The sequence below is a fragment of the Silene latifolia genome, chromosome Y (assembly GCF_048544455.1).
Source record: "Silene latifolia isolate original U9 population chromosome Y, ASM4854445v1, whole genome shotgun sequence".
NCBI classification, from domain to species: domain Eukaryota; kingdom Viridiplantae; phylum Streptophyta; class Magnoliopsida; order Caryophyllales; family Caryophyllaceae; genus Silene; species Silene latifolia.
This window is the reverse complement of record NC_133538.1, coordinates 115424843-115496931: the sequence shown is the minus strand read 5'-3', so window position 1 is coordinate 115496931 and position 72089 is coordinate 115424843. Positions and strand designations below refer to the sequence as shown.

The 72089-nt window shown below is 39.0% G+C and overlaps 3 protein-coding genes and 1 non-coding gene across 5 annotated transcripts; 1 reads left to right on the top strand and 3 right to left on the bottom strand.

Annotated features, from left to right (window-relative positions):
- Positions 1-30184: 30184 nt before the first annotated feature.
- LOC141634097 (uncharacterized) lies at positions 30185-34954 on the top strand. 2 transcript variants are annotated; one of them, XM_074446396.1, is made up of 2 exons: positions 30185-30361; positions 33322-34954. In XM_074446396.1, the coding sequence occupies exon 2, from the start codon at positions 33896-33898 to the stop codon at positions 34661-34663; it is 768 nt and encodes a 255-aa protein (XP_074302497.1). In that variant the 5' UTR covers positions 30185-30361; positions 33322-33895; the 3' UTR covers positions 34664-34954. The 2 variants fall into 2 exon arrangements, with proteins under 2 accessions (XP_074302497.1, XP_074302498.1); XM_074446397.1 differs by lacking the exon at positions 30185-30361 and adding an exon at positions 31125-31428.
- An 8929-nt stretch (positions 34955-43883) lies between these two features.
- On the bottom strand, positions 43884-45119 carry LOC141628772 (protein FAR1-RELATED SEQUENCE 5-like). Its single transcript, XM_074441864.1, has one exon. The coding sequence runs from the start codon at positions 45117-45119 to the stop codon at positions 43884-43886; it is 1236 nt and encodes a 411-aa protein (XP_074297965.1).
- Positions 45120-54131: 9012 nt separating this feature from the next.
- Positions 54132-56020, bottom strand: LOC141628771 (uncharacterized). The gene is made up of 3 exons (XM_074441863.1): positions 55777-56020; positions 55455-55681; positions 54132-54947 (listed from the first exon to the last, which is right to left on the bottom strand). The coding sequence occupies exons 1-3, from the start codon at positions 56018-56020 to the stop codon at positions 54132-54134; spliced, it is 1287 nt and encodes a 428-aa protein (XP_074297964.1).
- Positions 56021-66452: 10432 nt separating this feature from the next.
- LOC141634675 (small nucleolar RNA R71) lies at positions 66453-66559 on the bottom strand. The gene has a single exon (XR_012539400.1). It is a non-coding gene; the product is annotated as a small nucleolar RNA R71 (small nucleolar RNA).
- Between the last annotated feature and the right edge of the window lie 5530 nt (positions 66560-72089).

Sequence of the window (72089 nt, the reverse complement as noted above, 5' to 3'; positions counted from 1 at the left end):
ATACTGCCTCTGTCATTATATGAACGGAGAAAACAGCAAAAGAAGCTTCCATCTTCATCAGAGAGTACAATTACTAAGTTATTTTGATTAATAATTTAATTAAGTTGGAGGACATGCATATTATGAGAACCTATCTAATATCTCTTTCTTATGTGTTGTTGTTAATTTGTTTTGCAGATTTTCTGGGTTGATGTAGAAGTCCCTTATCTCGAAGCAATATGATGGTTTTATTGTCTTCTTTTGTATTTGAAAATCATTATGTATTGTTGACATTATCGTTTATGCAATTTCAAATATCGTTTTAATTTGTGTTCCATTATCGTTTCGATGTTTGAATTTCAATTCATGATGTATTGTTCACATTATCGTTTATGCAATATGAATATCGTTCTATTTTCTGTTCCATTATCGAATTATATAAATTTGACTTAAGTTCAGAAGTACAATTTTTTAATTTTTTTAAAAATTGAAGAAATAATCAAAACAAGTCATCAAGCTTCAAATATTTCAATATCGTTTCGATGATAATTTTAAAATTTCATGATATTTTTTTTAATCAAAAAAATAAATAACTAAAAAAATATCAATTGACCAATTGAAAAAGACACTGAGTAATGAACAGACATCTTCATATAAACTTTATTTTTTATTTGCAGAAAGGTTTCTCTATTAACAGGTTGTAATTAATTATAATTAAAAAACTTTTTGAGTAATCAACAGACATCTTCATAAATACTCTGTCTTGCACAATTATCCATATCAAATGTGATATTTTAGTCCCAAAACGTCTTTTCTTATAACAGTATTCATTTATTATAATTAAAAATTATAAAGTATTTACTTTTAAACGGTTCATATTAATCCCACTTCCCCGTACACGTCAACCGTCATTGGTCAATAAAAAGATAATTTCTGAAAAGTTCTTACACGCGCCGTCCCTATTAATAGGCTCATTGGTTTACAATTTCCACCAATGGTCCACATTTCCCATTTTACTCATTAATCATATTAAATTGATTTTTAATTTTAAAAAAAAAAATCCCACAAGTTAACTTAAAACATGGTGGATAAACGATGCCTCCATGAGAAGTTTGAAGAAGATAAAAGGAGAGAAAAGGTCATAAGACAAGAACCATGGTATTTAGAAGTGAAAAAGAGAAAAGTGGAACAACGTCAACGGCTTGAGAAAGATTATTTGGATTTCATTAGAAATCCCCCACAACAAATTAGTCTCGACCAGTGTACGGATAAGAGGTCATCCGCTTACCAAGTTGGTTCTTCTGAGGATTTGATGGTGGGGTATATATTACCCCGGTGCGGATGGAATGCAATTGTCGTGAGCAAAACAACCAGAGCATGGCATCAATGGTGGTTTCGGTCCGCGTGGCCAATGGAGGAGATGGAGGAAAAGACTAGAGAAGAATTGGACTTCTACGGCGTATATGATGGAAAATTATATTGTCCATAAAGTTATCTATTAAGTCTGTAATATTTTGGGATTTCATAATTTAGTTATTATAAGTCTTCAATTTAGTTATTATAAGTCTTCTACGGCGTATATGATGGAAAATTATATTGTCCATGAAGTAATCTATTAAGTCCGTAATAATGTTGTTTATGTAATATTGAGTTTCTAACGTTGTTAATATTTGATGGAATTGAATCATATGTTTAATGCAAAATAGTAGGAACTAGTGAATTCTAATATCTAATGGTTTTTAAATGTAGATACATGTAAAACGTAAACTTCTACAATAAAAATATATTTGAAATGAATTTATAATAAACCCTACCGATGCTTAAATTTTGTTGATTATACCTCTAAGACGTAAACTTCTACAAATATATTGGTTTGTGAAATTAACTTAATTTAAAACGTAAATATAACGATTTAGACAATTAATCCACTTGATATGAAAATAAACTCCATTAATGAAAGTTATGCATGCAAAATAGAAGTACAGCAATTGCGAAAGATACTGCTAACCCCTCTCCCCCCCTCTCCCCCTCATAACTAAATTAATATTAATCCTTAGATTAAAGCTTGTTAGAAGTGTAGTCTTCTAACAATTATATTTTCAGATCCATATTTCCTTTTCATTCCTCTCGTAAGAACATTTGGCCTTGGTGACGGCGTGTTAACTGTTGGGGTTGCTAACCTTACACGGTTGCTCCTTCTAGCAGTTGGTGTCTCAACAATATCATTCTTGACCGGGTAGAGAATGACATCTTCATCACTTGGCCTTGCAACATCAACGACCCCGTTTATTTCCCTCGTGTACAGCTGATCTCTTCTCAGCTTTGACTCGAACATTAGGTTAAACTCCTCCTCGTACATGTTATCTAGTAAGCGATTTGGAGTTCTAGGGATTCTAGAAATTGCGTTGGATACTGCAATTTTTCCAGATTCCTTGAGCATTTCCCTCATGAACATCCTTAAAGAAAGAAGATCGGCCATGTGGGCCTTTCTTTCCATCGACATTGTTTTGTATAGAGTAATAAAAGGATTTTTCTTTTACTTGAGTGTTAAGTTGTGTGTATAAAAAATGGAGGGAGGTGATTATTTTATAGTGTAAGCTTTCCCTCCATAATTACCCTAATGTAGTGTGGACAGCGGGCCGCCCACGGGGGCGCTTGGGAGTGAAGGGGCTCGAAAACAAGCGTTTGCATTTTGTATGGAGTCGCCACCAATTTTTATGGGAAATTGGAACCGTGCGAATACCTCGTGTCATGTCAAGACACAAAGTAGTGACATGAACACTAAGCAATCGTTACCCTTAGCATTCTATGTCTAGAATGACTCTCGTGGATGCCAATGAACACGGGTGCTCACGGAGATCTGGAGTAAGGGGTGAGGGTACGTATTAGGAAGCTCTTTTGATCGAACACCTAATCCCGCCCGCCTCGATAGCGGCCTCTACTAATGATTAGGGAAGTTATTCGTACTTGATATATCGTCGGCTATATGCATGCAATGCAACATCCATTGATTAATCCTAGCATGTGAAAATTAGACTAAGTCGGTGAACAATTAATTAGGCAAACAATTGGGTCGAAGTAGGATTTAATGTTCAATTACATGTGAGAACATACAAATGATACCAAATACAACGATAAAATTACAATAATGAAAATTACATTGATTACATTGGAATAGGCGATTTATGTCGAAAATACCTTTAAAACGGATGATTTGATAAAAAAGAAATAAAAGAATAAAACAACGAATTAACGAACAGGAATTAGCGATATTACGAATATTAGTTAATTGATACATAAACTAATTAATCTAGGTCAAGACAGAAAAGGAGTTCAGGGACAGAAGTCGTCCTGGAACAGGCGCAGCAGACACTGCGCCCTTTGGAAGAGGCGCAGCAGTTGCTGCGTCTGTTCCAAGGACGAACTCTGGCTGTGAAGCCAAAACTGCAATTGTTAACGTTAATTGGTGAATTTTAATGGACTGATTTAGATTATGTACTCGGATGAAAGTGATTTGCAGATTATTTAACATATGATTAAGGTCATAAAACAATAAACATGGATGACGGAAACAAAGACAGATTAAACATGTGAAGGGTCGATGTTAATGAACGAACCAAACAAGCGAATAATTAACTAATCATGATGAATTGACGGCGGATTAACAATGAACATGATGAAAAACATATCAACAATGAATCCCAGAAACTCAACATGAACGAATTGAATCCCTAGAACTCGAATTGAATATTAGTGACGAAAACCCGCAAATATGAATTACTTGGAATTTAAGTCGGATTAGATGAATTAAACATGTGAATGAATGATGAAATATATGATACAATATACATGCTAATTATTATGATTTTATGACGGAGAATTAACAGACGAACAAACAAAACAAATAAATTTGATACGAATTGCAGAGGACGGAGGAAGAAGAAAAGAAGAGGAAGCTCGGCGGCCCTCACAAAGAGGCGCAGCAGGTGCTGCGCTCCTTTAAAGAGGCGCAGCAGTTGCTGCGTCTTTTCTCGACTGTCTGTCTACTGGAAATCCGCAAAACAGGTTTTAAAGATGGTTTTAGAAATCGGTTTTAATGAGATGCTTTCGACATAAACCTTACAATTGTTATACAATAATTAAATGCAATAAATAAAAGGAATTATACACCCTCAGACTTACATGTTGACGGAACGAGAAGAACTAAGAAGATCGATTAGTGATGCTCGACGCGAATGCAAGGAAAGAGTGCCCTCGAAAGAGGAAAACGATTGATTAATTAAATTGATTGAGTGTAGTGGTCAAATTGGTCGGTCATGCAACGGAGAGGCTGGTACCCGGAAAGATCCGAGCTTACGTGGTCGGAAGTCCAAGCACGTAGGCGCCAATTAGTAAGAACGAAGTCTAGAATGCAAAGGGAGAAGAGAAGGGCGGACACTCGCGTGAGAAATATGAGGAACGAAGGCTCCTATTTATACTAATCACGTGAAGGAATAGGGTTTCGGAGACTCTTTGGAAGTGAATCTCGGAAAGATATAAAAAAGATACGTAAATCATGCAAAGAAGGGCCGGGAAGAGGCGCGCGCAGCCACTGCGTCTCTTGGAAGAGGCGCAAAGACTCTTGCGTCCTGTTCCCGGAGGTTTCCTCCGCTTAAGAAAGATTCTCCGCGTTTAAGTTATGGTAGGACGGATTTATTCGATTATCTTTTAAATATTACGGGATATTATTTGCCAAAAGATAAAATTTGAGAAATATGGAATAGAAATATCCGGAACATTCCGGAACATTCCGACTCGGGATTTAAACTATCGGAAAATGGAGACGGTTTTTGACCCGGACTCCGAATGTACTCTAATTACTGCCAAAACGACCGTATCGGCACGTAGATGGCAACTAAGAGGTTGACATTTATATTTGAGCAATCACTTGACGATAATCTTACAAACTGTCACTAATCGTTCCGCGAATCAAACATGCGGCCCAATCATCACCGGGTGGTTTGCGAGGGGTGCGGAAACGAGGTGTCTCTGAGCCCCACTTTGACCGAGGCTTGGACAAGGCGAAAGTCAAAGTATAGCCATCAGGTCAATCAAGATTACAACCTGACGACTATGGCGACGCGAGGCGGTTCAAGGGGTCCGAACCAAGGACCTGTCGTCGGGAACATTTTAGAGTCCGTCGACTATCGGGAGGGTCGTTTAAAGTCCATTAGACTACGTAAGGAGGCTCGCTTGCCATAAGAAGAGACCATACCCGAGACTTAATCGAACTTCGCGGGGAATAAGAGATATTGAAAACAGCAGGACGTCGGTAGAAACTGCTGGGGATCCGCTGCGTCGTCTCGAGCGATTCGCGAAATTTGGAAGTTGAATCGCTTGCGTCGGTCTCAAGCGAACTCTTGTTGGGGACATATCGACGACGAGGAACATCTTGATCGTCGTAGGGGAAACTTCGAATGAGCAGTACTGCAAAATACTACCGCGCCGGATAAAATGATTTGACGACTAGGAACATCTGAATCGTCATGAAAGAAAGTCTCGAGTGAGCGATCGCAAAATACTCTGCGCGGACAAAATGGTTGAGCAATACTGCAAATATCTGCTGCGGGATAAAATGAACTCGGACAATCTGCGAAATATTGTCGACTTTGGATAAAATGCGGGCGGAACGAAAGGAAATCGTCGAAACGGACCAAAGTGATAAAATGTCATCGAGGAAGAGGCGCACCAAAGATGGGCCCACGAGTAACGAACTCACAACGGATTTTTGAAAATCCATCAGGAGGGAAACAAAGGAAGAGGCGCAGCAAGAGCTGCGTCGTCTCTTGGAAAGAGCGCGCAGCGCCGCCGCGCCTCTTTCCCAATTCAAGAATTTCGCGTAAAAAACGCGAAATCGAAAGGTTTTATTTCATTATTTCAAACACAAATCCTTCAATTTCTCTCTCAAATCTTCACCATTTCTATCAAGGTTGGATTCAAAAGCTTGCTTAAAATATGACTAATCGAGGTATGTGCTTTAATCTTGCATTAATCTTCCATATTTGTCGAATTTTGAGCCGCGAACATTAGGGTTTTCGACCCAATTGATCGAAAATTTGGGGCTTTTCCCCCAAATGGATTTTTCATGCCAAATTGATACTAGAAACGAGTAGTAGGCAATGTTAGGAACATAACCATGTATTTACTTCGAATTTTCATCAAGTTTTGAGCCTTTGAGCGAATTTTGAGACGGTTTCATGACTAGATCGAAAATTGCTTGAAAATGGCCTTAGGATTGCCCATTTGTGATGAAATTTGATAGTAGGGACCCTTGGATGATGGGTAAACTTCCTGTCATCTCGGAAGTTTGGTTTGTGACAACTTTTGCAGGACACTTTTTAGGGCATAATCGCCATTATAGCGAAATGCTGCCGAATTTTCGACTCGAACTCGGAACTAGGTTTTGACTTTGACTTGACTTGACCCTATTCATCACATGAGTGATTGGGTTGGCGGGAACGTGGCCAAGGATGGCCGGAAAGGGGCGATTTCTGGGCCTTGAAGGCTCGAAAACTACTTAACAAGGGCTTGTCGTCATGTGACGCGGCCTGGATTTGCTTTAATCGTTGCAGGTGACGACGCTTCTACTTCTGGGAGAGATCTTATGGACGTAGACGCCGCTGTTGTTGAGGAGGCTTTAGAGCGTGCCTCACCACCGCGGTGATGATGGCCGCGCAGAGGAGGTTCCCGAGGAGGAGGTCGCCGACGAGGAGGAGATTCCGAGACGGGCCCACCTCGGACGAGGGGTCGCCACCGAGAGGCGCTCTGCGTGGCCGAGACCGGGAGAGTAGGCACCTTGTGTGGGCTGCAGAGGGTCACTTGTCCTACAGGACGGTGAAGAGCTTGGTAAATGGGAATTCCCTAACTCATTACCTATCCTTTTCCATTTTTGTTCAAATCTCTTCTAAATTTATTCCAAAACTAAAGATAGCTTTGTTTCAAATCATGATAGGAGGCCGGGAACATCCGGTCGTTCTCGGGGTATACGACGGCGATGGAGCACTACGAGCGGTACATTTCGGAGGAGGAGAGGGCCATGATCGAGCGCGGAGCGTTTGGTCCTCTGGTTCAGGTTTGGAGGGATATCGTGAAGAGGAAGTTGCGGGCCAACCTTAGCCTGGTTCGCGCTTTCTTGGATCGATTCTGGGATACGACTTCCACATTTCACCTGCCTTTTGGTGAGGTGGGAGTCACCTTGGAGGACTACGGCATGATTTCTGGTCTGCCGTGCGGGACTGAGGAGATGGTGTGGCCGGAGGCTGGCATGAGGGCGGACTCGGCCGAGGCGAGGAGGTTGATCGGCTGGAACTTGTCGCCGAAGGCTGTTGCGGTGCCGGGTTTGGTACCCCAGTACCTATGTTCGAGATTACTTTGCGGGGAAGACCCAAGATCGGTGGTGATCGATGGGAGGGAGATGTCTCCTCCTCCTTGCAATGGCCGAGCAGAGGGCTCGTCTGTGGCTTTGGTGGTTCTTGTCTTCGATTTACCTCGGAGACAAGGGTGAGAGGCTGTCGACGAAGCTTCTCCCCTTTCTTTCTGACCTGAGTTCCTTAGGGCGTTGGGACTGGGTCACTGCTGGTTTTGCGGTCCTCATCCGCTTTATGAGGGCCATGGTTCGCCCAGAGCTGATGGAGAAGGGGACTTCTCCTGGCGCTGTCGGACCTGGACTACTGTTGGAGGTATGAACCTTCCTTTAGATCAACGTAAATTCCTTTCTTTTATCAAAGATCGAAAGATCGTCATTGACTATTCTGTTTCACAGGCGTGGGTGTACTCTTACTTTCCGGACCTCGCGCCCAAGAGGACGGAGCCGTTGGAGAGGGTCTACCCCGTGGTGAGGGATTGGGTCATGTGTCGGACGAAGAGCAAGCGTTCTTCTCACAACGTCTACCGGCGGGATGTGAACGCCCTTCAGCTGAGCAGCGTGAGTATCCCATTTGTATTCATTCACATCTTCTCATATTTTGTTTTCAATTGATCATAGGAATGACCTTTGCCTTCATATTGTGACAGTGGGTGCCCAGACCTTGGGCGGAGTACGCTGGAGCGCCTCCTTTGTTCTTTGAGACCCTTCGTCCTAGGAGTTCGAGTCGGCTCTTTGTTGTGGACGTCGATGGGTCCTGTATGGTATCTGGGCGAGCGGTTAGCTCGTCAGTGCTTTCGGGGTGCGTTGACGGTTCCCGTCGATCCTCCTAGGACGATGTTTAGGGAGCCTTCTGAGGCTGAGAGGGAGGCGGACTTGGCCGGCGTCGGTGGCGACGACCTTCTTCTCCCTGACGAGGATTACTCGGCGTTCCTTTACGGGAGGTTGGCGTATTGGCCGGTAGTGGTGAGTATCCTTTGTTTTCTTGTTGATTTGATTTTGAAAATTACAACGAAGGATCATCGATTAACGAGAGTTGTTTTGTCCTTGTAGGAGGTTGAGGCGGCGGGCATCGAGCCCCCAGAGTACCCCGAGACTCTCGAGTACACTGACGCTACTGGGAGGACGACGATCTCTGAGTTACGTGACTTTGACGTAGCTGTGACGGATGCTGGCCTAGATGACTGGCAGCATCTGATTCGGAGGGTGAGCTCCCATTTTGCATGGTTTTCGTGTAAGAACACGTTTGACTGAATTTGTTTAATTTGCTGAGAATTTCCTTTTGAAATGCAGGTCGCGCCATCTCGGTTCGTGGCACTATGGAGGGTGGCCAACCGGCTACGAGCTACGGCCATTGAGGCACTCGTCGGCGGTCGAGGTCGTCAGGTATGAACCTTTATACCCATTTTTCGATCTTCTTTTTTTGATTTTTTTGGTTTTCCAATTGAGTTGATTGACATGAGCCAATTCGTTGCTGTTTGCAGGATGACCGCGAGTCAGGACGAGAGTTGGCCCAGGCTCGGGAGGAGATGGCTCGCTTGTCGAGGGAGCTCGAGTTTCGGGATGCCGAGATCGCCGCTCTGATGGCGAGAGTTGCTGAGTTGGAGGGTGCCCAGCAGTAGCTTGTGTAGTTTTGTAGATTTGTACATTTTGTTTTTGAAACATTTTTGGACTTGGTTCGGGGCGCGAGCCCCCAGCTTTCTTGGATTTGATTTGGTCGGGGCGCAAGCCCCCAGTTTGCTTGTGCATCTGGACTTGTTCGGGGCGCGAGCCCCCAGTTTGCTCGTACATTTGCTTTTTGTTGTATATATTATGGCCTGAGTGCCTTTGCTGCTGGGTTGTTTGTTTGTACCTGCAGGTTAGTTCTTGAACAGGTTTGGTAGATAACGGTTTATGCCGTTATGCTGCCGAAATTTTACATGGAAAATCACGCGATTCATACATCTTATATACACATAAGGCCTTTAATTAGCGCACAATGAGACTCAAAAGAAATGCAAAAATGCAAAAATTTTGCCGGAAATGACCGGAAAATGACCGGACGGTAGGGAGGGTTACCCCCGAAAAAAAAAGAAAAATAGAAATTCATAAGTTAGAAAATGTAGAAAAAGAAATTAAGAAAATGAAATAAATATATAAAAGTTTGAATAATAAAAAGAATTAAATGGACAATTAAATACACAAATGTGATAAAATGGCGAAAATGTCAATGTCGCCTCGAAATGCGTGCCCGCGAAATTAGGAAATCCCAAAACATGGTAAACTTCCGTAGTTTACCAAAATAAAATCCCATAGGAATAGGAAATCACGCGTGTTATAGAATTAGGAAAGATCCAAACGCGGAAATTACAGGAGTGAGCATGGGGAAGAGGCGCAGCATGAGCTGCGTCCCTTTGAAGAGGCGCAGCAGGTGCCGCGCCTGTTCCCAGAGGGGTTTGTTCTGACGGATTTTTGGAAACAGCAAATTAGTATAAATAGAAGCGCTGCCGAAGCTTTGAATCGTATAATTCTTCCGTCTTTTCTCGTCGCTTCTCCTAAAACTCCTAAAATAAATTTTCAAGAGAAAATTATCATCATGAATACTTTGGAGGTTCGCTTGAAGGAATGGACTAATGAGTTTTCGAACACGGAAAAGCACGACATGGGTGCTTATAATCTTGGGTCTTTATTGAGTTTGAAACTCATCAAGGTAGTGAAACCGTTCTTAGATGCTTGCCTTGATTATTGGGATCCAAATTATCATGTATTCGCCTTTCCAGGAGGTGATATTTGTCCTTTTCCGGAGGAAATTGCTGCTATTGGCGGGTGGGACCCCGAACACTTACCTGCCCTCCCTTCTACTGCTCAAGGGTATAAGAGCAAGTTTAGAGATTTGCTTGGACTTACCAGACTCGAGGTGGATCGTCTTGTTACTGCGAAAGGCGTGCGGATGTTGGATTTTATAGATCGATTCATCAACAGGGCCGACCCTACTATCTCTTATGTTGCTAGAAGGAGAGCATTTGGCTTCTGTTTGCTGCATGTATATGTCTTTCAGGGACATGTTGATGAGGACTTGAGAGGTGATCCTCGCCTTTTGAGCCTTATTGAGCAAATGGAGTTGCGCAGGAGCCCAGCTTGTCTGTGCTTAGGGGAGATCATTTTGGGTTTGGATAATAGGAAATCCAACCGCGATCTGCCGTTCTTGGGAAGCCCCGTTATCCTACAGGTAAAGACACCTTCTTTTTCTCTTTTTTTCGTTTTTTTTTTTTTTTTTTTTTTTTTTTTTGTTTTTTTTTTTTTTTTTTTTTTTTTTTTTTTTTTTTTTTTTTTTTTTTTTTGTGTGTCTAATACCTGTCTTGGTAGGTTTGGCTCATGGAACGGCTCCGATTGCTTGAGCCCCCAGTTCATGCACTTTCCTATCATGCCCGTATGATTTCGATGAGGACACGGCTATACATGGTGGACTTCACCCGGGTCTGCGACTATTGGAAGAACAAGCTAAAGACTGATGACGGCCCTTTGATCAGGTGGGTTGTACCGTGGTGGCACCTCAAGTCTGTCACTGGGGTGTCTTCTTTAGATCCCACTAGGTCCGTGCGCATCCCCGGATTGGAGTTTATGGTGTGCATCTTCCCGAGAGATTGATGAGGCAAGTTGGGTTGAAGCGAGATGATCCCTAGGCTTGACACCGTCCCTTGACTGCTATGGCGTTGACTACCGAGAGCCGAAGAGAGTGGGCTATGAAATGGGCCGAGCAGAAACATGTGGTTTCGAGCTTCACCTCCAATGCCTTGTGGGTGTCGGACTCTTATCTGAGGTGGAGGAAGGCCGCAACTTCGGAAGAGCGAAAAGATCGAGGAAGCGCGAGCCGTTGATTACAAGGTGCGCGAGGGAGAGAAAGAGAAAGAGAAGCATCTGACCGAAGGAGAAGAAGAAGCCGGCTTTCAAGTCATTCATCCTTCGAAGAAATCAAAGACTACTCCTGCCGCAGAGATGGTGGTTGACAAGAACGGGAGAGTCAGGCCTCGAGAAAGACCTTTGGTGATTAGGTCTGAAGTGGTGCAAGAGCGCCCGGCTCGAGGTCGTGACAAGAAATATGACAAGAACGACAAGGGCAAGGGAAAGATGGAGGAATAGCCCAAGTCTTAGTTATTTTTATTTGATTATTATTATTATTGTTGTAATAAAAAGGAGGGATTTTTAGAATCCTAGCCTATCTATTTTTATTATTTGTCGTACTATTATTATTAGAAATTGAATGAAATAAAAGAGGTTACGTGGTTATGAAACCGTTGGCCTTTTCTTTAATTATTCTTGTCGAATTTCAGATGCGATGCAAATGTCCTTCTATTTACATTTATTTTATATATAATGGCGGGTTGAATCTCGTGAAGGATTGCCTACGTATTCACTTAAAGAAAGCGAAATCAAACCCTTGCGCGTAGTTCGAGTAAATGTAAAAGAATAATTGTTCGAAGCAAGAGCTTGTAATGAACATAGAAAATAAGCATGAGCTTTTGCTTACTCGGGAGGTGCGAATTTTAGTTTGTTTGATGATATGAGGATGACAAGTTTGTCAAGATGCAAGAGCATAGTGACATTCAAATGGGCCAGGGGCCGCTTATTTAGTGCCACAAGAGCGACACTTAGGTTTACGCGAGGCGCGTTTCTGTTCTATCCTAGGCATAGTACCGTTTCAGTTGGTCGAGATTTGTGGGGTTTGAAAACTCATTTCCATCCAGGTCTGTGATTCTAACCGCACCCCCTGGGAGTATGGATTTGACTAGATATGGTCCGGCCCAATTAGGTTTGAATTTCCCTCTCGGGTTGACAGGTAAAAGAGCTCTAACCGATTTGAGAACTAAATCTCCTTCTTTGATGTTTCTTGGCCTAACTCTTTTGTTGAAAGCTCGTTTGATACGTGCTTGATATGTTTGGACATTATGTAAGGCACGTAGCCTACGTTCATCCAAGAGGATGAGTTCTTCGTATCTATCCCTTTTCCAATCGGCTTCCGGGATTTGACTTTCTAGTAGAATACGCAAGGATGGTATCTCTAGCTCGACTGGTTGTACGGCTTCCATGCCGTAGGTCAAATAGAAAGGAGTAGCCCGGTGGGCGTCCGATCGATGTACGATACCCCCACAAAGCGAAGGGTATTTTGCTTGGCCAATCTCTATAATTGTCAGTCATTTTCTTGAGGATCGTGACGACATTTTTGTTAGCCGCCTCTACCGCGCCGTTAGTCTGTGGTCGATAGGGCGAGGAGTGATGATGCTTGATCTTGTACTTGGCTAGCAATTGTTCGGTTTCGGCTTGGAAGTGGGACCCATTATCGCTAATGATCTCATGCGGGCAACCATATCGACAGATGATGTTGTTTTGTATGAACTTTGCCACATTTTTAGCCGTAAGAGCGGTGTAGGAAGCCGCTTCTACCCACTTGGTGAAATAGTCAATCGCTACTAGGATGAAACAGTGACCTCCTGTTCCGGCTGGGGTTATTTTCCCAATTATATCAATTCCCCATGCGGAGAATGGCCAAGGAGATGTCATTGTATAGAGCAACGAAGGAGGGACGTGTTGTACATTCCCGAAGATTTGTGATTGTGGCGAGTGCCTCACATATTTGATGCAATCGGATTCCATTGTGGTCCAATAGTACCCTAGACGTGTGATTTTCTTTGCCATCATAGGCCCGCTCATGTGAGGACCGCATTCTCCGTCGTGGACTTCTTCCATTACTTTCCGTGCCTGTGAATGATCAAGGCAACGTAGGACTACACCAAGAGGTGTTCTTTTGTACAATTCTCCTTGCATCAGGATGTATTGGGAAGCTAGTAGGCGTATAGCTCGTTGTCCCCTTTTGTCCATTTCTGGTGGATAGGTACCGTTAAGCTTGAAGTTTAGGATTGCTTGGAACCAGGGTTCTTGTGCGATTTCTTCTTCATCGGTAATTTGATGGACATACGCCGGCTCCGACCGTCGTTCGATACACAAAGGCATTTCCATCATGTAATCTGGCATGTTTATCAAAGATGCAAGTTTCGCAAGAGCGTCCGCAAATTGATTTTCTTCTCGAGGCAGGTGTAAGTAGGTTACATGATCAAAGAATTGAGCCACTTGGTCTATCCTGGCCTGATAGGGTGCAAGGCTTTCACTTCGGATTTTCCAGGATCCCGTGATTTGGTTGATGATCAGTGACGAATCCCCATGCACTCGTAGGTTTTTGATACCTAAGCTAAGCGCCGCTTGTAGTCCAATGAGACAAGCTTCATACTCGCAGCGTTGTTTGTCACCTCGAAGTCGAGTTTGACAAAGATTGGTGTATGCTCACCTTCAGGAGAAATGAGCAACACTCCTATCCCAAATCCTCTTAGGTTTGATGCTCCATCAAAGTATAGATCCCAAGACTCTACATCAGTTTGAAGTATATCCTCGTCGGGAAATGACCAAGTATCTATGGTTTGTGCGTCGTTGATGGGATTTTCTGCGAAGAATTCGGCGACGGCGCGACCCTTTATTACTTTCAGTGGCACATATTTGAGGTCAAATTCGGAGAGCATCATGGTCCATCTTGCCAGACGTCCGTTGAGAACGGGTTTCTCGAAGAGGTATTTGATTGGATCCATTTTGGAGAATATCTTCTTGTGAGTAGCTAAGCATGTAATGACGTAGCTTCTTTGTTGCCCACACAAGAGCGAGGCATGTTTTTTCGAGTTGTGAATATTTGCACTCGTATTCCAAGAACTTCTTACTTAGATAGTAAATAGCTCTTTCTTCACTTCCTACAGTTTGAGCTAGCATAGCACCCATGGCAGTTTCAGTTACTGTGAGATATAAACCAAGAGGTTGATCTCGTTGTGGTGGCATGAGCACCGGTGGTTTAGCCAATATCTCCTTGATTCGATCGAATGCCTTTTTGATCGTCGTCCCACATGGTGTGGTCCGTTTTCTTGAGCTTCTTGAAGATAGGCTCGCAAATCATCGTAAGTTTCTATATGAATCGACTTATGTATTGCACTTTTCCCGGGAATCCTCGACTTCTTTTTTGTTTGAGGTTGTGGCATTTCGATCGAGCTTTGATTTTGGAAGGATCTATTTCTATGCCTCGTTGGCTAACGACGTACCCCAGGAGTTTGCGGATGTCACCCCGAATGTGCATTTTTGAGGTTAAGTCTCATATTGTACTTCCGTAGCCTTGCGAAGAACTTGCGAAGGTTCGCAATATGTCCCTCTCTTTCCTTGGATTTGACAATCATGTCGTCTACGTATACCTCGACTTCTTTATGCATCATGTCATGTAGGAGTGTAGTTGCGGTGCGTTGGTATGTAGCTCCGGCGTTGATCAATCCGAACGGCATTACTGTATAGCAATAGGTTCCCCATTGGGTGACGAACGCGGTCTTATGCATGTCTTCCATGGCCATTTTGATTTGGTTGTAACCCGCATATCCATCCATGAAGGATAATAATGCATGGTCTGCGATTGTCTACCAATATGTCGATGTGAGGTAGAGGGAAGTCGTCTTTTGGGCTTGCTTTGTTCAAATCCCTAAAGTCAACACAAACTCGGATTCTCCCATCCTTTTTGGGCACGGGTACTATGTTAGCTACCCAGTCAGAATACTCGGAAACTTTGATGAACCCGGCTTTGAATTGTTTGTCAACTTCTTCCTTAATCTTCAGAGCCCACTCTGTTCTCATCCGTCAAGCTTCATTTCACGGGTTTGAAACCTGGTTTAATCGGAATCCTATGTTCGGCGATATCCCTGTCGATCCTGGCATGTCTTTGTAGGACCAAGCGAAAACGTCTTTGAATTCATTTAGGAGGTCTATGAAATCGGTTCTTTCGGTTGAGCTCAAGGTAGTCCCTATCCTAAGTTCTTTGGGTTCTAGTTCGGTTCCAACATTGATGGGTTCGGTGTCCTCAATTACAGGTCCCCCTTCCCCTTCCTGTAGTATTTCTTTGGCTACGTAGGGAGGTATTTCGGTCAAGTCTGGGTTTTGGTCATCCTCAGTATCATCATAAACAGAATTGCACTCAAGATAACGCAAAGAGTAAGCGTTAACCCGATTTATTCATATTAAGATTTGAGTAAAGTTGAAACAAAGAAGCCAACTGATCCAAGGATAGTGGCGGCAAAGGGACGATGGTGGGGCATTTCCCGAACTACGTGACTACTCGAAAATAAGCTAGGAGAGACGAGGGGAGTGGGGATGACGACAGGAGTAGACTCTCTAATGACTCCTCTAGACTCTGACTCTGACTCCGACTCCGACTCTGATTCGAATTCGTCGTCTTCTGGTTCTTCTTTGAACATCTCTCCTTCTCCAGTGGTGAGCTTGAAGAGTCTTCCTTGACTGTTGGTCCATTTGATTGATTTTCTCCACCCTTTCTGCTGCTTGGTGTCGATTTCTGTGATCAAAGCGGTGGGGTTGAAGCGATCGTCTTGAAGTATCGTAGTAATGATCTCATCCTGCGCGGCCCTAACAAATCGGTCCTCTCCAAACAGGAGGCTAACAGCTTGTTCGTCTAAGCAAGGTGCTTGACGGGTTTTGACGGTAGGAATCGTTTCTGGAGGGATGAAGTAGCAATCGTGAAAGATCTCGATTCCGGCTAACTTCTTCTCGAGGTAATGCCAAGGTTCGGGAAATCCATGAAAGAGTTCCGAACTTCCTTCTTGAACGAAGTATCCATTGAGGGTAGGAAGATATGGCCTCATTTGGACTCCTACATACTTGCGGTTTTGGACTTGGGCGAGCATTTCGAGAACTTCTTCTGTTGTGGGTTTGTACCCTAGTCCAAGTGGTATTCTCGATGAGTTGCCTTTCTTGTATGGCGCGAAGGTGTTTTTCCGAACTGGGTTCAAAGGCATTCCAGGGAAGTATCCTTGGTTTTTGAGAATGTGGTTGACCACCAAGTTGGAGTAGGGATTATAGTATAAGGGTGCCAACTCACTTTCTATGACATTTACACTTTGGAAGCCCCCAAGTTCGTATATGGGATCCATGAGGACTTGATTGTTTGATTGTTTCTCGATTATTGCCTTGATAGGCGGACGAAGTGATTGTCACAACTTTGCCATTTAGTGGGATCTTGATCTTTTGATGAAGGGTGGATGTTCTTTGCTTTAGAAGCATGAATCCAAGGCCTTCCCGAAGTATGTTGAATGAAGCTTCGATGTCCACTATTTGGAAGTTAACCTTTCGTTCGATTGGTCCCGTTGCTATGGTTAGGTTAGCAAGTCCTACCACTTTTCGTCGTGTACCGTCATATGCACGTACACCTTGATTTGTAGGAGTCCAGTCCGACTCTCTCATGCCTAGTTTGTGTGCCGTTTTGAGGGGTATGACGTTGACCGCGGAGCCATCATCTACCAAGGTCATTGGCACATTCTTCTTTAGGACACGGATGACGGTGATGTATAGAGCAAGGTTGTGACTGGCGCCAAAAGGTGGCAAGTCTTCATCCGAGAAAGTAACAGGGTTACTTAGTTTCGGGGATTCTTGGAAGACCAAGTTGACTACATCTTCGGGAGTAGAGTTATGTGCCACATTCAATTTGGCCAAAGCTTGCAGTAAAGCTTGGCGGTGTGGAAATGAGCTTGCCACTAGTTGCCAGACTGAAAGATCAGCCTTGGTTTTTTGTAATTGCTTGAGCAAATGATCAGTGGGGTCGTCTTCGTTGTCATTTGGTGTGATGACATTGGTGGGACCGTTTTGAGTAGTGCTTTGGTATGGACGACCCGAGCGAGTCAGGTGATCCACATCTTGGTCTTCGCCATTTTGGACTATTTCTTTGACTAAAGAATTTTCAATGAGATATTCGTCTTCATCGTCATCGGCCCAAACTCCATTGATTGCGGCTAGTTCCCTCATCCTCATGATGTCACTTTCTAGTTGTATGATTTGATCGACTAGTTTATCGACCACGGTGATGACTTCTTGCATAGTAGCATTTTGAGAGAAGGTCAATGGTACGCGCCCTTTAGGTGTTGCATTGGGATTGCGCAAGATTGTTACCATGTTTTCTAGTTCCCACACTTGTCTATCTACACTCCTTGCCCAGGCGATGAAGTCGGAAATGGTAGGGGAGATGGTAGAGTAGAGTCTTTCTTTCTCAATTGCATGAATTTCATCCTCGGCGGGAGAAATGAGATGTGAGCAATCTAAGGTAGATTCATCACTTGTAATCACTAGAACTCCAAGAGGATTCTGAGTGTTATTAGGCTTACCTCCTGGTGGAATTGGAAGTCGACCATCTTCGATCATATCTTGAAGCACGTGTTTCAACTTGTAGCATTTTTCGGTGTCGTGCCCCTTACCCCTATGGTATTCACAGTAGGAATTTTCGTCCCAGAATTTGGACTTCCTTTCGGGCTCGGGAGTAGGTCCAATGGGTTGGAGTTTGCCTTGCTTCACTAGCCTTTTTAGAGCATTGGAGTATGTATCCCCAAGGTTTGTGAACTTCCTTGGTGGGCTAGTTTTCTTGGATGGTTCGAGAAGGTTAACTTCGTCGGTCTTGCTAGTAGAGCCGTATGAACGACTTGTGGACCCTTGATATCCTCGACCTACCGTTTTGGACAAGAGTCCTTTGCGGATGTCATCTTCAATTCGTGTCCCTAATACGGTTAAGTCCTTGAAAGTCTTGATGTTTTGATATCTCAAATGGTTGGCATATATGGGCTTGAGATTGTCCACGAACTTTTCCACAAGAGTGGCCTCATCAAGGCGTTCTACTAGTTGAGTACTAGTCTTCCTCCACCTACTTAGAAAGTCGGTGAATCCTTCTTTGTCATTCTGGGTAAGAACCTCTAAAGTGCGCATATTGACTTGGATCTCGGCATTATCCGCGTATTGTTTTGAGAATTCGATTGCGGCGTCCTCCCAAGTAGCGACCTTTTTGTGATCTAAAGTGTAGAACCATTGCTTTGGGATGGTGTCGAGAGATGAAGGAAAGATCCTTAAGAACATCTCGGGTTTGATGCCTTTGATAGACATGTAATCCTTGAAGGCACGGATATGGTTCAAAGGGTTCTCATGTCCCTTGAACTTAGGGATATCCGTCATGCTAAAGTTAGTGGGCAATTTGGAATTGACGGCTTCATACTTACGATTGTTCTCCTTGTAAATGTCATCCCCCTTAAGGTACATCAATTGCTCCTCTAGGTATTGGAGCCTTTTCTCACCGTGAGTTGTCCCCATGAGAGGATTCTCATCCTTAGACTCGTCATCGGAAAATTGTAGTACTTCACCTTTAATGGGAGGCAACCTTCCCTCTACGTCAAAGATACGGCCTTCGATGAGCTCGAGGCGGTCATAGGTTTGGTTTTGGGTAACTTGCATTTGGGCTAGCGCGGCTAGGATTCGATCATTACTTTCTTGAATTTGCTGGAGGTTCGTATCATCACTTGACCCAGGCATCTTGAAAACTGAGTAAGAGATCGGCGACGAATCAAAACACAATCGACCATTCCATCACACTTGCTAAAAGAGGAAAAGTTTTGACTCGTGAAGTGGGTGTGTGCCACTTGTGTTGAGTGAGTTTTGAAGAAAGACAGGGTCTTTGAAAATGTGTGTCCTAGCCAACTGTAGTGTAGTTGTAGGAGTGGACTCGAAGTGAGGTTTTGAAATGGGCTTGTGGCCCGAATTTTGACACGACAAACGGACAGAGTTTTGACCGGATTTTGCGCTAATTGAAGGCCTTTATTTCGAAATTCTTGATTTGAAATTGGGTTTTGATTTTTGAAAATTTGTCATGGTTTTGTCTAGAAATGGTGATCATGTAGAGTTTTACACATTTATACAAGCATTATAACAGGATCTTTGAGTGCTTTTAGAAGGGTTTTGGTTTAAAGGGTGGGTTGCCATACCGAACCATCAAACCCGAAGTCGGTGGAGAGGCTCGTGCCAAACAAGAGTAAGGCCGATTCCTAGTCCATTTCCTCAAGTAGTGAAGGCCCTTGATACAAACAAGAGTAAGCACCATGGTATGGATGACGTCAACCGCTATCCATCCTTAGGCCCAAATAAGAATTAGGACCGTTTAGACGGGACGATTGGTCGAATGGGTTGGGTTGGGCCTAGGAAGGCCGAATTAAACGGTCTAGGAAGACCGAGTTATGAAAACCGACAATTGTCTTGTACAAACTTATTCCCTAACCTTGTTCAAGTTTCACCCTAGCTACACGTAAGTGTATAATCCCCAATGAGTCGCCAAACTGTGGACAGCGGGCCGCCCACGGGGGCGCTTGGGAGTGAAGGGGCTCGAAAACAAGCGTTTGCATTTTGTATGGAGTCGCCACCAATTTTTATGGGAAATTGGAACCGTGCGAATACCTCGTGTCATGTCAAGACACAAAGTAGTGACATGAACACTAAGCAATCGTTACCCTTAGCATTCTATGTCTAGAATGACTCTCGTGGATGCCAATGAACACGGGTGCTCACGGAGATCCGGAGTAAGGGGTGAGGGTACGTATTAGGAAGCTCTTTTGATCGAACACCTAATCCCGCCCGCCTCGATAGCGGCCTCTACTAATGATTAGGGAAGTTATTCGTACTTGATATATCGTCGGCTATATGCATGCAATGCAACATCCATTGATTAATCCTAGCATGTGAAAATTAGACTAAGTCGGTGAACAATTAATTAGGCAAACAATTGGGTCGAAGTAGGATTTAATGTTCAATTACATGTGAGAACATACAAATGATACCAAATACAACGATAAAATTACAATAATGAAAATTACATTGATTACATTGGAATAGGCGATTTATGTCGAAAATACCTTTAAAATGGATGATTTGATAAAAAAGAAATAAAAGAATAAAACAACGAATTAACGAACAGGAATTAGCGATATTACGAATATTAGTTAATTGATACATAAACTAATTAATCTAGGTCAAGACAGAAAAGGAGTTCAGGGACAGAAGTCGTCCTGGAACAGGCGCAGCAGACACTGCGCCCTTTGGAAGAGGCGCAGCAGTTGCTGCGTCTGTTCCAAGGACGAACTCTGTGGCTGTGAAGCCAAAACTGCAATTGTTAACGTTAATTGGTGAATTTTAATGGACTGATTTAGATTATGTACTCGGATGAAAGTGATTTGCAGATTATTTAACATATGATTAAGGTCATAAAACAATAAACATGGATGACGGAAACAAAGACAGATTAAACATGTGAAGGGTCGATGTTAATGAACGAACCAAACAAGCGAATAATTAACTAATCATGATGAATTGACGGCGGATTAACAATGAACATGATGAAAAACATATCAACAATGAATCCCAGAAACTCAACATGAACGAATTGAATCCCTAGAACTCGAATTGAATATTAGTGACGAAAACCCGCAAATATGAATTACTTGGAATTTAAGTCGGATTAGATGAATTAAACATGTGAATGAATGATGAAATATATGATACAATATACATGCTAATTATTATGATTTTATGACGGAGAATTAACAGACGAACAAACAAAACAAATAAATTTGATACGAATTGCAGAGGACGGAGGAAGAAGAAAAGAAGCGAGAAGCTGCGGCCTCACAAAGAGGCGCGGCAGTCTGCGCTCCTTTAAAGAGGCGCGGCGATTGCTGCGTCTTTTCTCGATTGTCATCTCATCGGAAATCCAAAGCAGGTTTTAAAGATGGTTTTAGAAATCGGTTTTAATGAGATGCTTTCGACATAAACCTTACAATTGTTATACAATAATTAAATGCAATAAATAAAAGGAATTATACACCCTCAGACTTACATGTTGACGGAACGAGAAGAACTAAGAAGATCGATTAGTGATGCTCGACGCGAATGCAAGGAAAGAGTGCCCTCGAAAGAGGAAAACGATTGATTAATTAAATTGATTGAGTGTAGTGGTCAAATTGGTCGGTCATGCAACGGAGAGGCTGGTACCCGGAAAGATCCGAGCTTACGTGGTCGGAAGTCCAAGCACGTAGGCGCCAATTAGTAAGAACGAAGTCTAGAATGCAAAGGGAGAAGAGAAGGGCGGACACTCGCGTGAGAAATATGAGGAACGAAGGCTCCTATTTATACTAATCACGTGAAGGAATAGGGTTTCGGAGACTCTTTGGAAGTGAATCTCGGAAAGATATAAAAAAGATACGTAAATCATGCAAAGAAGGGCCCGGGAAGAGGCGCAGCAGCCACTGCGTCTCTTGGAAGAGGCGCAAAGACTCTGTCGTCTGTTCCCAGGAGGTTTCCTCCTGCTTAAGAAAGATTCTCCGCGTTTAAGTTATGGTAGGACGGATTTATTCGATTATCTTTTAAATATTACGGGATATTATTTGCCAAAAGATAAAATTTGAGAAATATGGAATAGAAATATCCGGAACATTCCGGAACATTCCAGAACATTCCGACTCGGGATTTAACAGCTATCAGAAAATGGAGACGGTTTTTGACCCGGACTCCGAATGTACTCTAATTACTGCCAAAACGACCGTATCGGCACGTAGATGGCAACTAAGAGGTTGACATTTATATTTGAGCAATCACTTGACGATAATCTTACAAACTGTCACTAATCGTTCCGCGAATCAAACATGCGGCCCAATCATCACCGGGTGGTTTGCGAGGGGTGCAGAAACGAGGTGTCTACATGTAGTAAAATTTCCCTCCAAAATTACACTTAATGTAGTAAACTTTCCCTCCAAAAAACTAAAGGCCAATATAGTAAATTAAAAGTAACATATAACATTAAATCTAAAATATTTGATACAATTTAAAGAAAATTAACCACTATCTTTTTTTTTTGGAGTATAAGATATACAATATATACATATAAATAACCTTCCTTAAATTCGATTTTCATAAATTTATATTTTAATCTAAAAGGCCATTGAGTTCTGACATTTCTTTAATATTCCAATGTTATTTCATGATGATATTGTTCTTTTTTAAGCTGCAAGTAAATTGTGTTTCTTAAGTTCCCTATGTAATCTTTATTATGTCATCTATTTACGAGGTAATGTGTTTATTAACCTAGTTTTATGCGTACGTTTTTGGTAGTAGGTTTAATATTTTAGTATACCTAATTTTGTTCATCAATAATTTATTTTGTAACAAAATAAAACATGCCATGAGTAGTAAACGAATTAACAATTAATTTGTAAACAAATTAACATAAATCCTTCTCAATTTTAAATGACTTCAACAAAACATAAGTTTAATCCTAATAAAGAAAATTTGACATAACAACTACCATAAAAAGGAAATAGCTAACAATTGGCCCAGACGGATGGACTATGACTCAATTGTTATCTAAATCTATTTTGAGTAATACACCCAAAAAGGAAATAGATAACAATTGACCGAGACAGATGGAGTATGACTCAAATGTTATCTAAATCTATTTTGAGTAATAGAAGAAAAAAGGAAATAGATAACAATTGACCGAGACAGATGGAGTATGACTCAAATGTTATCTAAATCTATTTTTAGTAATAGAAGAAAAAAGGAAATAGATAACAATTGACCGAGACAGATGGAGTATGACTCAAATGTTATCTAAATCTATTTTTAGTAATACAACAAAAAATGAAATAGATAACAATTGACCGAGACAGATGGAGTATGACTCAAATGTTATCTAAATCTATTTTTAGTAATACAACAAAAAAGGAAATAGATAACAATTGACCGAGACAGATGGAGTATGACTCAAATGTTATCTAAATCTATTTTTAGTAATACAACAAAAAAGGAAATAGATAACAATTGACCGAGACAGATGGAGTATGACTCAAATGTTATCTAAATCTATTTTTAGTAATACAAGAAAAAAGGAAATAGATAACAATTGACCGAGACCGAGACAGATGGAGTATGCCTCAAATGTTATCTAAATCTAGTTTTAGTAATAACATTTCAGTAATGAACCCAAAAACGAAATAGATATCAACTAACAGACAAATTTATAGTATCACTCAATAGTTATATTATGATAATTTTAGTAATATTTGAGTAATACACCCAAAAAGGAAATTTAGATATCAATTGACAGACAAATATGGACTATGACTCAATAGTTATCAAAATCTATTTTTAGTAAATAACATTTGAGTAATACATCCAAAAAGGTAATTTACATATCAATTGACAGAGAAATAGGTACATAAACCTAAGATCGAGACGAAAGTAAACCTTTTTTTAAAAACAAACCCTAAAATAAACCTACCCTAGTAAAAAAAACCCTACAAACCCTTTTTAAAACCATACCCTAAAATAAACCCAACCCTAAAACCACCAAAACCAACCCTAAAATAAACGTGACGTAGAAATAATTATACTTAACAAACACTAAATACAACCCCAACCAACCCTAAAACACTAGAAACCCTAAAACAACCAAACCTAGAAACAAAGCGCCATAAGTTAGACCTACTACTTCGTACAAAAAATAGTTGATCAATTAAGTTGTATAAACGAACATTGTCTAGTAATGTTCACTTAAAATAGATATCATAATATTATATTTGGTATCTTTTTAATTAATTTAGTTTCATGTAACCTTTCATTATCTGCTACATTCTTCAAATAAACAGTTGTGTATTTAAGGCCACAGACCCATTACGGTCACGCATCTTAAATAAATACCTTATGCTTCCAACCTAAAAGACTATCTCAAGTTAAATTAAACATAATTTAACATAAAAAAATATTCAAATATGAGAATTGTTATTTATCGATTTCATTCAATCAATAGATTGGAAGAGGACAAACAATTGTTCAAAGAAGAATATATCGCCAACAAAAAGCGCTCCATGCAAATGGATTTCGATGTTGAATATAGTGTTGAAAGAAACCGTGGAACGGGTTCACCTATTACCGAAGTCCTCGGCAATGTGGATATTATGAGTACTCATATATTCAATAGGTTGGCCACACGTGTGATAAGAAGAATGTAGCGAGAGGTATGCAAAGCTTGGGCTAAATGGTTTCTTCTTGGAGACCATGAACCATCATTTATAAGAGATTACCGTCTGTCCTTACGCCGAGAGGTGAAGTTTGGTATCCTTACTATAAGAAGAGGGACTAATTTAGTCAAGGAATATTGTCTATGCCAGGGGATAAGAGACCCAGTAACAAAAGATTTGTTTCATCTTGACCAAAGGCTTGCCATAATAGAGGATAGGGTTGCAAGAATTTTATCAAGGGTGGATCAAAGAGTTTACTAAATAACTTTCATGGATCCTTTTAATTTCAAGTAGATTCATAGTCTCGTTTCGATTTTAGATGGTCGAATTTGTTATGTTCCTATTTTCAATTCAGTATTAAGTCTTATCTACCGATTCGATTTACGTTTCAAATCCTTGCACTCTTTAATTTACCTTCAAATGTGCTAAATTAAAGTATTTAAAAATTATGCCAATTTCAATTATTTATATAATTTCAATCAAAATACACAAGAATGGTACGCCAATAGTCACCAACTTATTTTTTTATATTTAATAGAGAAATGGTGAAGCAACGGTAATTAAAAAGTAATTTTAAATTAAATTTATATTAATTTAATTTAATTTAATTAATTTCTTTGATGTCATGGTAGTAGAACAGTCACCAACTTAATTATAAATAGTGGGGAGCTAACACAAAGTAGCCATTCTAAAACATAACTATTCCTCTCTTTCTAAACTATTTCACCTTTTATCTTCTCTCTAAATAAATCAACTAAAATTTTTAGAATGAGAAACCTTAATGAATTGTTAATTGAATCGTTGCTATTTTTAGAAGAACAAGTTTCCAATCTTCGTGAACTCGAGTTCAAAGCAATGAAGGTGGTTGTCGGGGCGATTGAAACTCGTAACGATTGTTATTTAAGGGGCCTTAAGGAAACAGAAAAGGACGCGGATGATTTCATCAAATACGTGTTGGGTACGTATGAAAAATTTAACAATCTTAGAAAAGGGTTTGAAGAGGATATTGACGCTCTAAAGTTCATTATTAATAAGGATTAGGAGACCTTATTTTTATTCTGTTTGATATTTAGTTATATAATTACGTTGTACTTTTTTTTAAGTTTATCCTGGTGTTATTTCTAAATTAGTTAACATTGTTGGGTTTTCTCTACTTCTACCTCTTACATTAGGTGTATCATTCATTTGATTTCTATGCAAGTGGCCATTGTTTGCAAGGTAAATGAAATTGGTAATCACCAACAGTCATAATTTATGAACCAATTTGTCAAAAATAAAAATAAAAATAAAAACGCAAGTGGCAATTTTTTTTAACTATTCAACGCACGGTTCTCCAAAGGTCATAAATTCAATTATAAATATTAGGTGGTTAACATCATTCTAAAAGAAAACAATTTAAAATAACAATAGTTATCTCTTTCTTCTCACTAAAACTACAAAAGATTTCAAATGGCAAACCTAAGTGGTATGTCAATGGGTTTGATCGCCAATTTGGAAAAAAACATTCAAACGGTACTTGAACAAGAGTTGAGAGCGATGAAGATGATTGTTGGTGCGATTGAAACTCGGAACTATTGTTATGTACATGGCGTTAAGGAGATTGAAAAGGAAGCGGATGATCTCATACAATCCTTGTTTGTTTCTTATGGAAAATGCATTGACCTTAGGAAAGAACTTGAGGATGATCTAAAGGCTTTAAAATCCTTAAATTAGTAAGGATTAAAAGAAGTCCTTAATTGGATATTCATGTATTTAATTTCCAATTAATATCTATGCATGTTTTATTTTTATAATATTATTATGTTGTACTTTTCTTATTTAAGTTTATCTTAATATTAACTATCATGGTTGGGTTTTCTCTTCTACCCCTTTTATATTTTGTTCGATTTTGAATGTTAACTATGTGACGTCATTTTAATTTCGTACTTGAACAAGAGTTGATAAATAAATATCGGTTTTAAATACTCGGAATTATATTAATTACGTAAGATTTATTAAAATACAATTCATTGTACCGGAAGATTAAAGGACAAGTTGTCATTTCCTATAAACATATTAATTTTAATTCAACTTCCACTTGTTAATTTTAATTTATAATTAAAAATCCTCCTGTGTGGCATATGAAAAGACACGACCCACACTTTATTTATATATATGATACATTTGTATATTCAGTAAATCCTAACCACATCTACTACCCAAGCCATTATCTAATTTGATTTGTCTATCAATATTTCAAACCCTAAACCTTTAAAACCTAAACTGAAAACTTCCTTCAAAATAATGGATCGGAACATTACCAAAACATTGATTACAATCGAGTACAACAAATGTTTCATAAATCGCTTAGAGGAAATCGAAAGGAAGAACAACCTATTCCTTGTTAATGTTCAGATCCCACTCAAGGTTGCCAAAGATCGTGGCTTTATGCCGGAGATGGAGAAGATGCAGCAGATATTGCATACGCTTTACGAGACCTCAAACTAGCAAAGGAGGTGAAGATCAAAATCATGGAAGAGAATGCCTCCCTAAGAGCCTCTATTTCTCGTTTAAGTTCTATTTAATTTAGTGGGCATGCATGATGTCACTTATATTAAGTATGTAAATTTTAAATGTGGGTTTTTAATATTTTCCATTTGAATCAGTTTTATTATCATTGATTTTCTTTGGTTTCGATATAACATATGAATATCTATTAATAGTTAAAAATGTGGATTGATTTTCCTATTAAGTAGTCCGTATAAACTATTTTGATTTGACTAAACACAACACAAAAAGAATTACAATTGATTTGATTTGATTATGTGTGTCGTGTAAGCAAGCAAGGCAGAAATCTAGCATGCATGCATGTTGATTTGACTTCCAATTGATGAGATTTAAACACATCATCACTAATAAGAAAAATAAAAAAATTTGTCTTTCTCCCCATTATAAAAGTAAAATGGCACTATTTTACATTCATCTACAAAAATAAAACTACCTTTAGATCTCATATATACTTGTAAGGAGGACTCCAAACTTGTTCACAACTCTTGTGTCACTAATTCATTCATCAAGGTATTTAACCATTCATTCCTTTAAATTAAATCGTTTGTATAGTTTACAATTTTTGCATGTATGCGACAATCAATTTAATAAGTCCTCAATCATAATTATATTTTAATTGAATATAAACGGTTTATGTGATATGAAAGGTTGTTATATTTGTTTCTTTTTACATAACGCTTTAATTTTTTTAATTGAATATAGACGGTTTTAAACATCACTAATTACAAAAATTAAAAAATTGTCTTTCTCCCCATTATAAAAGGAATATGGCAGTATTTTACATTTATCTACAAAAATAAAACTCCCTTTACAACACAAACCCTAGATCTCATATATACTTGTAAGGAGGACTCCAAACTTGTTCACAACTCTTGTTACTAATTGTTTGATCATTCATCAAGGTATTTTAACCATTCTTTCTTTTTCTTGCTCATTTCATCAAGATATTTAACCATTCTTTCTTTTAAATGAAATTGTTTGTATAAGTTTAAAACCGTAAACGATTTTTGCATGTATGTGACAATCAATTTAATAACCCGTCAATCATAACTATTTTTTGATTGAATATAAACGGTTTATGTCCATATTGGCGATGGGATATGAATGGTAGTTGTCATCCAATTTTCCTTTTACATAACGTTTTATTTTTAATTTAATTAACTAGTATGAATTTCAGATGGTTAGACAGTTCATTCCTATATTAGTACAATACACTATCAATCGCAGAATCAAACTCGCTCGGTTGCGAGAGATTGACACTCAGTTGGCCGATCTAATAGACCGAGCGGAGGTGATAAGGCAGCGGGCAATAAGTAGAGGGATGAACGACGTGCAGGAAAATATGGAAGCTCTTATACATGAAGTGAAAGCTAATCGTGAACAAGGGGTGATTGAAATCCAGAAAATTGAGTTGGAGCTTCATCAACTTGAACTTCTTGGTTTTTAGTTAGGTTAAATATGGTTTATATAGTACGTATTTTGTAAGGATTAAAAGGTTGGTTTATATTTTCCAATGGATCTATGATTATCAACTACCCATTTCCTTTTCAAATTCCTGTTATTTTTTTTTAATTACTATCTTACGTCCTTCGTTAAAAAAATACCCGTAATTTTACCAATGTGTGATGACTAATTTTAATCCAAAATAAATCCGGCACATGAGGAGAACACGGCCAAGCGAGTAACAAACGCCACAACGAGATCTTATGCTGCTACAAATAATTATGCAATTTAACTTGGTAGGACTGACCATTATTCACTTGGGCCATTAATATTCATTTTCCATGTTTCTATGTTAAAAACCAGACCATTAGGAATGTGGCCCCAATAGGGGAAAAGCCCAATCAAAATATAGGTCTTATATAACAATTTGGGCTCATTCTATTTATCAACTAACTTACTTGGGCCTTCGGTAACTAGACCCATTATTACTTCCTCAATTGGGCCATTTTCATCGATTACTTTTCGTCGACCCATTTACTTCCTCAATTGGGCCATTTTCATCCATTCTTTCTCGTCGACCCATTTACTTCCTCAATTGGGCCATTTTCATCCATTCATTTACTTGGGCCGTCAGTAAGTAGATGTCATTTGCAATTTGCAATTTGCAAAGTTAACACATTACAAATTAAATGTTTTTCTTTTTGCAATTGATTCATTTTAAGTTTTTAAAACCTTAATAATCAAGCATAACAAACCGAGACCGAAATTATTTTTGATCGACAACGAATAATGGACAACTATCGTCAAAATACAAATTTAGATCAACAATCAATAACAAATTAAAGCTTCTTCTCTTATTTATGTAGTATTATCACAATACAAATTGATAATAATAATACAAATACAACCCACGAATAATACAATAACCGACGAGCTAACTTTTCTAATTTAGTAGCACGTAACTTCTGAGATTTCAATTTAATATTTTCCGATGTCAATTGCCGTAACCTATCCTCCAAAGAGTTGTTTAGATCAATCAACCTGTTCATGTTCCGATCAACCTCCACGCATTCATCCCATACGAAGTAACCACAATCTTCAGTCTAAAGATGCATTAAAAATTAATTAGAGCAATAAACATAGATATTATACTAATTATATTATTTTGAGCTATAAACATAAATATACCTTCCATAAGGGACAACGATAAAAAAACCTTCCTTTGTTAGGTCCATTTTTCTTCAAGAGTTGACGGATTGGAACCAAGTTATGATAACAATGTGAATCGCAAGAACAAGATTGATTAAAACTCATATTAAAGATGATGGTGGTGTCGATACAATTGAAATATAGTATGAGATTTTAATAATTAAATATGATTATTAGATTTGGAAACAAAATATACTTATTTTTTTAAGGAATTATTAGATTTGGGAAAAAAAAAATATCTTGGTTTTTTTTTTATGGATTATTAGATTTGGGGAAAAAAATATCCGATTTTTTTTAAGTGAGAGAAACGAATATCTTGATTTTTTTTAAGTGAGAGAAACGATTTTTTTAGTTAGAGAAATGAGGTTAAAATAAATAAGAACATAAAATAAATATAAGAAACAAAAAATAATTAGTATAGAGATTAGTATAAAAAAATTAGATTAATATTGCTAATGATCTTTGGAAAGTGTAGCAATTAATAGATTGTCTCTTTTTGAATTTGAAATCCAAATTTTTCAAATTTATCCCTCTAAAAACTCATTTGAAAAAGATTCCATATGGTCCCTACCAAACTCCACTTGGCGTGCTCTCACTGGCCTGTATACCAAGGCCCTTGTACACCCCGCGTACTCCGTCTCATATTCGTAAATGTGTTTCCCCAAATACCTTTGCGTATAACACTATAAATACCCTATTGAAGATAATGTCAGAAAATCATCCTCAAGCCCTAAAGATGTCTTCTTCGTCGTCTTTCATCAAAATCACGATATTAACCTTCTTACGCCATTAATACGCTCAGATTCAACCACTCTCTTTCCGATCTAGATCTTATCATCTTCAGGTTTCTCTTCTTTCTCTCTCTTTTCCTTCTGTTTTCTCGCATCATCCTTTAATTAATTAATCGGAAAATGCACGCGGTGCCTTGAACTTTGATATTTTGCCCAAAATACACAATTTTTTGATCCGAAAAACTTGAAGAATTTTTTGATCTGAAAAACATGAAGAAGCTATAACTCGTGTTTACGAGACGTGGATTTATTTTTTTTCAAATTGATTATCTTTTTCAAACTACTACTTGAAAAAAAAAATTGTCTGAGTTTGGAATTCGTGACTAAGAGATATGGTCACTCAAAGTTTGTTCGGTAAAAAAAACGTTGACGTACAAAAACTCCTAGCCAAGGATGCAAATATGACAATTTTTTTTTTCAAATCGTCTTTCTCGGAAAGATGATCGATTTGAAAAAAAATTACTTCCTGAACTCGTGTAGTTACAGCCTCTTAAAGTTTTCCCGAACAAAAAATTGGGTATTTCGGGCAAAATGTAAAACTTTAAGAGCACCACATGCATTTTCCCTTAATTAATTATTGCAGCTGTTATTGTTAGATTAGTAAAGTTTAGATCTTGATTAATTTCAATTAAGGTGCAAATTGTTAGACTTAGATTAGTAAAATTTGAATCTTGATTGCTGTTTTCTCTGTTTGATTTACGGTTAACTGTCGATTGTTGAGTGTCCCAAATCGCTTAAATCGAATGGGTTAGGTTCTCCTGTATGTCCGTCCTCCACAATAATTCTGTAAGTGGGTCTATCAAAATAAACGGGTTTATCAATCACCCATCACCCATTCAAATTAAAAGTTAGTTATTTAAAAGTATCCCAGCCTTGCACAAGATTTTGTATACTAATTGAGCACTGCTCATTACCTCTTCCCTCTCGAAATCACTTCCACATCGAGCATCAACCGCTCTTTACAATTCCACTTCCCGAACTAACCACACTAACACTACCCAAATATTCCTACAAACAACCTTCACAAATCACAATAGATCACCCCGACCCTACTTTGAACTCCCAAATGTATGACATGACAAAAGGGCGACGGATGAGATGAGCTGAGAGGGTATTTTAGGTATTTGGCCTTTTATTTTTGACTTTGTATCAAAAGCAAACGTAAAGAATCTACCAGAATTGAAAGAGTATATGTTTTAATTTGTCTCCGATTATGTTTTTTCGTGCATCAGAGAAAAGAGTGATAAATTAGACGTATTGTTCCTTGCTCTGTGATCTTCGATTTCCTTTTGCTGATGCGTTGGAATGTGATTTGTTGTATCTTTCTCTTCATTAGACATCCTATTAACCGTCATCCGCTATTTCCTATTATCCATGCTTTGTTGTTAATCACACTCCCTAATTTGATTATCCTGATTGATGCATTCTGATTGATCAATGATTGAGAACATATTGTTCAATGTTATGTGACTTTGTGATTGGTGCTTTTTTGTATGGTAATCTACACTACTCAAAAGCATGTCAACATGAAGAGGTCAATTGGCTGAACATTTTTGGGTTTGTACTACTCAAAAGGCATGCCAACATCAAGACGTCAATTGGCTAAACATTTTTGGGTTTGTATTACTGTTGCATTTAGGGTGTGTTTGGATGGAGGGATTTGGAGGGAAAAGAAAGGGAGGGAGACTAGGGGATTTAAAATCCCTTGTTTGGATAACAATCAAGGATGGAGGGAAATGGAGGTGGAGGGATTTGGAGGGATCCATTTTCCCTCCTCTAAGCCAAATCAAAATCTCTCTATCATAGGAAAGATTTGGAGGAAAATTGTATCCAAACACTTATACCCCATTCTCCCTCCCCTCTCTTTCCCTCCTATTTTGCTGTTTCATGTCCTGCTGACTAACATTTGTATTTCTGGGAAACATGCATTAAGGGTGTGTTTGGATAGCAAAAATGGAGGGAAAGGGAGGGGAGAGGGAAGGAGGGAAGGGAAAGAGAGAGAAGGGAAAGGGAGGGGGAATGGGGTGTAGGTGTTTGGATACAATTTCCCTCCAAATCTTTGATTTGCTTATTGTGGAGAGATTTTGATTAGGCTTGGAGGAGGGAAATTGGATCCCTCCAAATCACTCCCCCTCCATTTCCCTCCACCCTCATTTGCTATCCAAACAAGGAATTTTAAATCCCCCACTCTCCCTCCCTTTCCTTTCCCTCCAAATCCCTCAATCCAAACACACCCTAAGTCTCATATACTTGTTTGTTTTGATTTTCACGGTTTTTCCAAGTTTGATTAGTCAACCTGGTGAATGCTCATGGATTAGTATCACTTGAACTTTTGTGTCCTTGTTATTATGAAATCAATAGTTGTTGGAAATAAATGTGTAGTCTTGGATTTAAAATCTGAGCCGTCGAAAATAGATAATTTACATGACATGAGATCCTATAAACATGGATGTTTGCGATGAATTACACTATCTGTGAATAATGTGAGTTGCTAGAAAGAGAAAGATAAATATGTACTAGGTTTCAAATTAATGACCCCTCGAGCAATTATGGTAAGGCACTTAAACAGCATTTGTTTTTATTTTTATCCAATTTAGAATCCCAAAGACATATCTTTTGGTATTTTGGTCATGGTATGAGATCTGAAAGCTTACTTTTTTTTGTTTTTAGTTTTTTGTTCGACAAGTAAAGAAAATGAAAGCTGGCTGTTTTGTAAAGGTTTGAGATCATTATGACCTCATTTATGTGCATTTTGTGACAACATTGGCTGCATTTAGCTAGATTAATCTGTGATAGCCAGTATTGATAACTAAAGCTGATGGCTTATGCTCTTACTTGTTGTTTGATGTCTTGATGTTTACTCTATGGTTGATATAATCTTTTACTTTCTTGCAAGTTCTGCTCAATGTACAGATTGCTCAATACTTGATTCTGATTTTTCTTGCTATCTATCCACTTTATATCTTGGCAAATTTTATCCTTGTTACCTTACATAGCTAATTGCTCATGGCAGATTGGGATGTGCTATTGACCACTACATTGGAAGTTACGGAGGAACATGTTACCGTTTTAGAGATTGCTTGCGTTCATTCATTAGCTTCTGTTTTGATTCTATCCACGACTTTAACAATAGGAAGGGAGCTTACAAAGATAGAAGGGTTTGTTGCATTTAAAGTTTTCTTTCCTGAGGGGGGTCGAAGAGCATTGAAGCACAATGCGTTTGGTGCCTGCTAAACTTCCTATTGCTCCCTCCATACTTTCTTCGAACTCTTTGCATCGTTCTATATGTTCTCATCGTCTTAAAAATCTTGAAAAAAGTGATCGTCGTGGTAATCTTAGTTAACATTTACTTTTATTTGCTCTCCTATCTGTTCAATTCGCTATTTTTGGTTATCTAGTCTTGTGGGTTTCGGTTTCCTTCTTGTTCCTGCAAAAGGAAGGAACTTTCTAGTGTTTTACAAGTGGTAGTTCGTCTGGGTTCCCATTGCTTGGAGAGCTTGAAGATATTAGTTGACTTTTCCACCGGGGAAAAGTTTGGTAATTTATTTACTTCACAAATTTCAGATTTGTGCTACTGTTCTTATTTGATGGACAGCTTCCGTGCTGTAAAATCTGCAATGAGAAGTGGTTCTGGTGGCCATTGTATTGATCAGCCACCTCCTTGTGAAGCGGACCCATTTCTTGAACTTGAAAATGCGTTATATGAAAAATGGCAAGTGAATGATGATGACTTGGAAACGTCTTCGGATTCTCCTTCGGATGGTACAAGCGGTCTGGAGGATGAAAATACAAGTAATCCCATCACGAATATGGATGGCTCCACCTCAATCTCTAGCGAGTGCCTTCACAAGTGTGCTGCATTCTCTGCTCCCTCTTGTTCGGAGGGAACAGAGAATGCTGTCAGTCAGTCTCTGTCAATGCCTACTGATCGCAAGCTAGTTTCCGCAATGAAAGGGAGCCGTGAGAAGGAGGGTGTTCCTAAAAAGAAGCTTATTGTTACTTGGGCACCTGATGTGTATGATCCACCTCCAACATCAGTATCACACTATCGAAAGAAGAAGGATCACAAACAGTACAGCAAGAGCTACAAAAAGCACGGAAAAGGGAAGCACAAGGGCAAGAACGTGCAAGGAGGAGGAAGTGCGTCCAAAGAGAAGAAGCATTCTAGAAAGTCGAAGACGGGTGGGAGATCTGACCGGAGTTTGAACTCTTTTGCCGATACTGACAGGTTACAAAACTATAAATCGCCTCTGGAGTTTCTTGATTTTAATGATCCTGGAATAGGCAGCCCCGACCCTAACTGTGGTAGTAATTTTCTCGGACAAGCCAGTGGTACTATGCATTGTGTTTTCTGACGACACATGAACCCATGAAGAGTTTACCTTGAGGTTTGCATTTTCTGTTATGGTAAATAAATAATTCGTGAGGACTAAATGAGACTTTTCTGTAATCGTGTACGAAACTGTTCTCTTCTGTCTGAAAAACGCCTACTACTTATTACCGGATTACTGATATTTTGATGTTTAGAAGCTTTTAATTCGAGTTTATATGTTAATAATATCTAAAATGATCTCTTGTTAAAAACTTCTATACCTGTTGGTTGCCTTGTTTCCTGCATGTAATTGTGCAGCTACAGCCTTGATTTCCTTGGTGTTTGTTGGTATTACTTATTAGAGCATTGCTTGTGCTCATTTAAAACACTCGGTTGAAGTTCACTTGTAGACTGATTTGACTAGGAATATATTTCACAGATTAGTGGCGCAACCTCGATCAACACGATCAGTTTAATTAGTTTAGTTTTGCTAGTCAGTCTACTTGTTTGAACTTCGCTTACAACTATGAGCAGCCACCATAAAACACCCTAGCCAAGTAAACGCATAATATGAATTGGAGCAGTTGGACCTTCAGTTGGAGCAGACACTTCATAGCTGCCAGTAGTAATGGAATCTGTAGAGCCTTCGTAAATGAGGATGAGGGTAGCAAGTTCCTCGTAAAATCCAATTGTTCGGTCACTGTAATTTGAGTCTTCAGTATTCGGGGTGCACGGTGCACCTACACGATGCTAGATTTTCTCACTCAAATATTGTCAGGTAGATAGTCCAACCATTTTTAACATGTCATTAGTTCGGTAGAAGGTAGAAAGCACATGTTTCAGCTGTTTCTACGTCTCCAAACCTCACTTGGAATTAACAATAGTCCTAGTATGTTCCATTCACAAATCACGACTTTCCCTTGCTTGTGAGTTGTGACTATAGTTTTTTTTTTTTTTTTTTTTTTTTTTTTTTTTTTTTTAAAGAAACTTCGACAAAAATAATAAAAAAAACTTGAAAAAACTAATTTTCGTAATTTACTCGCGCAATAACTCGGCATTTAATCTTCCTTACTTATTTACCGTACAAAAAAAGGTAATAAATAACATCACGTTACTCCAAGGACTCCATCTCTCGAACTCGGGAGCTTGGGCAGTGTGCGTATATACAAGTATACAACTACCGCATACTAACTATACACAACTGATGTAAAATAAAAATCGACAACTACATTAAATGACGGTTCTTTCATAATAAAAGGAAATATTGTTAATTACTCCCTCCGACCCGGTCATTTTTTGTCCTTTTATTTTGGCACAAAGACAAAATAAACCACTAAGGCCTCGTTTGGTTCATGTAGGAGTTGAATTCCCGTGTTAATTTGCAACTCATTGAAATCCAACTCCCATATAAATTGATAAAAACATGTTTGGTTGCCTTGGAGGAGTTTGTTTTTCCCATGAATTAAACTTCCATGTATTGTTTGTTTGAACTGTGTCAATTAACCCAAATTTGATTTCTAATTACCAATATACACTCCATAATATAAGCAATACCTAATTTGTAAGGGTGGATGAGTAAATTTGGAGGAAAATGGATGGAGGAGTTACAATTACCTAGGAGGGAGTGGGTAATCAAACTCCTACATTATGTAGGAGTTGAAACTCCCTTGGAGTTGTAAACTCCCCCATCTTGCATTATTTTGGGTAACCAAACAAGACACAAAAAACTCAATTCATGGGATTTTAGAAATCCCATGAATTAAGAGGGCAACCAAACGAAGCCTAAAAGTACCTATTTATCCCTGCATCATCCTTCCCAGCCCCGGTTCGTAAATATCGACGACGTTTTAGTAAACATCGACGACGTTTTCATTCCGAAAGACGATTTTGCCCCTCACATCTCACTGACTCTACTCTTTTCTCTCTAACTCCAAAAATCCCCAAATATTCCCAACATCAAACACCATCACCACCTCCTACCACCACGCCGCCACCACATACAGCCATGTCGCCATTGCCACGCCGCCACTGCCGCAAACCGCCACCACCGTCTACCACCACCTATCTGGTTAGTAATTTTTTTTTTAAAAAAACTAGCTTTGTAATTAAAATTAAATCGTTTATTGTTGTTGTTAATAGATTATATGACTTTATTTGTTAGTTTTAATTGATTATATGCTTCGATTTGGCCAATTAATTGAATTTGTTTTGATTATTTTAGGTTTTATTAAACTTTATTGAATTAGTTTTGAAATAGGTTGTTGTAATTGTATTGTTGTTTTTCTTGTCAATTTTTTTGCTAATTAGTTGTAATTGTATAGTTTTTTGCGTAAAATAGGTCAATTATATGTCGATTAATGTTGTTGTTGGTGTCGAATCTGAGTTGAAAAAAATGGGGAAGGGGACACCATGGTGAAACGTGGGATCCCAAAGTTTCAACCATGGTGAACGGTGGAAATGGCCGTTTCAACCATGGTGAAATGTGAGATTCCAACGTTTCATCCATGGTGAACGTGGGAATTAGTCGTTTGGCCATGGTGAAATGAAGGAATTGGCCATTTGAGCCATGGTGAACGTTGGAATTGGACGTTTGGCCATGGTTCAAACGTTGGTTCTCTTCGTTTGGCCATGGTCGATTGTTGAATTTCGACTTTCGTCCATGGTCAAACGTTAAGATTCAACTTTCGTCCATGGTCAAACGTTAAGAATCAACTTTTGACAATGGTACGTTCAATTTTTTTTTTAAATCGTGTTTTTTACCATTATTTGCCGATTTTTTTTATTTTATAAGTTTTCTAGTCGATTAGTGTGTTTTCTAACAAATTTTATTTTATTAATGCAGATGGGAGATCGAAATGAGAGAGGAAAGGCCATCATGCAAGCTCCGCCTCCGCCACCCGTACACGACCGTACCGATGGGCGGATGGTTACGATGTCGAAACGTCGTTTGCGTGTTAAGCAGGCCCACCAAGAGCCACCGCCACTTTGAGAGCCGTATCGCATGGTTATGATGCCTAATCCCGGTCACGTTCGTAGTGATTCGGAGGAGGCGAGGTCACGGGAGGTTGTCGGTAGTTACCGGCATGTTAGAGAGGATGAGCCGTCGGATGAGGGCTCGGAAGAGGAGAATGTTGGAGAGTATCGGGTCCAAGAGAACCCGTCATCCCAGAGATTGTTGACTCAGAGGTTGGGCCGGGATCATAAAGGACGCTATTCGAGTGTTAGAGAGACGTCCTCTAGCACGGATAGGTCGAGGAGGCCAAAGAGGGATATTTCTTGGATCCTGAGAGAGCCCGTTCCTGGTGGTCCTAGTAACATTGCCATCTTATGGAGTTTTGGTGGACACGTTGCGTTCAAGTGTTGGTTGGACCCTAACCCGGAGAATATGAGGTCGTGGATCAAGCTCTACGAGAGGCCGAAAGCTGGGAAGGAGATTAGGGAGATATGTCTCAGTGAGGTTGTTGCCGTTAGGGTAGAGGCGAGCAGGCTTGGGATTTTGAGAGAGTGTTTTACCACCGGTCTAGACGATAACCTCCTTAGTACTTTTATCAAAAGGTGGCACCCGAATACTAACACTTTCCATATGCCTTTTGGAGAGATTAGTATCATGCTCCATGATGTCTAGCATATTCTTGGGATACCTGTTACTGGTGAGCGGGTGTGTGTGGACGGTTTGGCCAAGGCTGATGATAGTGGTTTGAGGGGGAAGATTGCGGGATTTTATGGAGTTCCTGACTCCGAGGTTCTACCACCGCGCTATAAGAATGGTGGTTTACTTACATCAGACTTGAGGAATGTTGTTCATCGAGGGAACGAGCATGACTCGTTACGGGCTTACCTCTTAATTTTACTGGGTCATACTCTTTTCATGGATAAGAGTGGTGATAGGGTGAATGCTTAGTTATTGCCCTTGTTTGATAGCCTTGATCGGGTTGATTCCTATGCTTGTGGTGCTGCTTGTTTGGCTTACTTGTACCGACATTTAGGGATAGCATCGCGCCAAGATAGTACTGGTGTTAGTGGGTGTCTACCGTTACTCCAGGCATGGATGTACGAGTACTTTCCCAAGTTCCGACCCGGCGCTGGATTCTTTCTTGAGGACCGACCTCTAGTCAAGGCTTGGGCTCGCTTGCCTCGGGCTAAGGGCGATTCTCAGACTTTTCAGATGTATCGCCATAGTTTGGACGATCTTAGGCCGGAGCATATCCGATGGTTGCCCTACAGGAACCGTCCCCAGGTAGCTTGCAGAGTATCGCTTTACTCGGGTTTTATCAGGCATCTTGATATAGTAGAGCCGTACCAGCCGGATCGGTGCATGCGTCAGTTTGGGTACCGTCAGGCTATCCCGGTCCCGATGCCGATTCCAATTGTTGAGTCTCGTCCGGCGAACGGGAATTACAGGCTGGAGTTCGGGCAAGAGCCCGATAAGACTTGGGGGAACGAGAATTCGATCATATATCGTTACGGGGTCTGTCAACTAAAGCATATATGCCTTTCGAGTATGGTGACGGGTACATGAGTTGGTATGCGGAGATTTCACACCCCTATTTGTATCCCCCGTCAGACCGCCTTCATTTTCGTACTGTCGAGTTTCATGAGGAGCCGGAGGTCACCCTAGCTCTTAGTCGTAAATTCAAGAACGTCTTCCAACAACCTAGTGAGGAGATGGAGAGAGAGACTCTAGAGGACTTGTTTGCGGACATGCGTCTCTACTATGAAGACGTGTATGACGGCTAGTTTTTTTATTTTTTTTATTTTTTATCTTTGTCTCTTTGTACGGATTATGTTATTTTAATTATATTATCTTTGTATGGATATTATTTATGTTTGTTTTTTTTCCTTAATTTAATTTTAGTAATCATTTTATTGATCAATTCCGTAGTTAACGATACAAATTAAACATAGTTAACGGAAATTAAACGTAGCCGAAAACTTATTTTAAACACGATACAATTTAACAATAGGACATAATACACAGATATAACTTAATAAAGTAAAACATAAATTGAAAATACAACGGGAATTAAAACGTAGTTAAATGAAAATTAAACGACGATATAAATTGAAAATACAACTTAATTAAAACGTAATTAAATTACTTTCGAACTTAATTATCTTCAACTGATGAAGATGACGATTCCAAATCTTCCAAATTGTCTTCGGCCTCAATTTCTTCAGGTTGAGCAGCAACATATTGATTCCAGAAATCTATGATGTCGATTTTGAAATTTTCGAGGTTGAACACTCTGCCGGCACATTATTCTGATAGTGTTGCATAATCGAGCCCGGTCAGTATGCGCTCAAAATAAACAAGGACATCACTTTTTAACCTGCGAAACTCCCACATCTTTTCGGTTAATGTTTCATCAGAAACAACCTCATCAGTAACTGCTGGAGTTAGTATATTCTCTGGGTTTCCAACTAGGATGATACAAAGGCTGCCAATTGGAGGATTTTCAAGCAAGTGCCATACAGTGGCCCTTGGAACGACTAATTCAAGGCGAGACACTAACACTGGTAAATCCGCAACGATTGAATCGATCCTTAGTTGATAAGTTCTGATTTTTTGAGTATTTGTGAGCACCATTTTAGTATTGTAGTGAATGGATTTGATTGAGAAATCGAGTATTTTTAATAGTGAATAAGATGGAATGTTATGATTGAAATGGACATAGCAAGGGCTATTTATAAGAAGTCGGATCAAAACGGTAACAATTTTTTGAATTTCAAACGGTTAGATTTTTGAATTGTAACGGTATTATTGGATTGTAACGGTATTTTTAAATTATAACGGTATTTTTGAATTGTAACGGTATTTTTTTTTAAATTTCAAACGATTATAATGTTTTAATTGATAACGGTAACAATTTCAAAAGGTTAGATTTTTTCAATTTCAAACTATATTAACATCTTCATCTTCTTCTCTTCTTCACTTCTTAAATTGCCCCAAATTTTTCCCTTCAATTTTCTTCTTCCTCTCTCTACTTATGTCGACATCATCCTCAATGTGGAGAAATTACCCAATTGAAGGCCTTAATTTTAAGAATCAATCTTGCAATCGATGTGGCAAAAACGCTATCATCAAGATTTCGGGTCAATTAATAATCCAATGAAAGCGTATTTTAAATGTTTAGATTGCAATAATTTTGTGATGTGGTTGACTGAAGATCATTTGACAATAACAAAAAGGTTAAAGATAGCATGTTAAGATGAAGCTGATGATGCATCAAGTGGAAATGTCATGAAAGAGCAAGTTATAGGTTTAAAAGAAGAGATTTTGGGTTTGTCAAGGATGATGAAGTTTTATTTCAAGTGTATATTGTATTTGTTTGTTTTTCTTATGTCAGCCATTGTTATGAAGTAGTGAGTATTTGCAAAAAATTCCAAATTTGTATCAGTTGCTATGAATTCCAGAAATTTCAGAATTTGTAATATGAATTGTTATGTGTTTGTATGCTTTTCCAGAAATTTCAGAATTTGTATAAACCTAAACAAAAAACACAGGGGTATACAAGAGAAAAACCCTAAAATATATTACACAAGTGAACTTAATAATTTTTTATTTACATCGTCAGTAACGGTTACATTTTTTCAATCCGAACTACTGTCAATTGAGATAACTGTCGCAGTATCAGAATTTCGGCTTCTACGACGTCTTCTCGCTGTCTCTCCCATGAATGCTTGCCAATTCTCAATGTTCTGTTTGTACAACGTATCTAGGTGAGCAACACTAACATCTCGGTAGGTCAACCAAGCGGGGTGGAGTGGCGGCATAGGCAGACTCTCGGGGGGGGGGGGGGGCTCTAGAATGCAACCGCATCCAATGGTTATGGTGTAGGACAATCCATATAATACCGTACGGTTGTCTGCCTTCCATTCGGGTCTTCAAAGGCATGATAGTGTTGCAACTTCCGTCCCAAACATTCTTCCTATCTTTCCCTCGTGTATGACCAATCACACATATCGTCCAGTTGAAAAGCGTTGCAAACACTAGCAAATTATCACCACACATCCAGTAAGCCGGCCCACAACTAATCTGATAAAAAAACTCAACTCTATGAAGTGTCTCCTCAAACCCTGTCATACCGGTGGTCGATGATGGATAAATTCCGAACAACTCTCTGTATATATTGTCGCTCCTTGTTGGGTTCCTTTTATTGATGATAACATGCCCATTTAATGTGTGTTCTCTTAGTTTACCTTTTTGAGGTTTTATGATCAAATCAAGCTTGGAATAAGATGTGTTGAATTGTTGATCACCCAAAAGTATAGAGTCATTTGTGTCATCTAATGTACAAGTTAGGGAGTAGAGTACTTAAAAGCAATAATGACAGTCAAGACTACTGTTACTCTTACAAGTAACAATAGCCTGGACTGTCACCATGATCCGTAACACTTGAAATTCATTTTCACTTTTCAAAAATTCCTTTTTGTTTTTCTAAAGTGACTTGGACTTAAAAGATAACTTTCAGATTTCTCTAAGGATTCGGGTTTCTAGAAAAAAGGTTTAGCTAATTATCAATTCAAATTATTTCCTCTTTGTGCCAATTTGACTCATTGGTCCTTTGTAAAACAAGGATTGCTTTTTTGCCATTTTGGTGAAAACTTGTCACCTTGTGACTTATCTTTCACTCTTTATTTTCTGAAAAAACAAAGGCCTGTTTTGGATAATTACAAACCTTCTTTTATTCTTTCACCTTTTGAAAGAGTACCTTCTTTTGTGCAAGTTTGGGGAAGTGTTGGTCTTCATCACATGTGAAGACCTTTGAATTTCTAAACCCTAAATCACCCACCTTGCTTGCCCTCTCTATAAAAGGAGTTCTCATCTCATATTTTCCGCAAGACTTTTCCTGAGAATTTAATTAAGTTTGCAAAAATTGTTTTCAAAGTTTAAAACCGTGTCATTGTTTTGCAAAGCTTTCAAAAGTCTTCAAGTGTTACAATCATAATCACTGTTGCTTTAAGTACTAAACTCTCTCACTTATGAACTGTTTGATCTTGTAAAGTTATCCATATCAATTCTTGTTAAGAATCTGTCCGTATAAACTTGATCCATAAAACGTTCTAAGTTAGTGTGTAGAGTTTAGGACGGAGTAGTCCATTGACTTTTTGGCAACCGGAGTAGGTTGCGAGTTGTCTTGTTCTTGAACGGAGTAGTTCTGGAACTTGTGTCACAACCGGAGTAGGTTGTTGGTCTTTTTATTGTACGGGTTTTTTAGTAGTCGGAGTAGATCACTAAAAATAATCAATAAAAAGTAGATTGGACGTAGGCACTTGAGTTCTTGCCGAACCAATTCAAAAATCTCTTGTTTGATTCTCATTTGTTTTTATTCCGCTGCTTTTATATTGTCTTACCTTGTTATTTGCTTAATTATTGAGTAACAGTTCCACATACTGTCACATTCGGTCTGTAGCCTGTACTCCATACGCTGAGATGAATAGCAACAGTCAGAACCTTTGTTATCTTAAGACTTTAGCAAACTTATCTTTTAATACTCGTTTAATCATTCAATATCAATCGATGTATTCACTTATCTTCCATATTATCAAACAACTTACTTTAATTCAATAAAGTTTAAGTTGAAATTTTTAAATAGTACCTAATTCACCCCCTCCCCCTCTTAGGTACTTGAATCCATAAAGTCTTCACTCCCCATCTCCCTCGCACACCATTCCCGCATAACTATATAATCTGTCTCTTGGCCCCGCTGGGCATGAGATATTACTCGGAACCCACAATGACCTTCATCTCTAACATCCACCCAACCATCAAAGTGGCCCCAAAGAATCTCAGGAACACCCCACCGTTTGGCCCATGATGATATGAGGCCAATGGTAAAGTTCCTTTCCAAAGAAGCATCGGGAGGTCCTGATTCGAAATCACCAATTCTTTGTTGTGATGGTGGTGCATTTGTTGAACCGTTAGTACTTGGTGTCCCGAACTTCCTTTCTACATGCTCGAAACCCGACTTGTTTCTAGTTGTAGAACCTCTCGGACGGCCTTTCGGTTGCTCATTAATAGGGGGTGGAAAAATCTCTTGGTCCTGCGGGTGGGAGAAGTCACGCAACAAGTCTATGACTGCCCTTCGAAAAACCTGGTCACCGTTTATCACACCGTCAACTAATTCCTCAAACAAATCACCATCATTTTTCGGCATTTGTTGAGGAATATCATACACCATTGTCTTCCAAAAGACATGAATATCCTCAAGATGGACCCTCCTACCTCTTTTGTGCAAAGATACCAAATTGCATGCACAGGGTTATCCATGAGTCGTCCGTAGCACGTGTCCGCATCCATCCTCCAACCCGATACCCAATCCAAGGCCTCTTAAAAGTTCTTTCTCCATTAACTCTATGGCCATAGTAGAAACGTTCCCTTGCAATAAGGAGAAAGTACGGGATGTTATCCTTGGTTTACTCATTGAATCTTCGAGTTCTTTCTTAATCTTGGAGTGTTGACCTTCTAGCATGCCGTGGATAAGGAACAACATGGTATCAAGTGTGAGATGACTAGATTTCAACCAAGCTTTCAATAGAGAATGTGCTGACTCAACACGGGAAGTTGATGTGTTACCAAGATGGAAGACCTCGTTTGTATAGCATAAAACAAACTTCCCTGCGTGCTCACCCCAAGCTCTCCCGATATAAGCAGACATACGTGCCCACTTACGACTGAAACACGCCCAAGCTTGCTGAAACGCTTGCTTGGTAATTGCATTGATCACGTTATTCCAACCGTCTTCTGGATTTGTGATGACAAATGCCTTCATACTCTCAGTATGGTAGAATTTCAAAGCTTTAACATTGATGGCTTTCTTCACGTGCCATCGACACAACAAATGATCAACCCCAGGGAATACTGCCTTAAGAGCGTTGATCAAACCCAATTCCCGGTCGGTGACAAAAACAGAAGGGGAAGCTCCCGTGACATCTAAAATGTCAGCTAACTTCTTCAACAGCCAACTGTAACACTCCTCAGACTCGGTAGGAATCATCGAACATGCAATTAAGAAGGACGATCCTATGGGTGTGACACCAACCATCTCAATGAGTGGATTCTTGTACATGTTGGTTTTATACGTCGAATCATGGATAACCACGTAAGGATAAGCCCGGAACAACTTCACGGAATCAGGATGTGCCATGAAAATATGACTAATCTCTTTTGTCTCAGAATTAATCTTGTGCCAATGGACGTATTTCGCTTCTACCGCTAGAGCCAACATTTGCTGAGCGGTGGTTCTTTCACCCCTAACTTCTTGCCTAATTTTCCTTGTTTCATTATATAACTGGGTACTTGACAGTTGAGGTTTTTCCGGGGTTTTCAAATGAAGAGTATTTTTAATATCCCTCGGTAGAACACCGACCATAGTTTGTTGCCTAACATATGCCTTATATTCCGTATCCAATCCCGCAAAGTGCCGATCCCCGTCCTTATAAACGGCTACGTTGTGGTTGTGTAGTCCACCACCCTCGGAGGTTAAAAAGTTCCACATTATCGTCACTTGGTCATTTTTAGATACGAAATTTTGAACGGCACGAATACGGAACTTGCATGAACACTTATGCGACCTCCTTGGCTTTTCAAGATCATCCGATCGGGTTGGTAACCCATATCTTTTACATCAAAAATAACTTTTCAACAACCCGCTCTTTTTTCTGTTTTTAGCTCCGTTATTTCCTTTAACCAAAGCAAACCCATTCTCGAATGCAACTTTATTAGCCCAATTGAAAACATCATCACACGTTTCGAAATCTAAAGCAGTCTCGAACAACGACGGGTTGTAGTCAATTGAATTCTCGCCAAAAGTCTCCCATGAAACCTGTTCCAAGCAATACGGACTATAGTAAGACAATAAAAACAATAAATAACCTAAATAAATTGCGTAAAACGAAAGCAAAACAAGATAAAACGAGTAATCCACGGCTAAACCACGAGACTCAACAATCGACCATGGCCAAACATTGTGTCTATACGTTCAACCATGGCCAAACAGGGAAAACCAACGTTCAACCATGGCCAAACAAGGAAACTCAACGTTCAACCATGGCCAAACATTAGTTTCCAACGTTCAACCATGGCCAAACAATGGTTTCCAACGTTTGGACCATGGCAAACGTGGAATTCCAACGTTTGGACCATGGCAAGCGAAGGATTCCAACGTTTGGACCATGGCCAACGTTGGTTTCCCACGTTTGGACCATGGTAAACGTTGGTTACGTTTAGTCCATGGCTGAATGTTGGATCTCAACGTTTGGTCCATGGTACAACCTTTGGGGCACAAATTTCAGATTTACGCAGAAAAATCGCAATTTCGCTACTACTAAGTTAATACGTGACGTAAATTAACTATCGAATAGAATTAACGATGTGCAAAAAAAAAAATGAAAATTAAGCAAATAATGAAGCGATTAAGTTGTTTATGTACCGGTGATTCGGGATCCGTCATGTTAATTAATCTTGTTAATTGTTGTTGTTGGTTTTTTTTAAGGGTTTTTCTCACTTGTACCCCTGTGTTTTTTACTTTTCTTAGTTGTACCCCTCCCCTTTTAAAAATACCACTTATACCCTTGTAGTCTATTAATTAGTATGAACCGTGACCAAATTCCTGTAAAACGTCAATTACGTCCGTTAATTAATGAGTTGGCTTAGTAAATAGGATGACTAGGATCCGATTGTGCACCCTCTTGTCGTAACTCCTTTCTATAAAAATGATCGTAACTCTAGTGCTTAAAACCAGCCCTGTGCATCTTTTTCCCTAATTTCTTTTCCTCTCTTGTACTTCTACTTGATTTACTCTAAACATATAGATTTTTTACTTTCCCATTAGTCTTTGGACTGACCCACATAAATTGTACTTTTCCTCCCAACGACCAAAAACCCAGAAAATGGGTATATTATCAACACAAATTCTCATTTATGACAGGTAATCCGTCGCAAGCTTGCGACGGGTCAAGTATTATCCATATGGGAAAGATAAGACAAAAGCAAAATACTTAGGGAGTATCAATCTATTTTGTCATATCTATCCCTATGGGTATTACTTTTGTAATACTCCGTATTTATAAGTCTTGGGGTACTCTATCGAGTAGCCCTTACTCTGTCGAGTAAGGGTAAGTTGCGAGATAAAATAGTTTCTGACCTGTTGGGTACTCGATCGAGTAGCTGGGGTACTCGATCGAGTAAGGGGGTACTCGATCGAGTACCTTGGGTACTCGATCGAGTGTCCGGTTTTACGGGGAGTTTTCTCAGGTTTTGTTAATTATGCGATTAAGGTATTTAAACATAGTCGTCATTGTTTTAAATCACTTTTACAAAACCTAAAACCCTGTTTAAGAGAGAAAGCAACCAGTTCATCTTCCTAATCGCATCCTTAGCAATTCCCGGAGTTCAGACGGTCAGTTCTTGTCGTTATTCGTATCGTTGAGTTCCCTGCGTCGAGGGTAAGCTTTTAATATAATTTTTATAATGTTTTGTTAAGTTTGGTTAAACCCTAATTTAGAGATTGGGGGTTTTGTGTGTAGTTTATGATGTGTAGCCTCTATGTGTTATATGATAGGAGGAGGGTTCGTAGAAGAGGTTTTTTTGATACAAATTTGTTGATACCGTCTCGATGTTGTGCTTTCCGGTGCAGGATTTCCTACTCGTATTAGTCCCATAATGGGATATTGGTGATGTCTTGTATTTGGTTGTTTGATATAATGATTGTCTTGTGTTTGTGGTTGTGCTTGTTGTTGATGGTTCTCGAGATGCGTTCTCGGCTGAGTGGGGTCACTTGCGGGAGTGACTTCACGCCCTAGTTTCGCCTTCGTGGAACCCGCCACTAAGGGGATGTGCACATTAATGGACGGGGTTATCGCTCGGTATGATGAGCGGGGCTTAGGTGGGAACGGCTGCGGTCCCCCATCGGCAGTGGTACGGTCCGGTGGACGGATCGGTGGTTGAGATGATTGGAATTGGTTGGTTGTGTGTGTGTGACAGCTTAAGTCATTCTGTTTATCTTATTGTTGATATATGTATTGAATTGTGTGATTAGTATTGACCCCGTTTAAATGTTTTAAAAAACTGTGGTGATCCATTCGGGGGTGGTGAGCAGTTATTGAGCAGGCATGATATGACGCGTATGGGATAGCTGGGATGAGTCATCACGTGGCGTTTAGAAGTCTTCCGTGTGTCGACGAAGTCTAGTAGCTTTGATAGTTTTAGTCGTAGACCGTATGAGAACCTTGTAATTCCTTTTATTAGTTTTGGTTTGAACATGTAATCACTTAATCTATAATTACTTTAAAAGTACGTTTCTTTATTGTCTTATGATATTAGTACACTCGGGCAACCGAGATGGTAGTATCCTTATACCGAGTGGTCCTGGTAAGGCACTTGGAGTATGGGGGTGTTACAAATGGTATCGAGCGACGATTTTGGAACTGTAACAAATGAACATAATGAACATAGGGAGTCTAATAAAATGAACCTGGTGTTTGTGTAATGGGAGCCTACGATGCTAGGTTTTGGGTGAGTAGGCGCCCTCACTTCAAAATCTTGGCCCCATGATACTTAAGCTAGTCACATGGTATGGGAACGTGGAGTCCGTGTGTATATGTGCGACGTGTATGTTAATTGTGCTGTATATGGTTTGTTGAAAGCATGTTGCATGATAGTTGGTTGACATGTTGGTTGGAATCGTTGGAAAAGTATATGAGAATGATGAATGATATGGTAGAAAAAGAAAGTAGTTCGTATATGATGATGTGTGATGAAGTGGATTTGTAATGTTGTTGTATTAGCAACATGGAAATAGGATTTGTAGTGTATGGGTGTGGTTTGTGTTAAGAAAAGTTATGAAAATTTAAAACATGCGGGTAATACATGATTGAAAGTTGAATGTTATATGAGCACGATAGATGGTAATGTTTGGCTTTGGTAAGTAGTAACATGAAGAATAGAGGTTCAATGATATGTGTTTTATATAACGAATTGGATGAAAAGCATGACGGTTGTTTATAACGTGGCACTTGATAACACGAAGTAGATTATCTTGTTAATTGTATGAGGAGTCGCGCAGATTTGAATGCGTAGTTGTAATCATAATGTTGAAATAATAATGAATGCATAGTACGTTAGGGTATATGAGATAACATTCGGGTAGTATTCACGAGTCTGCATGACTCGATCGAGTGGGTTTGATTCGATCGAGTGGGTATTTGTCGTTATTTTGACCAGAATCGTGTTTTTGGTCACTCGATCGAGTATGGGGTCACTCGATCGAGTAGCCGGGCTACTCGGTCGAGTATGTCAGAGATCAGAAGGTCTGTTTAGGTTCTGGAGTCGGGGTACTCGATCGAGCATGTTGGGCACTCGATCGAGTAGCCTCAACTCGATCGAGTAGGTTCTGGTACTCGATCGAGTGGGGTCTGTGCAGGTCATATGCGTGTTTCGGGTCATATGTTTATCTTTTGACATTCGTTGCATATTATGTTTAATTCAAAGGTGTTGTATTACTTCTTTATGCATTGTTTTACGTATGTGTTGGTCCTGAAGCGTAAGTTACCCAATCTTATGGTGGAAAGAGTGGCACTATGATGAGTATGAGTTCGGTGGAGAGGACATGAGTTATATGTGATTATGATAGATGGTGGAAAAAGAAAAGGAAGATTGGTATAGTTTATTGAGGCATGGCGCACGTTTTGCGAGACGGGATGAGTGATATGATTGTGTGTCGAGTAATGTAAAAATAAGTGGATATAGGCAAGGGATGATGTGAGTATAATGAACGTGAGAATAAAAGATTGAAAGTAAGAATGTGGATAGTGGCAGCTTGAGATGTGTAAAGAGTTATGGAGGGAAATGGTTAGGAGTCGTGTGGGTTATGGATTTATGTAGTGAAAGTTCGTTTAAAAGGGTTGAGAAGGGTAATATATAGTGAACTTTGTGGAGACATGTCGCGAGGTGTATTTGTAGACAGCGAGTGAGTTTGGGAGGTTTGGTTTATTAAAGGATGAAACTACTGTGTGATTTCCTTGGGTAATTAACGGTATTAAATGAATTCTGATTTCTAGAGATGTAAAAAGGGAGATGCAATTGTTTGAACATTAAACGTTGGTTCTATGGATAGATTAGTGGCAAGTATGAGTGATAGCATAACAAGAGAAGATCCATGGTAAGAAAGAGTGAGATGATGTCGGTAGAAAATAATGGAATTGAGTTTTGGAGCAACGAAGGGGTAACCAGATTTCTAAAGAGTTAGCTAGAAGGACTAAGGAGTTGAATTATTAATTGGTATTATTGAGTGTAAAGAGAAAAGAAGGATAAAAGTAAGCTGAGGAAAATGCTCACCGGAGCTATGTGATATAAAGATAAGGAATCATCGAAATGTGTGATGGTATCACGAGGATGTTAGCTAAAGGTTATATAGGAGTTTCAGGACAACATGATTGGTAATGAGTTTCGAGGAATTAAGGGAGTAAGAAGTTGGCGGAGTATTGGCACGATACGAGATATTTGGTGGAGAGTTGGATGACAATACAAATAAGATAGTATTGGGAATAATGTTGAGGTAATTTTGTGGATGGGTTTGATATTCGTTATTTGCAATGTTAACCAAAAATAGGAGAAAAACCATGTTATTTTGGTATGGGTGTAAGAGATTTGATATACGGGCAGTGGTGGCATTGTGGTGTTATCACTAGTGGTTAAGAGTGATGGTATATTAGAAAGGTAGCAATTCTAAAGAGGTTGATTTAGTAGGGACCTGATTGTTGTGTATGATTGTGGGAGGGTATAAGATGTGGTTAGATGAGGCGGACGCTATTAGTTGAATAGTGAAGGTATGGTTATATTTGGCAGGAAGTGATGGTTGTGCGAATGGGGGAATCTGTTATGAGGGGTACATGAGTTAAACTCGGGCGGCAGGTAACCTTTTTCGAGTGGTAACTTACGTGGTCAGGATTGACTAGTTGGTTGTGATTACGGGTCTATGATATGTGTAAATGTTTGTGTGAGGTTCTGACCTCACAGGAAGTGGTATTGTGTGATAATTATAAAGTTGTTTTATGAATGTTCTGTAATATATATGTTGGGCACGGTAATTTAATTGAATGATATCCAAAAAGGTAATAATTTGATTGACTTGACATGGCTAGTTATAATTTTATGTGTATTGATAACACATGTGTATTCCGTGAAATGGTAGAGATGATGTTCATGAGATGCTTATCTGTTTATCCATATAATATGTTGCGTGGTGATTTTATAAAGTGGATTTGAGTAAGTTTTTCTTGTCCGAGAAGTTATCTTGAGTCAAGATTTATGGGAATTGTATGCGATTGTGATGTCTATCGGTGTGGTTGTGGTGCCTCGGGTGGTGATCCGGCACGGTACATAGTGTCTTTGTGATGTGGGTATTTTCGCACTACGGTGTGGCCGTTGGTGGCGGTGTTGTGATGCCGTCACCGGTTGTGGTGGAGTAGGCGGGATGATTATGATTCGAGTTTGAAAGTACATACCAATTATACATAGATTGTTGTTTTGTTTGATGTTGCTCTCTGCGAGTGTCGATTTGCCGATAGACGTTGTCTTGTTTATTCATGTTTTCTTTACCAGGTTAAGTTGGGAATGAGGTAGAGTATGATATGAAATAGAGTTGTATATGTTTCGTTGTTGTCATGGGATAGTGATAATCTGTTGATGGGACACAATTGTGAGAGGTTGTTACAGTAATTTTGATCTTGTTTTCAGATGAGACATCGGTAGACATGGTAATGGAAAATGATTCGTGGAACATGTGTTGTAATGATCTGAAAGCGGCAGGTAGTTCATAATCTTTTGTTGAGACAGTGAGTGTAGGGTGTTGGGGAAATTAGTGTCATATTAAGTTGTGTATGAATTTTGCGGTAATGAAAGAAAGAACTTGAGGATCTAGTGTGCGTGTACGTAACGAGTGCGGACCGTGAGTTATGCTTCTGGGAGATAAGTGCCTTACGTAGAGAGGTATGTTGTTTGGCAGTAATAATGAAGAGTGGGTATGGGGATTTGCTACGAGTTTATGGTATAGGTTAGGTGCGCTGCCGAATGAGTTGAGGAAAGGGGAAATGTTTATGTATGGGAGCCTTGGATATAAGAATGGTGAGTGTTTGGTTTATAGACGGTTATCTTTGACATGTGGTGGTACAGAGGGTAATGAGATATAGATATGGTTTGGTATTAGTGAGTTACGAGGACGTAACATTTGTCTTAAGAGGAGTAGGATGCGATAAAACAGATTTTGATGGTTGTACATATGGTAATATATTCGGAAGTTGAGTCTTGATGTAGAATAAAAGATCGATTCGTGTTGTGGGTGATTTTATTAAAGGTCATGACCGTGCTTGTAGTAGCGTGATGTTTAGGAGTGTGAGAATATTTCGCTAGTATTGACAGTTGGATAATGAGGTTACGAGTGTGAGTAAACTTCGAGGACGAAGTTCCTTTTAAGGGTGGTAGAATGTAACATCCCGTTCGATGTCTATGAGTGTCTTGGTATTGGATTTGATAGTTGATGATATTATGGAGCTAGCAGCATTAGAGGATGGTAGTTGGTTATGTATGGAGTTGGTATCGTGAGAGATATATATGTGGTAGATACGGTATAGTGAGCCATGTTGTGGAAGTAAACATAGTTGGTGGAGGGGGTGTTAAGAGTTCATGTTCTATGTTCGGTCGAGTTCTTGAGTCCTTAGCTAAGTTGTTGTGTCTTGGTCGAGTCAGTATGGTTGTTTTTATGTATGGGTTGAACTTCGGGGACGAAGTTCCTTTTAAGGAGGGAAGACTGTAATACTCCGTATTTATAAGTCTTGGGGTACTCTATCGAGTAGCCCTTACTCTGTCGAGTAAGGGTAAGTTGCGAGATAAAATAGTTTCGACTGTTGGGTACTCGATCGAGTAGTGGGGTACTCGATCGAGTAGGGAGTACTCGATCGAGTACCTTGGGTACTCGATCGAGTGTCCGGTTTTACGGGGAGTTTTCTCGGGTTTTGTTAATTATGCGATTAAGGTATTTAAACATAGTCGTCATTGTTTTAAATCACTTTTACAAAACCTAAAACCCGGTTTAAGAGAGAAAGCAACAAGTTCATCTTCCTAATCGCATTCTTAGCAATTCCCGGAGTTCAGACGGTCAGTTCTTGTCGTTGTTCGTATCGTTGAGTTCCTTGCGTCGAGGGTAAGCTTTTAATATAATTTTTATAATGTTTTGTTAAGTTTGGTTAAACCCTAATTTAGAGATTGGGGTTTTGTGTGTAGTTTGTGATGTGTAGCCTCTATGTGTTATATGATAGGAGGAGGGTTCGTAGAAGAGGTTTTTTTGATACATTTGTTGATACTTTGTCTGATGTTGTGCTTTCCGGTAGGATTTCCTACTCGTATTAGTCCCATAATGGGATATTGGTGATGTCTTTGTATTTGGTTGTTTGATATAATGATTGTACTTGTGTTTGTGGTTGTGCTTGTTGTTGATGGTTCTCGAGATGCGTTCTACCGAGTGGGGTCACTTGCGGGAGTGACTTCACGCCCTAGTTTCGCCCTTCGTGGAACCCGCCACGGAAGGGGATGTGCACATTAATGGACAGGGTTATCGCTCGGTATGATGAGCGGGGCTTAGGTGGGAACGGCTGCGGTCCCCCATCGGCGGTGGTCCGGTGGGGGATCGGTGTTTGAGATGATTGGAATTGGTTGGTGTGTGTGTGTGATGCTTAAGTCGTCTGTTTATCTTATTGTTGATATATGTATTGAATTGTGTGATTAGTATCGACCCGTTTAAATGTTTTAAAAACGTGGTGATCCATTCGGGGTGGTGAGCAGTTATTGAGCGGTGTGATATGACGCGTATGGGATAGTGGGGATGAGTCATCACGTGGCGGTTAGAAGTCTTCACGTGTCGACGAAGTCTAGTAGCTTTGATAGTTTTAGTGAGACCGTATGAGAACCTTGTAATTCCTTTTATTAGTTTTGGTTTGAACATGTAATCACTTAATCTATAATTACTTTAAAAGTACGTTTCTTTATTGTCTTATGATATTCAGTACCTCGGGCAACCGAGATGGTAGTATCCTTATACCTGAGTGGTCCTGGTAAGGCACTTGGAGTATGGGGGTGTTACAACTTTACCCGTCGCAAGTTTACAACGGATATATCTGTCACAGACTCGCAAGAGAGACTTGTTGTATTATCAAAATGAAGAAGAAGACTAACATGGCAGCCAAAATCGGTATGTATATACACTTCATAAGTCTGTAAATTTCTAAACATTGTACATACATCTCAGTATCCCACAATCATGTTCATTATTGTTTGGAAGATTATGAGCTACATAGCATAAAGGTTTGAAAATGAATTAAAAAGAAATTTAACGGCAATTTGCATAACATATATTTCTAAAACATCAGTTTCAAAACTTAATTTAAGTTCACATAAAAAATGACGACTTATTGTCGTAAAACGACTTGAGACTAACTTATACTAAACAAATTACTAATCATTCTCTTGTCTTTCTCTTCGTTCCTTTGCTTGTTGCTCCATTGTTTGTTTGCCATTGCATTGCAGTTGTTGATGTCACATGGGTTGCATTTTCTGATGTTTGACTGCTTCCCATAACAACTCTTTCTAATTCATTTAGCGACTCAAACATGTTTACTCTTGATCCCGTACTCATTTTGGCTTTGCGTTTGGAAAACTTGCCTTGCATTTCTCCCTTTTCTCTTGCAGTGTAACCGCCTTTACACGTCTTTGAGTTGTGCCCAAAGCACTTGCATTTCCCACATTTGATTGTGATGGATCGCTTCCCCTTCCTTTGCTCCCCTGGTTCTCTTCTCCTATTTCTCGAGGGTCTTCCTATTGATCTCCTCAAACTTGGAGGCTCTAACTCAGGAACATCAAATGTAGGCCACTGCTCTTTGTCAGGAATTGGGTAAATGGACATTGCATAGGCTGCTTTGTATCTCCTAACAGAATACCACTCACTAACATAATCAACTGGATCACGGTTAGCAAAAATAATTGCTCTAATAGCATGTTTGCAAGGTATTACACTTATTTGCCACAACCCACAAGGACATGTCCATTTATTCAATGAAACATGAAGTTGAGTTCTCCCATCATGTACCTCATATTCACCTATGGTAGAATTATAAACGTGACATGTCCTTGAATCCTTTCTAAGAACCCTCAACATAGTCATGATATTAGGACATACTCCATCGTCTAGCCAAGAAGTAGCTGTATGTTGCCTCGTGGCATGTCTCACCATTGCAGTTCTTCTTACACCTGTATTAATAAGATAATTAACGACAAACTATTGGATCAAACAGAAACTACAACAGGTTTTAAGAAATTTCTCACCTTCAAGTAAACTCAACACTGGCAAGCATCTATGCACACCTAATGTGCTATTAAAACTTTCGACAAAATTTGAAGTGTTCTAGTCACTACAAATTCTTGGATCGAACATGTGTTTAGCCCAATGTTCTTTAGCTCCCAAGTCTAAGAACCACCTAGCACAACCTCTCCCTCCATGTTGGACCACCAACTCCAGTGCTTTTTTGAATGTAAACTCAGAGGTAGCATTGACTACTCTCCAAAATAGATGGTGCATTAGTATTCCAGGATAATCGGATTTGAAGTTCTTACAAAGATGTCTCGCACAAAACCTTCTATAAGCGTTAGGCCATACGATTGTCTAGAGAGTGCTCAATACCCTAATAATTAAGAATTTGGAATCATAGTAAGAATTATATATTAGTCTTGATGAAAGGAAGAAAAGTACACTGGAAAGAAAAAAAAGTTTAGTAGAAAAGAGTACCTTTTGTCTATTAGAAATTATGGTCCAGTCGCTCCTTTTACTATCTTGAACAACTTGCTTCAAGTGCCAAAAAAAGTTTGACCAGCTATCTTTATTCTCCGATTCAACTACACCCACGGCTATAGGGAACAACTCATTATTCCCATCTAGTGCTACAGCAGAAAGCAGCACACCACCATGATTTCCTTTCAAATGTGTACCATCTACTCCTATCAGACTTCTACAGCCTGCCAATAAGCCATTAGCTTGAGCACTGAATGATAGAAATAGGCTTTTGAATTGAAGTGGCTTTTTCCGAGTTTCCATAATCGACCATGCACACATGGCGAATCGTTAGGGTTGGTTTGCTTCACCATCTCACAATACCTAGGCAACAATTTATAACTTTCATCATGGCCACCGTTAATCTCTTTCAAAGCATGATCCTTCATCCTATATAATGTAGAAAGCTTCATTTGTAGCCCAAATCTATCCATGAGGAGATCTTGAATAGACTTGGCTGGGATGTCGGGGTTTGCCCTAATATCTTCCACCATTTTCTTTGCAACCCATGCTGCATTTGCCATTGGATTATGACTAATAACCCTTGAGCAGCCATGATCAGCCTTATTTATGGACTTTATTGCCCATGTTACACCATCAGGCAATACACTTGCATGTATTCTCCAATCACAATTTGATTGCAAGACTCGGTAGTGTACCTCATGTTGTCAGCCTTAACAACGATAAGGTAAAACCCTTCTTGGATGCAAAAATCCCTTAAAACGTCTTTAAAATGTTCTTTGTCCATGAAAAGCATCCAAGGCCTAAGTCTAATTGCACCAAGTTCTTTGTTATCATACACTTCACCATTGGCATACAACTTAGCAGAGTACCCTTCATCATCTAAACTCCATTCATTCTTTTGAAAAGGAACATATCCATCGTCAACAAATTGTAAAGATAAAACAAGTAAGTTGTCCTCTGCCTCTAAATCAGTCATAGCTTCCTCATCAACAATTACATCACTATTATCAGATGGCTCATAAGACATATCGTTTCAGACTCCATCGAGAGTCATCATCATAATCAACCCCGAACAACCCTCTACTAGCCCTTGGTATCCTTTTACTACTCTCTTCATCGGCATTTTCCACCCTACGACTCTTAGGAACATAAATACCCTTCAACTTAGCTGTAGCTTTCGGTATTTTAAAGTTATGTCCACCGACTTGTTTGGCTTAGTCTTACACTTCTCTTTGGAGACAAAGAGGCATCGGTGGTAACGTCAATGAACATGGGTTTTCGTACTTGCAATTTCTCCCTATTACAATTCCTAAAGGAAGAATTAGAAATTTGCACATTTGGAGGGGATGGCATGGATTCCAACATAATATTATCAAATTGATCAGAAACAACAATAGATTGATCACCCTTGCCACAATTATATTTATCACCCTTACCATAATTATTTCCCCTCAAGTTCCAAGCCATTAAAAGAACATCAGACGGAAAACTATCACAAGCAATCCATATATCAACTGATTTCTTCCCAAAATACCGATTAAACATTTCCATCAAATCCTTGTCATTATTTAATGTAACGGATTTCATATTAAAATTGTATGCCGATTGTCGGGTGAGTTGGTAGAAGCATCCCATGCTTTTTCGCCTCATCGTACATGTCATTGATCACATCAATAAGTAAGCATCTATCAGTATCTTCTACCCTAACGTCAACTGAATCACCCCTAAAATGCATTTTCAGCAAAAGATTATCCATTCTGCAATTACCACAAAAGTCGTTCCAGACGTACACAAAATCACCATAGCTGATAAACACAAAAAAAAATCTAATTTTATAAAGGCAGCGTAATTAGAAAATAGTTAGGGCAAAAATTATAAGAGGCAATTAAATTAAAGACTTACATAGAGTAGATGAGAAGGATATTGCAGTATGTAAATGAACAAAGAAAGGGGAAACACGGTGGAGTAAGGAGGAAGTTGAAGGGACAAGGAAATATAGGGGTTATGAATTCTGATTAACCAAAGTCATGGGGAAGAAGGGTTTTAAATGAAAAGGGCACAATCAACATCCTAATCATCCTATTTACTAAGCCAACTCATCAATTAACAGACGTAATTGACGTCTTACAGGAAATTGGTCACGGTTCTGACTAATTATAGATTACAAGGGTATAAGTGGTGTTTTTAAAAAGGGAGGGGTACAACTAAGAAAAGTAAAAAACACAGGGGTACAAGTGAGAAAAACCCTTTTTTTAATTTAGTTGATTTTTAGTAGAATTTGAGAGGAATTTTTTAGAGAGAGAAAGTGGTGGATGAGTGCAAGGGTAGTTATCGTCTTTTTTTTTTTTTTTTAAAACGTCGTCGATATTTACTAAAATGTCGTCGATAAAAATCAGCCCTCTTTCCAGCGCGGGACCACATTTTAAAAAGTACATGCTGAGTTTAGTAGGAGTACATATTTCACATCATTGCAAAGTTTGATAAAATGAAGGAATTACTGGTTGACAAATTCGCTCGGCAACAAAGGTTTGATTGTCCAAGTTAAGAAATAATAGGGGTAGTATAGTCATTCAACACTTTAAAAGCATCCTAAAATGGAAAGGACAACAAATGACTGAGACACCCAACAAAGAAAAATGACAACAATTAATCGGAACGAAGGAAGTAATAAGTTATTTATCTTTTCTTCATCCAAAACAAAAGAAAATGATTATTTGACTCCATCGATTATGTATAACAGTAGGTTTCATGAGAGACCGTCTCTCACTAATTTAGTGAGAGATATAATAGGGGAAAAAAAATTATGTAGATCCCTCACACCATCATGAGAGATGTCTCTCAGTAAGGCAATTAAGAGACCGTCTATCGGAAATTTTTGTGTATAATCAGACATGTAGGATGAATCAAGATCAACATAAAGTCTCGTAACGAACACGTTAAATCTTAAAGATAATTTCACTTCAAGTCGACACGATATTAAAATATGAATAGAATTTATAGTTTTTGATGTCCTCTTTTTTAAATTTATTTATCCATAACAAAATTATTAAAAAAAAGCAAGAGAGGAAGAAACGGAGTAGATAATGAATAGATGATGAGATGTGACGCCATGTCTTATTCCCTAAAATATCCGTGCATACACACGTCGTCTTTGAAAATAATCGCAGATCATAAATTCATTTTTCAACATACCCTTTACCTTTTACCCTTCCTAAGTCTTCTTCCTCTTCAACACGCTTTTTATTAACTTTTCAATTTTCCATTCACGTTTGTTTTCAGTGAATCCATTTTTGAAATAATGGTCAAAAATAAAATATTTATCGTTTTGGGTCGGTTTTGAAAATATTTGTCAAAATGTTGTCACGAGAAATTTCAGGATTTTCGGACCTAAAACACGTCACTACCAATGGCGTGTTTATAATGAGACGGAAAAAACTTCATTAAAAATGGATTAAAACAAACACGCCATTGGGAATGGCGGGTTTCGGAGGGGAAACACGCCACCCCTAATGGCGTGTCTTATGTAATTTTTTTTTTTTTTTATTTTTTATTTTTTATTTTTAAGTTTAGTCAGTTGATGAAAAAAATTGTTGTAAAGACACGCCACTACTAATGGCGTGTTTCCTTCACAAAACACGTCATTAGTAGTGACGTGTTTCAGGTCTAGAAATCCCGAGCCTATGTGGACACCATTTTGATAAATATTTTCAAAACCGACCCAAAACAACAAATATTTTATTTTTGACCATTATTTCAAAAATGGTTTATTATTGTTATTGCTAATACATCTAATTATCGTTATATTCTATGCTATATTGATTCCCCTTTTTCTTTGATTTAGGTTTAGCTGTTTTCTGTGATCATCTCCGTACTGCTGTTGTTTGTTGATCAGGGATTAATATGTCTACTCCCGCGTCCCGTCTCGATGATTTGTTTAGATCAAAATACCTCTCTGAAAAAATTATAAAGATAAACAAATGACCGTGACGGTGCCAGTATTTGATTTCTGTATTTCGTAACATTTGATGTGATTTGTAAATCAAAGTTTATATGAAATAGATACAGATTCTATAGTTGTGGTTGAAATGTGATCTTGATCGTTGATACTACAAAATGAAGCTTGTTTTAATTTGAAAAGGATTCAAATCAAAGTATTATACAAATCATATATTGTATTGAGTTAAACTTCCCGATTTATAGATGGTTGAGAACACGACTTGCAATGTTCTGTGGCTTCATGATTGGTGCATCTTCTGATAATCTAAGCTACTCATAAGGTGTGATCATGTGATAATAATGAAGAATCATATGGCAGTTGAATTTTTGTTGTGAATTACTCGAGTTAAAGTCATGGATAAAGTTTCATGCCCAGTTATCTAACATTTGTCAAGTATACAATTGCTTTGTTAAGGTTTTGAAGATCTTAATCAAGTCCATTTAAAGCGGTATTGACGGCATTAGCGGGATTAGGACCTGTGTTGATCCTGTACGTATGGTTAATTCTTGCTTGTCGTGTAATGTCTTGAGATTTACTTCATAATTTCATATGTGAATGGGTAATTACTAATTAGTCTTTATTTCTTGCTCGTTGTGAATTGTGATGGATGTACAGATGTGCAATGCTCGATTCTGATTTTTTTTTGCCAACCATATTTTATCTCGCCAAGTTATATGACTTATATCATTTTAACCTTCTAACAGTTTAATGATTTTTGCAGATTTGGGTTTGTTATTGACCATCGCATCTGAAGTTAAGCAAGAACACATTGCCATTTTAGAGATTACACTTGCGATATTTCATTAGCCTTGATCTGTCGATCCTATATAAGAGTTTAACTCTAAGAAGGGAGCTTACACAGATAGAAAGTTTTGTTGCGTTTAGGGTTTTTTGTTTCATTTGGGGCATCAAAGGCATCAGGCACAATGCCTCCAGTGCCTGTTAAACTTCCTATTGTCCTCTCCATCCTTTCTTCCTCTTTGCATCGTTCCTTATGTTCTCATCTTCATAATCTTGAAAAAAATGATCGGTGTGGTAATCTTAGTTAACACTTTACCTTTCTTTTTCCTCTTCTTTTCAAACACACCTTATTTCTTTTGGTTATCTAGTAATAAAATAGTTGCCTCCCCGGCAACGGCGCCAAAATTTGATACGGTCGTTTAGTATCAAAAATAAATACCTAAGTACTACTAACAAAAGTTAGCGGTAAGTAGGGTCGATCTCCACAGGGGGGCGGTCACTATCTACTTGTCAATTCAGTCTGACTACGGTAACAATTTGGGGGTTTGAGTGTTGTTACTAAACTAATGAAGGCAAGGCAAGGGATGAAGTAAGAGAGAAATCAAATAGAGAGAAATATGCCAGGATGTCGGGTTATCATGATAGATGCGCAAATCAGCTAAAGGTAGGTCAGTCGATCTAATGTGAGAAGGGTAAAGGAAAGGTCCTTCCGGTCCGCTATCCGCCCTAAAATACAACTAGCTTAGCTTCCGCCCTCACTAGTGTAGTCTATTGTCATAACAGGTCTATTCATTCCATTTTTTCGATCTAGGATTGAACTTAACTAAATTAACTAGTTCAATTGCATGCATTCAATCAAACGATTATAATTAAATTGTTAATGAAACAATTCTCACATTAAATCTCCTAATCAACTATCGCATCATTGCTGTACTACCATGACTCCCTAATCCTAACATTAGGGAATTAGCTACGCATAAATATAAATAAAGCAAGAACAAGAGATGAAGAAATAATAACCATTGCAAATTAAAGAGAGTAAAGAGAGAATTACAGGTTAAGATCCGGAGTAAAGGGAAGCAAGAACAAAGTAGCAGCAATTAAGAGAGAAAAACAGTGTTTAAGAGTATATGAGATGTAAAAGGAGTGTTTATAACCTAATCCCGACTTCCTTTATATAGGGAAGCGAGATTTTACAATCATAAACCTAATCACAGACTAACTAACCCGTGTATTAAAGCAAACTACTTGATCGAGCAACTTTATATCACTTGATCGAACAAATCCAAACTAAAACCTCTCGATCGAGGACTTTGGGTACTCGATCGAACACTATCAAAAATAAGCAATTCGATCGAGTAGAAAAAGGACTCGATCGAACAAGATTGTACTCGATCGAGTACTTTCCAGCTACAATTCCTGCTTCGCGCACTGAATTTCAAACGGCTGCCATTTCTTCGTTACTTGGGCAAACAGGGCGTTTCCGATGGGGTTGGAAAGCTAAGAGGACAAAATTTCATGTCCAATTTGAATAACCTAAAACTCTGTTTTAGAAATCGAGATACGGCTCTACAAAGTAGGCACTAGTAACTTGAAGTTCTTCCTTTGCTCGCCTGACTACCTTACTTCTTTGCGCAACTCAAAATAGTAGTTTCCTAGCTCCGACTCAACTCATCTCCTAAATGCACGCATAGGGACATGTTTTAGGCTTGATTATGCTCCTCTTCGGTTCATACCTGCAAATAATACAAGACAAACCAAAGTAGACTATTCGGGGGGACATTTGTAGCTAAACACCACTAAATATGCATAGAGATGCATGCAAATATGATACAAAAAGTCTATATAATATGCACGCATCAAACTTCCCCAAACCAAACATTTGCTTGTCCCCAAGCAAACTATATGGAAAACTAATGGAACAGAAAAGAAAACTCAGAGCTAGCTACAAATTGTCCACTTAAACCAATTTAATGCAGCAACTAATACTTATAGCAAAAATGTCAAATGCAAACGAGTTGTAGGATGTTTATAATAAAGATGAACTGTCGACCTTGCAAGACCTTTAATGATGGACTCTCACGGGTTACTCTTCTCTCATGAAGCAAAGGGTAAACATATGAATTTTAAGAGAAGAAGAAAAATAGCCGCTCACCTAAACTACGACCAACATAAACATGCATGCAGCTAATATGATAGACAATTCTAACTACCGTACATACATTCCAACCAAACTAGGTACTGTTACAGCCGAGGGCTTACAAAAATATGGTAAAGTGAGGCAATGGGTAAGAAAAGGCAAAATAATTATGAGATTGTGAGGCAATAGTCAAGCTAGCTACCTAACGAAACCATACTAACCAACATCCGATTCTTACTCAATTATAGAATTAAGCACATGTGCCCTTCATCTGGCGCAAAGACTCACTAACCAAAACAAGAACTCCTCATAAAATATAGATAAAACATAGGAGTGAAACCGTCTCATCAACAAACTTTTTTTTTTCTTTTCTTCTTTATTTTTCACGGTTTTTTTTTCTTTTTTTTTTTTCACAGTTTCAATTCTTTTTTTTTTCTTTTCATCCAACCTCCTCCCTTCTCTTTTCTACCAACTCCAGACAATACAATGTAAACCAAACTCTGATCAATATACAGAATACCGTATAAACACACTAAACTAGCTTGATAGGCAGGCTAAATTTGGATATAGTTAAGGGTCAAAAGGCAAATTTGGCTAATGTGGAGTTAAATGGGTAAAAATGGAAGAAAAGGGAATGTAAGCACCTCCCTGCATGTGACACCAACCACAAACCCGAATGTATGCAGGCGAAAAGCAATTGAATTTCATATTTGTGCAAATCAATGATACATGCTATGCAAGGAGTAACTACTCACAATCCTACATGAAACTGGTCATATATGACACCAGTTATAAGGCTCTAATCCTTAGAAATTATAAGTAGGTTGCCAAATTTTTCAGGTCAAGTCTATTTGTTCAGCTAAAATTTAACATAAACTCGTAGACATGCAATAAGACAATGCTAAAAGAGTATATAGTTTATGCAAGGCTTAAGTAAAAAGAACAAAAAGTAGTGTAATTTCATCATGGAAATCCACTGTTCCGACTCAAGCTATATGCTAAAATAAACGTGAAATTTTTTGATTTTTTTTTAGAAATTTTTCTATTTTTATTAGATTTTTGATTTTATAAAAATAAACAACAATGCATACAAAAATTAAACGTGACAGCAGAAATGCAATAAAAACAACATGCAGACACAGATATGGATGAATAACCTCCCCAAACCAAACTTTACAATGCCCTCATTGTACTCAAAAATAGGGAAGCGAAATGCAAACTAAAAATAAGGGTGAAGCTATAGAAAACTTACAAGATTACGCGAAATAGGGACCTCCCCAAACCAGCCAGCAACATGGGAGGTCACGAACAGCTGCATAACAGCATCACTGGAATCGAATCAAAACAGGCGAACTTGGTGCTCGATCGAAAAGATTAAGTACTCGATCGAGTACATAAGGCTGCAAAAGTGGTCGATCGAAGGAGTCAAGCACTCGATCGAGTAAAAAGAGTGCTCGATCGAGAGGTACCTGCAGACAAATGTCGACCAAAAACCAAGCCTAAATCCTTCACAGTCTATGGTTTGAAAACCATTTATTACACACACAACAAAACTAAAATGTTCGAAAATCAACTAAAAATTAAACTCCGGGTTGCCTCCCGCACAACGCTAGTGTAACACCCCTTCATACCAAGGTGCCTTACCAAGTGATGTGACCATAATTAGAGCATATTTAGTCCCCGAATTAGCCTTGTTCCCATGCTTTTTAGTGCATATTTGGGTCATTTATTATCTTTAGTCCTTTGTTTTGCATATTCTTTGAGGTTTTGTGTCCTTGGTAAGAAAGGAGTGCAAACCTTGCATTTTCATGGCAAAATGTGGCTAAATTGATTGAATTCAATGACCAAGCATCAAGGAGAGACAAGATTAGAATGCCTTTGTACATACTATAGTAGATGAGCAATGATGACAAAAGATCCTTGCATCCCCGAGGAAATCCTCAAGGATTCTATGAAGAAAAAGGAAGAAAAAAGAAGGAATGAAACTGTTTGACAATCCGTGCGGATTGCCCTGAAGACGCCCGTCTATCACCCACAATCCGAGCGTCTTCCTCCACAAGACGCCCGTCCAAAACGCCACCAATCCGCCCGTCTTCCCCTTCTGGACGCCCGTCCAGAACCACCCAAATCCGCCCGTCCCGTGCCTAAGACGCCCGGATTCCCAGACAGTCTTTTCGTCTTCTACAACTTCAAGGAAGGATGCGCATATTTTTCTAAGACCGGCGAAAAAGAGACCGGCGATTCCTCAAGGACTTAATCGTCATTTAAACCCTTAGTAAACCCTAATTTATGTAACTAATCCCCACTATAAATATCCCATTAGTCTAATTAGAAGAGCATGTTCTTCTTAGCAATCTTTAGTGTAGTTAATATCAATCAAATCTCTCTTTAATTTTGTAATCAACATTTAATCAAGTTTTAATACAAGTTTTATTTCCTTAATCTCTCTCTTTTTCATCCTTTATTTTGGGTAATTGAAGATTATTTGGGTTATTATTGGAAGATTGACAACCTTCCAATCAAGCATCAAGTACTTCTATTATTATTTGCTTTATTATTGGAATCATTAGTAGGTATAATTCTCTTAATCCCTTTTTAATTATTGTTAATTATCTTCATTTATTCATCATGTTTCACTTTGTAGGTATGATTGACAACCTTGCTAGCATGTTCAACATGATAATGAGTGAGTATTTTCCTTAGCTAGGGTTAATGGGTAATTAGGGGAAACAAACATGGGGAATGATTCATGCTTAATCTAATATGTTTTCATAGTTTATTTTCTTGCTTGTTGAGATCTCAACTTATGCACATGTTATATTTGATGAAATGTGAGCCTATGAATCCTTACATTTTTTACCTATCACCTATCTTTTCAATGAGACTTGTAAGACATAAACCAACTCGAGTTTCATTAGACCATGCATATAGTTGAGTAGGGAAGATTAAGTCGACTTGTAGGTGTTGTACAATCTAATCGATTCGGCTCCGGGGCCCAAACTTTCCTAGGATTGTAAGATATAAACCAACTCGATCCATCACAACAATAATTGCTTGCTTATAATTTGAAAATATGTTTGTATGATCATATCCCATGAATCCCCTATGACCCCATGACACCCTAGTGCTTTTTTTCAATTGTTTATATCCCTTTTAATTCATCTTGCTTGTTTACTTTTATTGCTATTTAGTTTAGTGATCTTCTACTTCAAACCCCAATTGTGACACCCTTAGACACCACTAGTTGCAATAGAAAATCTCATCTCAATTCCCGTCCCTTGGGATCTGACCTTTACTTGCCTCTTTACTAATTGTAGAGTTGTTTGTGAAGTTATAAATTATGTTTTGGTCTAGGTGCTCCTAACGACAAGTACTGAAAACTAAACCCTCACGAGGGATCACGACCAAAAATGGCGCCGTTGCCGGGGACGGTGTTAACTTGATTTAGATTTTCTTGTATTGTTATTAGTTGTGTCTTTCTTTGCCTTGGGGAAGTAAAACTCCTCAAGGTTTGTTCTAATTATTTTCGAGTTGTTTGATATTTTGCGTGTCTAGAAGATCACAAGGTAACTTGTTACCCTTTGATCACGAAATTGAAAGGACTTTGACAACCAATAGAAGACTTACTAGGAGAACTTTGAGAGGTATCGGTGAGGTTGTAGATATTCAACCAAATACTATTGAGTTCATCAACTCTTTTGCAAGAGAAGGTGAGGAGAACCCAACACAAAATCAACCCACAATGCCTAAGTTTTCATCACATTCCGTACCAACCGAGGAGAACCTACCCAATGGTACTCCCACACCACAACATCTAACCAGAAATTTTATTGATAAATCCGCATTTATCCAATTAGTTGAAAGAAGCCAATTTGGGGGGATGCCTAGTGAAGACCCTCATTCTCATATGGAGACTTTTTGTGACTATTGTGATGCGATTTCTCAAACCGGTGTAACTCAAGACCAAATTCGATGGGTCTTATTTCCTTTTTCTCTAATTGGCACCGCGAAACAATGGTTGAAAGGCCTTGATAAGGCTACTCTTGGAATTGATTCTTGAAAGAAGTTGGCTCTAGCTTTCTACAAAAGGTTCTATCCACCGGAAAAGACTAACATGCTAAGAGCTCAAATTACGGGCTTTAAGCAAAGAGATGAAAAATCTTTGTATGAAGCTTGAGAGCGATTCAAAGGAATTTGTCGCTCATGTCCTCATCATTGACTTAACGAGTGGTTATTGGTACAACAATTTTGGAACGGTTTTTATGAAGACTCAAGAAACATTCTCAACATGGGATCAAATGGAATGTTCACCGAAGTTGATGACAATCAAACTTGGAACAAAATTGAGGAAATGGCGGTCCATAACTCACAATATAGTAGACCTCGCAAGGCTACTAGAGGAGGAAAGCATGAAGTGGATTCCATTACTCAATTGGGTGCTCAACTTAGTGCTCACATTGATACCATCAATTGAAGTTTGAAAAAGTTATGGCTAGACTTGAAGAAGCCTCAAAATCACCAAAGCATCATGTTAATGCCATGACGGCATCTTCATCAATCCCAAGTGGGATATGTGAGAATTGTGGAACTTTGGGAAATGACCAAAGTGAATGTAGGGGAACAAATGAACAAGTGAATGCTTTCCAAGCATACAAGAGTGGTACCCCTTATTCAAACTATTACAATGAAAACACCAAATTCCATCCAAATCTCTCATACAAAAGCCAAAATGTTCAAAACCCTCAACCAACATACACCCCACCTCCCATGAGAAACCAAAATCAAAGACCATTTTACAACCAAAACCAAGGTTACCAAAATCAAACTCCATACAATCAACAAAATGACCAAGGTTTTGATGTTCAAAAAGCGGTCCTCCAAATGCAAAAGAATCAACAAGAGTTTTTCACTCAAATGCAAAAGGAGTCAAGCAAAGGAAATCACCATCAACAACATCCTAGCTCACACCAAAATGTTGGAAACCCAATTGACTCAACTAACATCTTCAAGCTCACAAAGACAAAAGGGGCAATTACCACCTCAAAGTAATCCCCCAAGACATGAAACGGTTAGTGTCATTCACTTGAGGAGTGGTACAAGGTATGAAGCACCGAAGAAGCAAGTTGAGGATGAAGTTGTGGAAGCTAGTGACAAAGAAGAAATTGTGCAAAACTCCAAAGATGGAGAACCATCAAAAGAAGAAATTTCAAAGAAAAATGAAGACAAGGTCAAGGAGAAGGAGTCCATTGTGATTAGACTTCCTTTTCTAAGTCGTCAAGCCAAGTCCAAATTTGATGACCAACTTGGAAAATTTATGGAAATTGTGAAGAATTTGGAAGTCTCAATTCCTTTCACGGAATTAATCAATCACGTGCCGGCCTATGCAAAATACATGAAAGACATCCTCACAAAAAATAAGTCGATCCGGAAGTTTGAGACTATCGCCTTCACTAAGGTGAGTAGTGCAATACTTCAAGGGAGTTCACCTCCAAAACTTAAAGATCCGGGAAGCTTCTCAATACCGTGTACCATTGGCGACACCACGATCAACAAAGCCTTATGTGATCTAGGGGCTAGTGTGAGTGTTATGCCGTACTCGGTGAGTAAAAGGTTAGGGATGAGAGAGCTTAAATGCACCAATATCACACTCCAAATGGCCGATAGATCGACGAAGACACCATTAGGGATATGGGAAGATGTTCCCGTAAGAGTTGGGAAATTTTTCATCCCGGTGGACTTTGTCATTGTTGACATGGAAGAAGACTCCAACATTCCAATCATTCTAGGAAGACCTTTCATACACACCCCGGGTGCGGTGATTGATGTGAAGCATGAAGAGCTAACTCTAGAAGTGGGAGATGAGAGCATAACTTTCAATCTTGACAAGACCATGAGAGCTCCCCGTTTGCATGAACCATGTTTTATGGTTGATCATTATAGTCGAAAGGATGATAGGAAGAAGTCGGAATTCCAATGGAAGAAGAAAATTGATGATGCTCCATTCAAAGAGCAAGTGAATTGTAACAAAGAGAGCTTGAAAATCTCACCAAAGTCAAGCAATGAAGAGGATGGCCTCATTGGCCAAGACAAGAAAGTGGGAGAGTTGTCTCTATCAACTCAAGAGATCTTTAGTGATCAAGTAGATGAAGTTTGTGATCTTAGGGACGATGAGTTTGAAGGGATTTTCAATCCCTATATTGGTAATGCTATCGATCAAGACCAACATGAAGGACAACAAGGGCAAAGGTCTATTGAAGATCTTTATCATGATAATGAACAAGCTTTTGACTACTTCTTCAAGGTGTTGAGCAACATCAACAACACCTTGGACATGCCCCCATGACATCTCACTAAGGATGAGAGTTTGGTGGAGTCCTCCCTAAACCACCATTTGTAAATATTTCTAACTCCCTAACTCGCATTTTAATTCTTACATTGCATTTTTGTCATTTTTGGATTTTTATGCTTTGATCAAGGTAATTATCATTTTTGAGAGAAGTGAGGGAGGGACTAATGATTTAATTGATGTGTAGTGCTTTAGCTTAGTGTGGGGATAGCAATTGCCTAGGCTATTCATGCCTTAGTAGTGCCCCTACAATGAGGAACACGAGATTTGAAGAATGAAAAATGACAAGGGATATGCAGGTGCACGGATGGAACTGAATCCGGGTAGACCAGGGAGAATCCAAGCGTCTTCAAGGGGAATCCGCTCGTCTTCAGGAAATCCGAGTGTCTTTGGCAAAATCCGCCCGTCCATTTTAACTGAAAAATTGAAATTTTGGGACTGTCGAAGAATCCGAGCGTCCTGGTAGAGAAGACGCTCGTCTTCAGTAATCCGCTCGTCTTTGCAAAAAGACGCCCGTCTTTTTGCCAGTGCAAAACAAGAAAGCTTGCTGTATCAGAATCCGCCCATCTTCAGTAGAATCCGCTCGTCCCGCAGTCAAAGAATCCGAGCGGATTGTCTGAAAGACGCCCGTCTTTAGGCGATAATCATGAACCCAGAATAGGCAGAATCCGAGCGTCCCGAAGGAAAGACGCCCGTCTTCCCCTGCAGTTTCAAAATTTTCGGGTGTTTTAAATACCCTCTCCCACATTCATTTCTTCATTCAAAACACTACCCATAAACCCCAAAACTCAAAACCCTCATCCTCTCCATCACCAAAACAAGATTTCCTCAACCAAATTCAACAAAATCAAATCCAAACTTCCTTTTAAGAACAACTAATCACTCCTCTTCCAACAAAAATCCATCCAAGCACCAAAATCTTCAACCTTTGAGTCGATTTTTGAATTACAAAGGCAAAGCCTTTCATCTTAAAATCGATTTAGGTATACTTGGAAATTGAAGATTTTCACTCTTTTCTTGGTATTTTCATCAATGGCAAGAACAAAAGGATCAACAAAGGCACTCTCAACAAGGCAACAATGTCTTCAAGCAAAGAAAGCCTCATTGGCTATGGTGGTTACTAGTGCAAACTTGGAAGTTCAACAACAACAAAATCCTCCCTTGGAAGCAACAACATCAACAATTCCGGAAATTGCTCAATTATCAAACTATCCAGAGGTAATTTTCATTTCTAACTCCCATAGGGATACATTTGCCAAGTATGCTAGGAAATCCTTTCTACCCACCAAATTCATATGTGAAGATGCCTTGAACAAATTGGGTGTCCTTGAACAAACAAAAGCCTTCTTTGAATCCATAAGGTTGGGAAAATTGTTTGCCACAAGAGAATTGACATACCCCTCCCTTACCTTGGAATTCTTGAGCTCTTTGAAAGTGACTAAGGTAGAGACTAGAGAAAACATCGAGTTTCGCCTTGCCAATGTGAGTAGGCGCATCACCTTTGATGACTTGAGTAAAGCATTAGGTCTTAGTGATTCACCTAGTTATTACAAGAAGCCCGAAAAATATGACCCCGCTCCTCTTTAGGAGGCGATTTGCGGGAGGAAATTTGAGAACTATCATGCTTGTCGCACTCTATTAGTCCACCACCCGGGCATTAGAGTGTGGCACAAGGTCATCGGGAATACTATCATTGCAAGAAAAGACACTAACCACTTTACCAAGCTCGATTGTATTCTACATGAGTCGGCCTTAAATATTGGAAGGGAATTCACCAAGCCTTACAATTCTCTAAGGCTTTTGGTGGAAAGATGGCTCAATGTTGATTGTGGAAAGCAAGGCACCGCTTTTATCGTAAATGGAGGTCTAGTCACACTTTTGGCTAAGTACTTTGATCCGAATTTCAACAAGGATAGCAAGTATGTGGCGAAGAGAGGGGGTCATCTCATTGACATAGATGCCATGATTAACAAGTACAAGTGGGTCACGCATAACCCTCTTGACACCAAATATGGGTGGCTTACCAATGATGCTAGATCTTTTACTTTGCCTTCCAAGATATGCCGTTTGAGTGTTCATAGAACAAACTACCTTCTTCCCCTCTCAAAGGAAGCCGAATACATCATCCGTCAACAAAGGGGTGAAATTGAAATGCCCTCCTCCTCCATTGTCACACCACCCTATCCATTCAAATATCAAGAGTTCAAACCCGAAGGTGTCGAAGTGGGCAATGACTACATGACTTTACTTATGCAAGAGATGCACAAACAAGCTTATAAGGATCGGGAAGATGCATACTTAGCCCAATATCCACCTCTCCTTCACTTAGCTATCCAAGGACTACTTGATCCTTCATGTCCTTTGCCTAGTTGGGCGGATAGGGAAGTCTTCTTTCCAAGTGCATCTAGGGGTGAGATACCGGGTGACGATGAGGTTGTCGGTGATGAGGTTGTTGATGAAGGCATTGATGAAGAGGTAAATGAAGAGGAAGAGGCTAATGAAGAAGAAGAAGATGATGAAGGAAGGGAGCAAGGAAGTGAAGAGGGAAGTGGTGATGAGTCCACTTCTATTGAGGAAGATGATAGAAAAGTAGATCTATATACTTAACATACTCATATATGTTTTAATTTAATTTGTCATAAAATTAAAGAATGATCTTATGCATGCAAACAAATAAACAAGATAAAGAAGAAACATTGTTCTTACATTGGAAATTCGGTTAATATGGGCACAAGAGAGATCACCTTTCTCTCTTGTTCTTGTGCTTTCCTTTAATGGAAGAACTAAGATCCAAGTGTAGGATCTCTCCCAAAGCTAAATACCCAAAGCACACTCTTAATTAAAATTAATATTATGAATACTAGACAATATTAATTTTGTAGAAAATTGACCCAAAATAATTTTGATTTTAATCTCCCAAAACCGGTTAGGAGAGGAGAAGAGGAAGTGGAATATTTTTATCTCTCTAAAAATATTTTAGGTGAAATGAATAATCAACAACATAGTGATGTATTGTTTTATCAAAATATAAGGCAAAAACCCTTTGCCTTTTCTTGTGGTAAAACCGGGTAAGAGTTGGGGAGGGGAGCCAATACATGCCTTTGTTTATCTTCACAATGTAAACTAGGGTTGCATGGCTAGTAAGGCAAGTAATCATTATGTTTACCACTCATATTTCAAACACAATATTTAGCCTAATCCACCTCTTAATTTCGGTACACTTATAACATGGAATCCATATTATTTTTGTCAATTTGTCAATATGTTACATGTCACATGTCACATGAATTTGTTATGTATTTTTAACATATTAAAAATCAACGTATTAATAAAAATACGTCATATACAAAAATTGACTTAGTAATTCATAATTACTTGTACCAAAATATTTATAAATCACAACAA

Excerpts from the sequence above, each read along its gene's own strand:
- LOC141628771 (XM_074441863.1), bottom strand. The coding sequence starts at position 56,020 with ATGGCAAATGCAGCATGGGTTGCAAAGAAAATGGTGGAAGATATTAGG. Across the intron at positions 55,682-55,776 it reads CAACCCTAACGATTCGCCAT|GCTGTAGAAGTCTGATAGGA; the intron begins GTGTGCATGGTC and ends GCTTATTGGCAG. Across the intron at positions 54,948-55,454 it reads TAATTTCTAATAGACAAAAG|TTTGTCGTTAATTATCTTAT; the intron begins GTACTCTTTTCT and ends TTGATCCAATAG.
- LOC141634097 (XM_074446396.1), top strand. The coding sequence starts at position 33,896 with ATGGACAGCTTCCGTGCTGTAAAATCTGCAATGAGAAGTGGTTCTGGT.
- LOC141628772 (XM_074441864.1), bottom strand. The coding sequence starts at position 45,119 with ATGTGGAACTTTTTAACCTCCGAGGGTGGTGGACTACACAACCACAAC.